Source organism: Ovis canadensis, chromosome 15, assembly GCF_042477335.2.
Source record: "Ovis canadensis isolate MfBH-ARS-UI-01 breed Bighorn chromosome 15, ARS-UI_OviCan_v2, whole genome shotgun sequence".
NCBI classification, from domain to species: Eukaryota; Metazoa; Chordata; class Mammalia; order Artiodactyla; family Bovidae; genus Ovis; species Ovis canadensis.
The window spans coordinates 53,577,354-53,649,442 of NC_091259.1; the positions used below are offsets into that span (position 1 = coordinate 53,577,354).

At 38.8% G+C, this 72,089-nt stretch overlaps 5 protein-coding genes across 13 annotated transcripts; 1 reads left to right on the forward strand and 4 right to left on the reverse strand.

The window, feature by feature from the left end:
* Window positions 1–310: 310 nt before the first annotated feature.
* ZNF215 (zinc finger protein 215) lies at window positions 311–22,771 on the reverse strand. 9 transcript variants are annotated; one of them, XM_069555213.1, is made up of 7 exons: window positions 22,487–22,764; window positions 18,366–18,453; window positions 13,482–14,038; window positions 6,944–7,032; window positions 5,417–5,549; window positions 4,781–4,876; window positions 311–2,135 (listed from the first exon to the last, which is right to left on the reverse strand). In XM_069555213.1, the coding sequence occupies exons 3-7, from the start codon at window positions 13,879–13,881 to the stop codon at window positions 1,267–1,269; spliced, it is 1,587 nt and encodes a 528-aa protein (XP_069411314.1). In that variant the 5' UTR covers window positions 13,882–14,038; window positions 18,366–18,453; window positions 22,487–22,764; the 3' UTR covers window positions 311–1,266. The 9 variants fall into 9 exon arrangements, with proteins under 9 accessions (XP_069411314.1, XP_069411312.1, XP_069411315.1 ...); XM_069555211.1 differs by having other exon boundaries at window positions 22,453–22,764; XM_069555214.1 differs by lacking the exon at window positions 22,487–22,764 and adding an exon at window positions 22,264–22,465.
* Window positions 22,772–28,836: 6,065 nt separating this feature from the next.
* OR2D3 (olfactory receptor family 2 subfamily D member 3) lies at window positions 28,837–29,823 on the reverse strand. The gene has a single exon (XM_069553753.1). It carries the CDS (start codon window positions 29,779–29,781, stop codon window positions 28,837–28,839), a length of 945 nt encoding a protein of 314 aa, XP_069409854.1. The 5' UTR covers window positions 29,782–29,823.
* Window positions 29,824–48,328: 18,505 nt separating this feature from the next.
* OR2D2 (olfactory receptor family 2 subfamily D member 2) lies at window positions 48,329–49,315 on the forward strand. The gene has a single exon (XM_069553297.1). It carries the CDS (start codon window positions 48,329–48,331, stop codon window positions 49,313–49,315), a length of 987 nt encoding a protein of 328 aa, XP_069409398.1.
* A 1,329-nt stretch (window positions 49,316–50,644) lies between these two features.
* On the reverse strand, window positions 50,645–51,592 carry OR10A4 (olfactory receptor family 10 subfamily A member 4). Its single transcript, XM_069553769.1, has one exon. It carries the CDS (start codon window positions 51,590–51,592, stop codon window positions 50,645–50,647), a length of 948 nt encoding a protein of 315 aa, XP_069409870.1.
* A 13,186-nt stretch (window positions 51,593–64,778) lies between these two features.
* Window positions 64,779–65,744, reverse strand: LOC138420564 (olfactory receptor 10A5-like). Its single transcript, XM_069553855.1, has one exon. It carries the CDS (start codon window positions 65,733–65,735, stop codon window positions 64,779–64,781), a length of 957 nt encoding a protein of 318 aa, XP_069409956.1. The 5' UTR covers window positions 65,736–65,744.
* Window positions 65,745–72,089: the final 6,345 nt, after the last annotated feature.

Sequence of the window (72,089 nt, forward strand, 5' to 3'; positions counted from 1 at the left end):
ATAAAAAATGAAAATAGTACTTTTATCTTTCAATTACCCAAAAGAAAATAGCTTATAAAAAAGGTAAACTATTAGACTCAGAATGCCTAAAGTGAGAATGTCATAATCCATTATATTAAATGTGTCATTGCTTTGATGAATGACTGAACTATGTACCTCAAGAATTTCTTATGTTTGGAGTGTTTTGCTTTTGTTTGGGAAATTCATATAAATAAAAGACAACTTGTGGAGAATCCTACCAATTACTTCTGTAGGGATTTGTCTTAAGTTAATGGCTTGTGGTATAAAGGATGAACAGATGAACACAGAATAATTTTTCACATTTATTAACTCATTGTAGGGAGGGGTTCACTTCAGAATACATTTTCCGCCTTTGGATAAGGTATGAACCCTGACAAAAGCCACCATCAACATTCATTGGGCATGTCTCCAGTATGTTTCTTTGGGGGCAAACTAACATAAGCATGTTGGTTCAAGAATCCTCTGGGATCCCGAGGCAGCTTATAGAAGAAAGAGGAAGTTCTGATACACAGAGGATTAGGACTCTGTTGACCTTTTAATGTTTGGGATAAATGACAAGCCTTAGGGTTATGGATGTCTCTCAAGCCTAGATCCCAGAGTACTTTAACAAAGGCAGATATTGAGAATACATGTAGACTAACAACATATCTACCCACCATTGCAGCTGATAATACTCTTCCATTCCAGTCCCCATTCAGCACCAGGACACCCAAGGACTTCACCACGGGTGGGGTAACTGGCGGTCTCTGTAGTCTTCGCATTAATTCAGTCAGTCCCTAGAAGTGTCCTTCTATATTCTCATGAGCTCCTGGTTGCTTGTGACCTTCTTATGAGGACTGAAATTGCGAGTTTAATTAGATTTCACTCCAAGGGTATTGCTTGGCTCCACCCTAATATCTACTTCATCAATATATCAGGTGAATGTAATTATTCCATAGGTTTCATTTATGAACTAGGGAGAGATGATGGTAAACGGACATCAGAATAATGACAAACACTACCACGTTGCTGTTTAATTCCGAACCCTTATGGCTTCATATGAAACCTGGAAAAGCTCCCTCAGATTTATATCCAATTTACCTCCAGTGTTAATTCAGTCATATCAATTAAAGAATACTCTCTGACAAATATTTTCTTCCATTTACTATATTCACAGGATTCCTTCCAGAAGAAATTCACAGACTTTGAATGAGTTTTGCACTCTGACTGAAGAAATCCCACATTGTTGCTATCACAGGACTTCTCTCAAGTATGAATTTTTTGGTGTTTAAGCAGGTTTGAACTTCTGGTAAAGGTTTTCTTACATTGCTTACATTTGAATGGTTTCTCTCCTGTATGAATCATTTGATGTCGAGTAAGTGAGGAGCTACGGGTGAAGGATTTTCCACACTTAACACATTCATAGAGATTATTTGGAGCATGGAGTCTTGGATTTTTATTACTATCTTTATGCGCACTGAGGGCTTTTCCAGATTGACTGCCTCCCCAGGCTTTTGTGGCAGCATGAAGTTTTTGATGCTTAGTAAGGTTTGAACGTCGGTTGAAGCATCTTCCACATTCACTGCATTTATAGGGTTTCTCTCCTGTGTGAATGATCTGATGTCGAATGAGCGATGAACTGCGGCTGAAGGCCTTTCCACACTGATAGCATTTATAGAAATTCACTACGGTACGACTTTTGGGGAGCTGAGTATCTGAACTCAGGCTCAAGGCACTCCCACACTTATATGCTGAATGCTGCTTACCTACTGAGTCTAAATTAAATTCAAAGTTAGTTTTAAGCTGATCACACTTTGGGGAATCCTTTCTCATAGGAATTCCCTGTTGTGTATCAAAAATTGACTTAACTGACTTAACATCAGAGCTTACTTTATTTTCACTGTATTCAAAGTCTCCCTCCTTAGTGTAGACTATATTAGGAATGAAAACTTCTTGTGGCAAATTTATGTCCCAGGGTTCCTGATTCCTATATAACCAGTCATCACTGTTCCGGGCATCTATAGGAAAATGTCCGCCTTCAGTCAGTCTTGTTATAATCACTGCATGGGATGATTCTTCTCCAGAAATTCTCTGTTTGGGGACTAATTCCTGATTTTCTGAAATTCTCTCTCTGTCTAAAAATAAATAAAAAATGCCATGAACTGGAAGGAAAATTGCTTAATTAGCAAAGGAATGCTAAGCCACATAAGGGTATATCTTATGGATCTTTAAATACAGAATTAAAATGTGAGGTGGGGTTAGAAAACAAGGATTATAGAAGAAATAAACGAGATAAAAATATTAAAAAGAGGATGAGGAGATCATAAAACATGAGGAGAGCTATTTAGGAATACTAAGGAGAATACACAGAACTTGGCAGAATATCAGTAGATATACAGAGATGGCACGGCATATCACATTTCAAGCCATCACTGGTTCATAACTAGTCTGTGAGAGTTATACCTAATCTTGCTTTCTCCAGTAACTTGTCTCTTTTAACCCAAGCTGTTTCAAATAATACGCCCTTCTAAAATACCAATTTAATCATTTCTTTAGAACATGTCTAAATTTATAGGCCCCGTACCTTAAAGCAAACCTGCAATCATAGTGCCCCTATTATCCTTACAGCAGCAATTATTCCCTGTATTTAAAAGAGGCAGAAAGAACTGAAATATATAATAGCATGGAAACTATTCTTATTCTGGGTGCAAAAATCACTCCTGATTCTAAAAGTGCTCAGACATTTTTCTATGTGTTTCTTAGGACTCAAAACTTTACCTGATTCAGGCTAGGTTTTTCTCTTTCCATCTCTCTTTAGTTTCTCTATTTCTTCTGATAAAGTTTCACTTCCTTTCTCAAAATTCCTTTTTCACTTAGTTTCTGTGTGTATATATATACCCAGTAAACTGTGCATTCTAGCATTTCTTTAAAAATTAAATTTAAATGACCTTTCTTTCTCTTTTTCCACATAATTTCAGATATGTCTAACATTGTTATCTTCCATGATTTATCAGTAGCTAAGATCTTCAGCTTTGCAGTTTCATACAGTTTCTAGGACATCTCCACTTGACTATCCCTACTCTCTTCCAAAACTCAACAAATGAGAGACCATCTCCCTCCATGTGGAAACAGCTTCCCTTGACATTCTCATTTTTGTTCAATGAGTCACTAGTCTTTTAACATTTACACTGGAGTTTATAAAGAAAACTTGAATAACCACGGCTCTTCATCTCTCACATCTAATCTGTCCTTAAGTAATACTGTTTTACTTGATGAAATGACTTTTACCTCAAAGCAGCTCCCACTGATACATCCAACTTTGTCAAGTATATATCAGTTCAGCCTCCTTTAGTCTAATTTCTAGGAGAAACCATCATTTGTCTATACAATGCCCATGCTAGAAAGTAGACTATTAAATCAGTGTCCTAGGGTGGAGCCTCGGCATATACTGGGAATACTGACTGCAGTTTTCCTGTCTCTACTTCACCAGTGTATGTTGGATGTGTGGGAGCAGATAACTTGTTCCTTGAAGTCACAGGTTTTCAGAGCAAGAGGAATCTCCTCCAAACCTGGACTTAATTCACAGAATGAATTTCTGCACTTCAAACTTGATGCCATAATGAGATGACATCTGGGGAGGGAGTAAATGTAATTAACGAGGAAAATGAAGTCAATTTGTGGTCAGAGGACAAACTACAGCAGATCAAAATTATGGCACGTTCTCTGATATGCTCTTCATAGAGAAGTGCAGTGTTTTTTAGTATTTTTTTTTTTTCTTCCCCAGGAATTTGGGCTGATTCTGTCCCTGCTTAGCCAACAGAATGTAGCAGAAGTGATACGAGGCTACTTCTGGGCCTAGCCTTTAGAAGACTGACAGCTTCCAATTCCTCTCAGGATGTTTCCTCTCAGAGTATGGCTGCTGTGCTGTGAGGAGTCCTTGCCTCAGGAGGCCAGGTACAGGTATTCTGGTCCACAGGACCAGCAAAATTCCCATGACAGCCTGCATCAACCTCTGGCTATGTGATGAATCATCTTAGCCATTCACCCAGTGAAGTGGCCAGAACACTGCATCCTCAGCTAATATCGTATGGAATCTAAGAATTCCTAAGTCAACTCACAAAATTGTGAGAATTACTAAGATAACTGTTTTAAGTCACTAAGTTTTAGAATGATCTGTAAGAAGTAATAGATGATCAAAACCATAATTGTTCTAGCAGGATTTACTGAACAGCAAAATTCCTGGTTGTATTTCCCTAATAAGTCTATGTTCTCTTTACATTTGTACAACTCATTTTCACGTAACTTCTTTACTTCTATTTAAAAAAATCACTCTAATGTATTTTGTTATTTTCAAGTCACTTAGTTCTAAGATGTAGAAAACCTACTAATCTATTTATTTTATATCTGGCCATCTTACAAAATCCTTAACAGATATAATAATTTTGATACTGAGGATATATTTTGATATATAGACATGCCTAACTGCATCACTTTTCAGTACACCAGAAACTAACACAACATTGTAAATCAACCACACATCAATTAAAAGAAAATAAGGAGTCTGTGTTTCTAATCCACACCACTGTTTGCCTGTTCACATAAGAAAAAAAAAAAAAAAAGTCTGTGAATGAAAAGCAATGACTTTTTCTTCAAAGTTTAGCTGGTTTGTTGTCACCTCCTGACTACCAACTCAAACCCAACTCAAACTGGGTCATACATTATCTGTGTATTTAATGAACAGAAGCTTCTTACAAATGCCTCAGATCTGCCTGATTCTTACCAAAAACAGCTGTTCTTTGGATTTCTTGCTCCATTATCCAACTTTCTTTCTTACTCTCCAACTTGGAGGTCTCAACCGGTTTGGAAAGTAGATGCTCTTTTCATGGGGAAAAGGAAACAAAGACATTTTAGACATTTTTAGAGAGAAGAGAATTCAATCCCAAAGTAGTAGTCTCTGAGCTGCTAAAAGATAAGGCCAGTGAACCTGTGTATTTCTAGCTCTACATCAGAAAGGACTTTCAATCATATTCAGCAAGAACATCTGCTATTGTTCCCAAGTTATTAGAAAATCTAAACCCAAACTCAAATGCCCTCAACCACTTCAGCAGTCCTAGTTTTTAACAGAAGATGAAGAGACTACTGGGCCTCCCTGGTGGCGCTAGTGGTAAAGAATCCACCCAACAATGCAGGAGACATAAGAGATGAGGCCTGGATCTCTGGGTCAGGAAGATCCCCTGGAGGAGGGCATGGCAACTCACTCCAGTATTCTTGCCTGGAGAATCTCCATGAACAGAAGAGCCTGGCAGGCTACATACAGTCCACAGGGTTGCAAAGAGTTGGACATGACTGAAGCGACTGAGCACGCACACATGAAGAGACTACGAAAGGGCAGGTTAGGTAAATACACAGATATCACCTTTATGCAGTGAATTCAGGTTCCTATAGTTCTCCAGCATCACATGCCTGTACAGGTTCTTTACAGCAGGGTCCAGTTGCCCCCACTCTTCTTTGCTGAATTCCACAACCACATCTTCGAATTTCACTGGTTCCTAAAACATTAAGTTCCTATTTAATTAAAGTTCTCCAAAATACTAGTATTACTAGAGAAGAAATGAATTTGGAAAGAATAGGGTAGGTGGTCAGAATATACAAAAATAATTGATAGGACAGTGTTGGCAGTTCTCAGTGGTAAAAAATCAAGTTACATGAGGGCCCTATCAACTTGGTACTCTGTGAGGGCTGCAAAAGGAAAATGAAGGGCCGTCCTAACTCTAGATGAGCTTATATTTTAATTGAGGAGAAAAAACAGCTGGAATAACTGTGGAACAAAAAGTTAGAGTACAAATAACTTACACAAAGAGTTCAGAACAGGAAGAGTTTAAGGTATAATGTGGGAAATTTGTAATGAAGATGTAGGTTCCGCTAGCAGAAGAGGGAGCATCTCTAATTGGGAAATGCAACCTTTTAATGCCTCATCCTTCAGGTCTCAGGGCCCAGTGTCACTCTGTTAAATACGTACCCCCCCTCCCCGCCCCGCCTCTGATTACCCAACAAAGTAGCCTTCTTCCTAATCAGTCTACTGGGTTATGTTTATTTTTCTCTGTAATAATTATTACTCTCTGCAATTATCTTATTTGCTTGTATTTGTCTGTCTACTTCTACTAGAATATAATCTCCACAACGGCAGGTGTTTGCTTTACTGTCATATTCCCAGCCCTTAGAAATGTTAGGCACTGCAGAAATACTTCAGGCCCTCATCCCACTAGTTGTTGCACTTCTCTGTTCAGCACTCTTAACCTTGTCCTTCTAGGCACCACCACTCACACTGAAATACAAATCACACAAACCCTCCTCTGCCTCAGAGCCAGTCTTTGTGAATAAGTTGTCTGCGTGTGTTCGGCCTACTTCCTCACTTTTCCTCTCCTCAACCCTCAACAGTCTGGCTTCTGTTCCCATGCATGCATATATCTCCTTGACGCTAAGAGAACAGACACTACTCAGCTGTACTTTCCTGAACTTTTGAAGAACTGAAATATGAGATATACTTGAAAATGTTCATCCTTTGCTTTCAAGGTGACATCATATTGACCTGGCTTTCCTCTACAACTTTGGTCCCTTCATTTCAGTATCCTTTGAGGTTTCTTCTGCTCTTGCCTATTAATTGACATTGCTCAGGATTCTGCCTTTGGTTCTCTTCACTTTGAATTCTAAACATTCCCTGGGGAGGCCCTATGCCTACAGTTTCAGTTATCATCTACAATCTTGAGGGCATAGATGCACAGAGAATATACAAAATTAAATATTTTCCAAAAAGTGTATCATCAGCTAAAATGGGTCCAGTGTCCTGTGGGAGAATAACAGTCATGCCCTTATGTTTGGCAAAAGTTCAAAGACCAAAAAGAAAGGGCAGGATTTTTCAATAAAGACTGGAATCCTAATTTACCTGGGATTTGCCTGTTATTAAGTCAGCTTCCATTTTCTCTTTCTTGAGGCTCCCCTTCTGATGTAGGACAGAATCCTTGCAGGTTATACCTGAAGATGAAGAAAACATTAGGGAGAAACATTTTTCCCCAGAGAAACTTCTAATAATTACAGCAGTTTCACCATGCTACTTCAGAAGCTTGAAAAAAATGTCAAGTTCTACCAGCAACCAGAATCTCCAGGGGTGGGGCCCAGATTTTTATTTAATTCTTTATTATTGTTATTATTTACTTTTTGACTGCACCATGCAGCATGCAGGATCTTAGTTCACTGAGCCAGGGATGGAAACCACAACCCCTGCAGTAGAAGCGAGGATTCTAAACCACTGGACCACTAGGGAAGTCCCAGATTTTAGAGTTTTAAAAAGGTCTAAAAGTGATTCTGATATTCTACTAGGGGTGGAGAACTACTAGATCAGAGAGAAGAGGGAAAATAATACTTTGATGCCTCATCTGCGGTTATCACTCAGTTCAGTCACTCAGTCGTGTCCGACTCTTTGCGACCCCATGAATTGCAGCATACCAGGCCTCCCTGTCAATCACCAACTCCTGGAGTTCACTCAGACCCACATCCATCGAGTCCGTGATGCCATCCAGCCATCTCACCCTCGGTCGTCCCCTTCTCCTCCTGCCCTCAATCCCTCCCAGCATCAGAGTCTTTTCCAATGAGTCAACTCTTTGCATGAGGTGGCCAAAGTACTAGAGTTTCAGCTTTAGCATCATTCCTTCCAAAGAAATCTCACGGTTGATCTCCTTCAGAATGGACTGGTTGGATATCCTTGCAGTCCAAGGGACTGTCAAGAGTCTTCTCCAACACCACAGTTCAAACGCATCAATTCTTCGGCGTTCAGCCTTCTTCACAGTCCAACTCTCACATCCATACATGACCACAGGAAAAACCATAGCCTTGACTGGATGGACCTTAGTCGGCAAAGTAATATCTCTGCTTTTGAATATGCTATCTAGGTTGGTCATAACTTTTCTTCCAAGGAGCAAGTGTCTTTTAATTTCATGGCTGCAATCACCATCTGCAGTGATTTTGGAGCCCCCAAAAATAAAGTCTGACACTGTTTCTACTGTTTCCCCATCTATTTCCCATGAAGTGATGGGACCAGATGCCATGATCTTCATTTTCTGAATGTTGAGCTTTAAGCCAACTTTTTCACTCTCCTCTTTCACTTTCATCAAGAGGCTTTTCAGTTCCTCTTCACTTTCTGCCAAAAGGATGGTGTCATCTGCATATCTGAGGTTATTGATATTTCTCCCGGCAATCTTGATTCCAGCTTGTGCTTCATCCATTTTGCATGATGTACTCTGCATAGAAGTTAAATAAGCAGGGTGACAATATACAGCCTTGACATACTCCTTTACCGATTTGGAACTGTTGTTCCATGTCCAGTTCTAACTGTTGCTTCCTGACCTGCATACAGATTTCTCAAGAGGCAGGTCAGGTGGTCTGGTATTTCCATCTCTCTCAGAATTTTCCACAGTTTATTGTGATCCACACAGTCAAAGGCTTTGGCATACTCAATAAAGCAGAAATAGATGTTTTTCTGGAACTCTCTTGCTTTTTCGATAATCCAGCGGATGTTGGCAATTTGATCTCTGGTTCCTCTGCCTTTTCTAAAACCAGCTTGAACATCAGGAAGTTCACAGTTCATCTGTGGTTATAGCAGATCAAAAAAATAATAACTTTAATCTTGTCAAAACTAAATCCTAATTAAGGCTTAGCCACCACAGGCTGTAATTCTACTGGGAGCTAATAATTTACCTAACCAATCACGTCCTCAAAGACATTGGGGATTACTCTGTGCAAGGATTCTTCTTCTCTAACTTGCTTTGTGTATACTACACACAGACTTAATGACTCTTCCATGACATAAAAATCTTTTCGGTAACCAATTCTGTTCTCCAGCCCTTTGGTGAGACATATATATATATATATATATGTATATGTGTATATATATACATATACATACACACATCCAAGGGCTAGTTTCTAATGTTACTCCGAGATTCATTAGTTACACCACTAATCTTCAAATGTCAGACTATGTACCAATACTGGTCTGTAAGTATTTCACCCTTATTGATTCAGGGTGAAATAACAAAAAACAAAAACAATGCAAGAAATATTTATGAGACCACTTTGTAAATAAAGGCAAAACTGAGGGAAAAAAAACCCAAATTTCAGCAACATGCCATTTGAATGTTGCCAATAAGATTATAGTCTGTTAACTTTATTCAGGCCTATAATACTTTGTGAAATCTCGGTCCCGTAATTCCTCGGACAGTGACTAGTCCATGTTTTTTCACTTTGTCATTCTTGGAAACATGCAAGATATATCTTGAAAAGATGCAAAAGCCTTAAATCAACCATCCTCCATTTTATCACTCTCACTGAGTACTGTTTCCTTTCCTTTTCCCTCCTGACCTCCTTTCTAAACCTTTACAATTGTGTTCTCTGAAACTCTCATGCCATTCAAAGAAAAATTAATAAATTGATACATTCTCAAGCTGTTTCTATATTCTTTCTCCCTTTTAATTTAAAATGGATCTTGCCCACCAAAGTCACCTCCTCTCATTCTCCACTACTATGGTCTTGGTAGTTGCTTAGATGTAGTCATACTTTCTCCATCCCCATTTCCTCAAAAAGATTTTTTACTTGCTTGACATTTTAAAAATTCAGCTGTTATAGAATCAGTTTGGGTCATTTTGGAAAATTTTCTATTTCATCTAAGTTTTCACAGTGTCCTCTTTGATTTATGCAAGTTTAATAATAATCTCCCTACCTTTATTCCCGATCTCAATGATTTTAGTCTTTTTTTCTTGATCATTGTAGCTAAACTTTTATCAATATTGCTAATCTTCAACTTTTAAAAAATTTTATAAAGCCTATATTCTTTGTTTTCTGTGTCCACTTAAGTGTGTTTTGTCAGCTTAGTGGTTAGCTAGCAATTCCACAGAGATTCCCTTAAATGCTTGAAACAGGGAGAGGAAGTCTGATGGACAGGGAAGCCTGGTGTGCTGCCGTCCATGAGGTTGCAAAGAATCAGACACAACTGACTGACTGAACTGAACTACGGAGGGGGGAAAAACTCAATATCATTCCCTAGCCTTTGTAGATGGGCTGTCTGCATAGGGAATGCCTTCAACACTTAGCCAGATAGTTATCACCTCTGCTTGAGCAGAGCCTGAAGACTGGACAGAGGTGAGAATCAGGGAATCCTCGGGTCTTTCAGAACACATACCCAGCCTCCTAGATCTCTAAGAATTTGTAGGAGCTTTCAAATTCTTTACTCCCTAAAGCACCTTTCCTCCCAATCTTTTTGTTTGGTTTATGTTTGTCCCAACTGTTTATTTGCTGTTCCAGGTGGCAGTAGCTAATACAGTTTTCATTAAATGTTTTCAACAAATGCTAGCCAGTAGCCTCTCAGCCCTGAGAGATCTGTGTATAAGTCACTCAGTCCTGTCCAACTCTTTGCAACCCCATGGACTGTAGCCCGCCAGGCTCCTCTGTCCATGGGATTTTCCAGACAAGAATCCTGGAGTGGGTTGCCATTTCCTCCTCCAGGGGATCTTCCCAACCTAGGGATCGAACCCAGGTCTCCTGCATTGCAGGCGGATTCTTTATTGTCTGAACCACTATGGAAGCCCTCCTGAGAGATCTAAGTTAAGTAAAAATAAAGGCAAACCCTTTAAGTGGATTTTTCAGGGATCCATGACACGTTAAAAGAAACCAAAAGCCTTTCCCAGTCCTGTATTACCCTGCAACCTCTCATTTCCTTCCCAACTAAACTTCTCAGGAATAGTCTGTAATCATTATCACACTCTCACCTCATATTTCTTTCTTTCTTTTTTTTTACCCATGTGATAGGCAGAATAATAGGCCCCTTGAGATATTCATGCCCAAACCCTTGGATAGTATGGCAAAAGGGATTCTGTAACATTAAAGATCTTTGAGATGAAGAAATGATTCTGGATTATCTGGGTGGTCTCAATCAAATCACATAGTTCTTGAAAAGCAGAGGATCTTTCCCAGCTGTGGTCAGTGAGACAGAGAAAGTGAAAGAATGAATGAGTGTGAGCAACTGCATGTGTGCCAGCACACACTGTGACAACAGAATGGAGTGTCAGAGAGATGGCAGCGTGTAAAGGACCCAGTTCACCATGGCCAGTTTGAAGATGGGAGAAGGGGCGCACGAGACTCAAAAACAAAGAACTGCTGAAGCCTTGATTTTAGCCCAGACAGACCCATGCTGGACCACTGATCTAACCAACAGTTTCAATCAATTATTTTCAGTACTCACTTTTATAAGACTTTTTTTTGTTGCAACAGCGTTCACCAATCCCTTCTTTCAGATTTCTTCTTTCTTAGCTCAAGACACCAATCTTGCCTGGTTCTTTGACTCTCTGGATTACTCCTTTCTAGCCTGCTGACCTTATTTTGAGTTTTATTTTTCTCAGTCCTTCATTTTTACCTTTTAGATAAAGACTAAATATAACTCCAACACCTATATCATCACTGTTTCTAATTAATAATTCTTAGTCAAATATCCAGTCAATTGCCTCAACTGTTTGTTATAAGGTCCACACACTCACATGATCAGTTTCATATCTTTCATGTTTCTTTTAATCTCTAAATCCCTCTTCCACGCCCCTCCCAGCTTCCTTAGAATTTTGTTCTAGAAACTGGATTGTCTTGCAGTTTCTGACAAATTAGATTTTACTAACGGCATTCCCATGGTATAGTTTAACATGTTCCTCTATCCTAGATCTGTTTTCTATAATGGTAGTTAAAGCTATGTGTGTGTGCTCAGTCATGTCCGACTCTGCGATCCCATGGAATGCAGCCCACCAGGCTCCTCTGTCCATGAGATTTTACAGGCAAGAATACTGGAGTGGGTTGCCATTTCTTCCTCCAGGGAGTTATATCTATACCAGCTCTTAAATACTGGGTCTTCCTAAGAATCTGTATTTCTTCTACTCCCGTTCATACCTATAAGTTTACGTATTTTTCCTTCTTGATTTTAGTGCAGAAAGACCCACTAATTTACAGACATGTAGGGCTATAATTCATATTGTTTTAAGTAATAAAATTAATGGTAACATGTTATAGCAGCAACAAAAACTACTAAACTTCTACTAAAATGGCTTCAACATTAAAACCAAATTGTTCATTACATATTAGATGGTTCATTGTGGCTGTTGCACAAAGACCTCAAATTCAATGTGTCACATAATTAATATATCAATTTCTCCTCCAACAAAATCTGTTATTTAATACCCCATTCATGCAAGCCAGAACATTTATCCCATTCACAGATAATATGTAAATCCTTTAGGTTCAACTTCCTGTTTTCCCAATGCTTCCTCATCTCTAACACCTGACTACTACAATAGCTCCTAACTGGTTTTCCTATATTCAGAGCTCATATCCTTTATCACAGATATTGATAAACTTTTCCTATAAAGACCCAGATTATAAATATTTTATTTAGGCTTTCCAGGCCATATAGTCTCTGCTATAACCAATCAACTCCAGCCATAGCAGGAAAGCAGCTATAGACAAAATGTAAACAAATGGGATGTACCTATGTTCCAATAAAAATTTATTTCCAAAAATAGTTGGCCTGTGGTCATGGTCTACTGACCCCTGTTCTACAATGAAACCAAAAGAGTATTTTTGAAAGGCAAATCAAATTATTTTACTCCCCTACTCAATCTCTGAGTTCTCAGTTCAGCCTTCCTAGTATAGTAAAGTTCTTTATGATCTGGCCCTTGACACCATTCAACTTCAGAAAAAGGTACTATGCTAAGTGAAATAAGTCAGACAGAGGAAGACAAATACTCTATGATATCACTTACATGTGGAATCTAAAAAATACAACAAACTACTGAATATAACAAAAGAGAAACAGACTCATAGACTAGTGGTTATCAGTAGGAAGAGGGAATAGGGGAGTAAAAGGGTAGAGAATGAATAGGTAAAAACTATTATGTATAAAATAAGCTACAATGATATTATTATACAACAGAAGGAATATAGCCAATATTTTATAATGACTATAAATGGAGTATAATCTTGTAAAATTGTGAATGACTATATTGGAAGGACTGATAATGAAGTTGAAGCTCCAATACTTTGGCCACCTGATGCAAAAAGTGGACTCACTGGAAAAGACCCTGATGCTGGGAAAGATTGAGGGCAGGAGGAGAAGGGAGTGAGAATGAGATGGTTGGATGGTAGCATCGACTCAATGGACATGAGTTTAAGCAAACTCCAGGGGACTGTAAAGGTCAGGGGAGCCTGGCATGCTGCAGTCCACAGGGTTGCAAAGAGTCAGACACAACTTAGGGACTAAACAATAACATATCATAAACCTCCAACTTACATAATATTGTACATCAACTATATACAAATAAAAAAATTTTTTTAGATAATTTTTCCTCATATGGGAGAGGGTCAACTATTCTACGTCCAATTTTCTATATTCTCACCTTCATCTTCAAGCATATCAATCACATCCTCTATGAGGCTCACCACTTCTTTGCTATTCTTCGGATATTGTGAATTCACCCAAGTCCTGACTTCTTCAGGGAGAATTGCCAGGAACTGCTCCAGCACCAATAGCTCTAGAATCTGCTTCTTGGTATGAATTTCTGGTCTCAGCCACTGAAGACTGAGCTCCCAGAGTTGGCTCAGGGCTTCACGAGGCCCAGACACTTCCAAATACTGGAAATGCCTGAATCGCTGACGAGAGGCCTCACAGTCATCTGTCTCCACGACTGGGATGGTTTCCTGCTGCCAAGACGTATCTGCTCTCAGGACCTCACTTTGTTCATGAGGAGCCAGGTTATGAGGTTTTGAAACAGTCATCAGCTTGCTCAAAAGCTGCATCCTCCTCCACAGAACTCCCACTGCTGTTCAAATTTGTCTTACCAGAAGATTTCAATAATTCTCAGGCTGGGGCTAAGCACTTGTGTACAATGTACATATGCAGTGAGAAAAGTTCCAGGAGTTCAGACACACACCCAATATTCAGGTAACTGAGAAACTGAAAAAAAAAAAAAAAAAAAGACAAATGAGATCTAGGTCATAAAGTATATTCCCTTATAATAATTACAAGTTTTCATTTGTTAGGATTCGCTATGAACCAGTGTCCAATGTGCAACAGGGAGGTCTTAGGCTCAACCCAACATTCAAGACTTACAAGTCTACCACACATCATATTTGGCCCCAGCTACTAAGAAGGCTACTAGACAGAAAACAATGCTTGCTAGCAGAGGACTGAGGAACTGGAATTTTTCTTCAGTGGGAGTTCTCACAGAGTATAGCTCAAGTGCAAGGCAATGTGGCCCATGAGGGTTGGGCAGAAAGCATCTTGACTGAAAGGTTCCTTCCACAGGACCAATATCTAACAACTTTACAAGTGAAGCTCTCAGAGCTCCCCAAAAGAACATGCCTGATTATAAGAGTCACTACAGTCAGAGAAGTTCAGATCCAACTTTCCATCAGGTTTACAGCTCTCCCAGTCCAGATGCAATGTACCATTCAGGAGTCATGTTTATTGTAAGCCACTAGGCTAGTGGTTCTCAGGTGCAATTCTGCCAACAGAGAAAATCTGGCAATGCCTGGAGACAGTTCTGGTTGTCCCAAGTGGGGGCTGTTACTGGCATCTAATGGGTATAGCAGGGAAGCTGCTAAACACCCTGCAGTGCACATTACATCCTCTTATAAAAAATAATTATCTAGCCCCAAATGTCAATAATTCTGAAGTTAAGAAACCCTGATATAGTCTATATATAGTAGCTTAAGAGTACACACTTTGGAGTCATAGACATGAGGTTAAATCCAGACTGTACTAGTTACTACATGTATGAACTTGAGCAAATTGTTTAGCCAAAGTCTGAGTTTTCTCAACTGTAAATGAATGTAACAAAATCTGTCTGATTGAATTATAGGGATTAAAAGAACACTCACCTCACTTCTCAGCAGATAGTAAGCATTCAATAGATTATCATACATTATCATACACAACACAGATGTGTCTGCCTATAAGTATACCTTACAATCTGGCCAAAAGTTTATGTATAAAAGTATTTCCTGACCTCATCTACTGGCAATGTCCACCTGAATAGATCAATCAACATTCAAGTAAGGATTAATAAACAAAGCAAGGGAAGGATATTGGAGAAGGCAATGGCACCCACTCCAGTACTCTTGCCTGGAAAATCCCATGGACAGAGGAGCCTGGTAGGCTGCAGTCCATGGGGTCGCGAAGAGTCGGACACGACTGGGTGACTTCACTTTGACTTTTCACTTTCATGCACTGGAGAAGGAAATGGCAACCTACTCCAGTATTCTTGCCTAGAGAATCTCAGGGATGGGGGAGCCTGGTGGGCTGCTGTCTATGGCGTTGCACAGAGTCGGACACGACTGAAATGACTCAGCAGCAGCAGCAGCAGCAGGGGAAGGATATATGAAGGCCTTTGAAATGACAGTGTGATAGAAGGAAAAATACACAATGCTAGAGAGGACAAGAAAACATTTTAGAATATGACATTCCAGGGGGGTAAAAAAAAGGAGTTTGGAAATAAGCAGAATCCATAAGACTAAAGGCATAAGAAACATGCTCCAGTTGATAGTTATTTTCCATGAAGGTAGAAATGAACAATTCCGATACTGATATACACTTGTGCTAGAACTGAATAATAAGTAAATGGAGTGCAGTTTCTGAGAGCCAGGTTTCTCAATGTTTGAGTGGGAGTTTTCAGATAACCAAGGGAAGGAGGCCAAATGATCCATGTGGTAATGAATTAGAGCTGGAGATATCAGTATGAACTTATGTTTAGCTTAATACAGGTAAAGAAGTTACATATAGAAATATTTACAGATATATGAATATATAGGGGTTAGTATACACACATATATTTCCTGGCTCTGTCAGCAGAGTAGGCATAGAAGGAACACTTAACGCCCAGATCTTGGTTTCTAAAACCATTCTTCAATAAAAGGAACCAGGGTTCCATGCACAAATGGATGCTTTGAGGACTGGGGTAGTGAAAGGTTGTTGCTGAACTAGAAGACCTGGGGATTCTTAGCCTCTGGAGGAGAATTCAATATGGGGCCAGAGACAAGGCTTGACCACTCAGAGCTTTTGTGTAATAAAGTTTTTTACTAAAGTCTAAAGGAGATAGAGAAAGCGTCTGACATAGGCATCAGAAGGGGGCAGAAAGAATACCCCTCTGCTAGTCTTCAGCTGGATGTTATAGAAATGACAGTGTCATTTCTTATAACTGCTGTAGTCACTAGCAGTCTGTTAATGAAAGAAAGGAATGTCTTAAAACTCAGAATGGCACCAGGCCCCTATCCAAAAGATGCATTTGGGGATAATCTTGGCACCGGATGATTCATCCTGGGCCATAAAACGATTGACCTGAATCTTGTAGAAGGGCAGATTACCATACAGACAGTTTCGTTTACATAGATTAGGGGAACAATATCTGAGTATAACATGCTGGTTTGTCAAGTAGGTTCTGAGCCATTAGGCAGAAAGGACTTGAAGACAGAGTCTGGGGTAAATGCATAGTACATTAACATAGCTTAAGAATCAATCAATAAGTGCAGAAGAATACACAAATCTCCCGCTAGAAGAATTCCAAATATTTACATACTCAGCCCTCCAGGAGGTAGAGCATAACCCTCCATTGAGTGTGGGCTCTTTGTCGTGATTTCCTTCCAAAGGAGTACACTATGGAGAGGGAGAAAAGTGCATTTATAGTGGAGAAAGGGCTTCCTTGGTGGCTCAGACAGTAAAGAATCTGCCTGCAATGCAGGCAACCTGTGTTCAATCCCTAGGTCAGAAAAATCCCCTGGAGAAGGGAATAGCTACCCACTCCATTCTCCATTCTTGCCTGGAGAATTCCATGGACAGGAGCCTGGTGGGCTATAGTCTCCAGGGTTGCAAACAATCAGACATGACTGAGCAACTAACACACACACACACACACACAGGAGAAACCTCACAAACGCTATTTCAACCAGGTGATGAAGGGTAACATCAGCAGCAGTAAGTCACATTGACAGTATGTTGAGACAATGTGGTGGAAATAGCACTTTTCTCTCTGTGATCTTCCTTCTCTAAACCAATAACTCCAATCTAATCATGAGAAAAATAATCAAATTCTAATAGATGGGCTTCCTTTAAAATACCTGACCTATACTCCTCAAAATTGTAAAAGTCATTAAAGGCAAGTCTGAGAAACTGTTATAGCCAAGGAGCTTAAGGATATAAAACAAATAAAATATAGCATCCTGGCTGGGACCACGGATCAGAAATAAGATATTAGGTAAAAACTAAAGAAATATGAATAGAGTATAGGCTTCAGTTAACGTATCAATAGTATTTCATTAATTGAAATATAATTAAGTAAATAGTATTTCATTATCCCATTAATTGAAACAGGTGTACCATACTAATTTGTCACTAACAGAGGAAATGGTTTGGGTATATGGAAACTGTACTTTTCTGTAAATGTAAAATTGTTCTAAAACACAATCTTTATGTAAAAAAATAAGACACTTGCCTGATGTCTACAGATTCAAAAGGATGTACTGTAACAAAAGAGAATTAAAAATCCTGTTGGTAAAACAGGAATGAGATGAAAGTAAGTATCAAAGTAGATTAGCAGACTTAAAATCTTGATTGGAAGCAGTAGAAAGCAGAAGTGACACTTCATCGAACCAATGATATGACAGAAAAGCCTAAAAATGTCTCCTAAAATATGGAGGAAAAGGGAGAAAAAAAATTTATGGTAAAAAATAAAACATGGGAAAAAAATTTCAAATCAAAGTGATCCATGCACATGGCACAAGGAAAAACAATCAAATGGCACATGAGAACTTTTATGATAAAAATCAACCATTTTCTACCTTACCTTAATTTCTATGTCCAGATTTACTCCACAGAAGGTTTTTTTTTTTTTAAACTGATGAAAGCTTTTATTTTGAGTTATGGGGGATTTCTTTCACTTGACTTTGAAGAATTTACTTTTATGAAGAAACAAAAAATGTTTCTACCAGTCACTTTAAATTTATAAACTATTCCTTACTGATGGTTCTCTTCCCATAGCACTGTGCTTGCACAGTTACAATATCATTTCAAATTTCTCTGAAGATTTTCATGTTTCCTGAATTCCCTTTGATTCTGTGATCAAGGTTTTTAATCATCATGGTTTTTAGACATCTAGTGTTCCCCAGTTTTCTGCTCATAGTTAAGAATCAAACGTTAGGTTGATTATTCTAGATTGTTATATGAATTTCTACTTCTGTATCAGTAGACTGGTTTCCTAATGGGTATTTGCCCTGAATGGGAGACTTACCAAGAGCTATTGAATATCTTGTCACCTCGCTTATTTAACTTAAACGCAGAGTATATCATGAGAAACGCTGGGCTGGATGAAGCACAAGCTGGAATAAAGATTGACAGGAGAAATATCAATAACCTCAGATATACAGATGACATCGCCCTTATGGCAGAAAATGAAGAAGAACTAAAGAGCCTCTTGATGAAAGTGAAAGGGGAGACTGAAAAAGCTGGCTTAAAACTCAACATTCAGAAAACTAAGATCATGGCATCTGTTCCCATCACTTCATGGCAAACAGATGGGGAAGCAATGGAAACAATGACAGACTTTATTTTGGGGGGCTCCAAAATCACTGCAGATGGTGACTGCAGCCATGAAATAAAAAGACGCTTGATCCTTGGAAGAAAAGCTATGACCAACACAGGCAGCATATAAAAGAGCAGAGAAATCACTTTGCCAACAAAGATCCATATAGTCAAAGCTATGTTTTTTCCAGTAGTCATGTACAGATGTGAGAGTTGGACCAAAAAGAAGGCTGAGCACCAAAGAATTGATGCTTCCATACTGTGGTGCTGGAGAAGACTCTTGAGAGTCCCTTAGACAGCAAGGAGATCCAATCAGTCAATCCTCAAGGAAATCAGTCCTGAATATTCATTAGAATGACTGATGCTGAAGCTGACTCCAATACTTTGGCCACCTGATGCAAAGAACTAACTCATTTTGAAAAGACCCTGATGCTGGGAAAGATTGAAGGCAGGAGGAGAACGGGACGACAGAGGATGAGATGGTTGTATGGTATCACTGACTCAATGGACATGAGTTTGAGTAAACTCTGGCAGTTGGTGATGGACAGGGAGGCCTGGTGTGCTGCAGTCCATGGGGTTGCAAAGAGTCGGCCACAACTGAGTAACTGAACTGAACTGATGTGAATATCAGTGAGACATACACATTGGTAGGCTTTGATTTGGGGTGAGAGGAGGAGCTGGCTGTCAAGCTATGGGCTCCCTACACAACAGAGTGAAAAGGTTTTACTATAAAAAATGTCAACACCAAACCTAAAAGTCTTCGTTATCCTCAGAGGGTTTATTCAATTTATTTAGAAAAGAACCTTATGTGGGAAGAAGGTCCTGGAGCTAAACTGCTTCTCTATCCATGTGAAAAGAGGGCTGGGAGTTTGGGGAGATAACTGGAATAGATGTTTCACATGTAACCCTTCACTCAATCCCTATCTTCCATTTGACATGGCCTGCCTGCTCTGTTGAAACAGTTTAAGATTCACACAGGCAGATGAGTTTCCACCTTCACTATGGTCACCTCCTAGCATATTCTAAGTGGTTGCCTTTGCTAAACTGTTTCTTTAAACCATATTTTCACTGTCTTGTACAAATATTTGAAACCATTTATATACTGATTAAGATCCCCATTAAATGGGGACACAGAGCAAAGTGGATCAACTGAGGAAAGATTCTGAGATCCAACACAAACCTTTTCCAAAACTTTAGGAATGTATGGGTTTATTAAAAAAAAAAAAAAAAAAGTTCCAAGTGCTGAAGAGGTATCACTCACTGAGTTTCAGCAGAATGAACTATGGGCCCAGATACTCTAAGAATTAGTTCACAGATCACACGTTAAAAACAAAAACCAAGGGAGCATTAAAAAAAAAAAAAGTAGATTTAACAAACAGGAATATCCACTGTAACGATAAATGCACTGAGTAAAAATTTAACTCAATTACATAAAAACTTAAGAGACATCCAAAAGAACTCCAAAGCTTAAAGGGATTATTAAAGAAATAAGCAAATTTAAATAACAAAATATGCAGGGATAAACTGAATTAAGATATATATTGAATTGAAAGCTCAAATGAATGAAATTAGACGAGGAAACTTTTTAATGATTGAAGGCACGGCTCATGACATTATGACTACTACTATCTGTATCAAATCCATAACTGAAATATATTTATAGCAAAACTTCTAGACAACAAGAGATGTGATCAATAATAGCACAATATAAATAGGAGACTAAGACAACTTTTTCAGTCCTTAGCAAATAAAGTAAACTAAAATTAACAGCACAGTGGACATGAATATGCTTACTTTGATATATAAAACCAGATAGAATGTAATTTCTATTCAAGCTCTTAGGAGAATGCTTTAAAAAGCTGCTACTTATTAAGGTACCAAAACTCTTCAATAAACAAAAGGTAAACAAAAGTTGTATAAACCACATTTATTATCAGAATGAAAACTAGCTCTTAACACCATGTAGAAATAGAAAAAAAACAATTTCAACTACTTTGAAATTTAACTTTTGCTTCTAAAACACAATTCAACTTAATTAAAAACACTTCAAACACCCCACTTTAAATTCTATATAGCACAGCTCAAGTTCTACTGTTAGGAAATAGTGAAGCTTTACATATATTAAAGAAGAATGAGATGAACTACACATTCAACTCAAAGAGAGAAAAAGCATCAGAATACACTAGGGATTTTATAGATTAAAAATATATTACTCAGTATACATAATTATAAAGCTACGAGAACAGGTTAGAGATGTTCAGGAAGATTTCAAAAGAGGAACAGTAGGGATGATAAACGGACCAAGGTATCGCTGTGAGTGCGAATAGCTTACATGCTCCGTTTAAGGGAGGAGCAATGGAGTAGTCAAGAACTGTTGAAGTTTCAAAAGAAGTTTAAACTCTAAAGTACTGAACAGACACCTTTAAGGACGATGGTGTAACTCAGGATGAAGAGTTAAGGCGCTAAGCCAGTACCTCTGAAGGAAGGGCTCAGTAAGGCGCAGGTGACAGGAAGCCGGAGTTAGATTAAATAGCCAGCTGACACAAGTTCAAATGATTTTACAGCGTCAAGGAACTGGAACAGACGCTAATTATGAGGAATAGGTAGTATCTGTAAGAAGGGTTGTTTTTAATCAAATACATCATAGGCAGAGCAATACCCCGAGGTAAGGAGAATCTTACCTTCCGAGATTAGCTTGTAAAAAGGAGCATAAAGCAGTTTGTCAATACGCATCTGAATAAAGAGAATGCTTACAAAAGCCGCTACTTCATTAAGGTACCAAAAAATTCTTCAATTGTTCAATTCTTCAATTGTTAAAAGTAAATAAAAGTTGTTCAAACCACGTTTATTACCAGAATGAAGACTGGATCTTAACACCAAGTAGAAATAGAAAAAACAATCTCAACTACTTTGAAATTTAACTTTTGCTTCTAAAACACAACTCAAATTAAAAACACTTCCTAACACTGCATTTCAAAATCTATATAGCACAGCTTAAGTTCTACTGTTAGGAAAAGGTGGCTCAGAGGTTAAAGCGTCTGCCTCTAATGCGGGAGACCCAGGTTCGATCCCTGGGTCGGGAAGATCCCCTGGAGAAGGAAATGGTAACCCACTCCAGTATTCTTGCCTGGAGTATCCCATGGACGGAGAAGCCTGGTAGGCTACAGTCCATGGGGTCTTAAAGAGTCGGACACGACTGAGCGACTTCGCTTCGCTTACATATATAAACAAACAAGAATGAGATGAATTACACATTCAACTCAAAGTGAGAAAAATTAAAAAAAAATAGGGATTTATAGATTAAAATGTAATACATTACTCATTATATTTACTACTAAATATAAAATTACTAAGTTACTTTCAGCGCGTGGCCAGGAATGACAGAAAGCAAGGCAAATTGGAATGAACTTTTCTCCCATTTTCTTTTCCAGTTAATCGATCCAATCACACTTGATCTGGAATCCACGATTCACTCCAAAATCAAGCTGCGCAAGATATATTTACCAGGGTAAGCGCCTGGAGACCGCCCGCATCGCAGAATTGAAGGGGAGACAGGGGATCTGGACATGAAACCTAGCCTTGCTGTTTCCCACCCATATCCTGCTTACTTCTCCTCTCCCATGCGCTGACTTCCTTCCACAGCCCAGGCCTCCACCCCTGTCAGGTCCCGCCCTCCTCCAGCGTCTCCAGCAGAAATTGCAGAGCGCAGAGCTGGAATCCGGGCAACTGCAAACAAGCCGAGGAGGCCCGTGCGTTCCGCGTAAATGCCCTCTGGCGGGATTCCCAATTCCACTCACCCGCCTCCTCACTGCCCGCTGAGCCGCGTGATACCTGCAAGTACCGCTCCCAGCCGGGGCTGGGTTCAGTCACACCCAGGAGCCAGTTCAGAGGAGCCAGTTCAGAGGAGCCAGTTCAGAGGAGCCAGTTCAGAGGAGCCGCACAAGTCGCCCGCCCGGTCGGGGAAGGGAGCTTGCGTTGGAAAACACTCCAGAACTGAAGCACCGTGTATCACACTTGACCCTTACTCGCCAGCGCCGGTTCCGCACCTCTTAAATTCCAGGAGCAGGCCGGCACACCTGCGCATGCTCACCAGGCTCGGCTTGAGCTCCCAGCAGCACCCGCGACCCATTTGTAAAGTTGACAGAGGGTGGGGCCTCTCCCAGACCCGCCCCTTTCCCAGGCCCCCTCCCACTTTGTAGCCTTGAGTCCAACTCTAGAGCCTAGAACCGAGGGCCGCCCTTAGGGTAGGTGGGAAAATGGCTTGTCAAACTTCTGTGGCTTCCTCCAGCTACATCTAAAACTGGCCGAAATCTTTCTTACATGTTTTCACTGCCCCACCTACTCATCTCCTCTCTCTCCTGGAATCAAAAAGCAGTCAGGAATTTGTAGATTGTCAAGATACGAGAAGGGGTAGTTTCATGGGCTATGTGTCATGGATATTTGTTTCTTTTAGGCGTCTGATCATTTGAATAACCTTTCTATAATTATAGTCTTCTGTTGAGTGTTGTGGAGAGTTGGAGCCTGTCTCTGTCCCTAGAAATTGAATACATCTGATATTAAATGCCTTGGTCTGCATTGGAGTTAGGACTTAATCAATTAGATACACCCAGTCTAGACTGTAAATTAAGAGCTGCTAAGTCGCCTCAGTCGTGTCCGACTCTGTGTGACCCCAGGGACGGCAGCCCACCAGGCTCCCCCATCCCTGGGATTCTCCAGGCAAGAAGAGTGGAGTGGGTTGCCATTTCCTTCTCCAATGCGTGAAAGTGAAAATGAAGTCGGTCAGTCGTGTCCGACCCACAGCAACCCCATGGACTGCAGCCTTCCAGGCTCCTCTGTCCATGGGATTAAAGCAAGAGCATCAGTTCCTTTGCTTTTTTAAAAACAGACTTTATTTTTTAGGTTAGTTTTAGAGTTAATGAAAAAATGAGAAGCTATAGTACAGCGTATGTGAACCGCGAACTTCCAGATGTTCAGGCTGGATTTAGAAAAGGCAGAGGAACCAGAGATCAAATTGCCAACATCCGCTGGATCATCGAAAAAGCAAGAGAGTTCCAGAAAATATCTACTTCTGTTTTATTGACTACACCAAAGCCTTTGACTGTGGAGATTACAATAAACTGTGGAAAATTCTGAAACAGATAGGAATACCAGATCATCTGACCTGCTTTCTGAGAAATCTGTATGCAGGTCAAGAAGCAACAGTTAGAACTGGACATGGAACAACAGACTGGTTCCAAATTGGGAAAGTAATGCATCAAGGCTGTATGTTGTCACCCTGCTAATTTAACTTATATGTGGTTCCAAATAGGAAAAGGAGTACGTCAGGATGTATATTGTCACCCTGCTTATTTAACTTATATGCAGAATATATCATGAGAAACACTGGGCTGGAGGAAGCACAAGCTGGAATCGAGATCGCCGGGAGAAATATCAAGACTTTCAGATATGCAGATGACACCACCCTTATGGCAGAAAGTGAAGAGGAACTCAAAAGCCTGTTGATGAAAGTGAAAGAGAAGAGTGAAAAAGTTGGCTTAAAGCTCAACATTCAGAAAACTAAGATCATTCCATCACTTCATGGCAAATAGATGGGGAAACAATGGAAACAGTGACAGACTTTATATTTTTGGGCTCCAAAATCAATGCAGATAGTGACTGCAGCTGGAGAAGGCAATGGCACCCACTCTTGTACTCTTGCCTGGAGAATCCTAGGGACGGGGAGCCTGGTGGTGGGCTGCCATCTATGGGGTCGCAAAACTGAAGTGACTTAGCAGCAGCAGCAGTGACTGCAGCCATGAAATTAAAAGATGCTTAGTCCTTGGAAGGAAAGTTATGACCAGCCTAGACAGCATATTAAAAAGCAGAGACATTACTTTGGCAACAAAGGTCCATCTAGTCAAGGCTATAGTTTTACAGTAGTCATGTATGGATATAAGAGTTGGAGTATAAAGAAAGCTGAGTGCTGAAGAATTGATGCTTTTGAACTGTGGTGTTGGAGAAGACTCTTGAGAGTCCCTTGGACAGCAAGAAGATCCAACCAGTCCATCCTAGAGGAAATCAGTTCTGAATATTCATTGGAAAGACTGATGCTGAAGCTGAAACTCCAATACTTTGGCCACTTGATGTGAAGAACTGACTCATTTGAAAAGACCCCGGTGCTGGGAATGATTGAAGATGGGAGAAGGGGATGACCGAGGATGAAATGGTTGGATGGCATCACCGACTCGATGGACATGAATTTGAGTAGGCTCTGGGAGTTGGTGATGGACAGGGAAGCCTGGCATGCTACACAGTCCATGGGGTCCCAGAGTTAGGCATGACTGAGCAACTGAACTGAGCTGGTAGTACAACGAATTCCCAGATACCTCCCCATAAACTTTTCCCATTATTGACCTTGTTTTTGTTCAATTGCTTAGTTGTGTCTGGCTGTTTGTGACCCATGGACTTCAGCAGCATGCCAGGCTATCCTGGTTTTCACTATCTCCCAGAGTTTGCTCAAACTTGTGTCCATTGAGTCAGTGATGCCATCCAACCATCTCATCCTCCTTCACCCCCTTCTCCCCCTGCCCTCAATCTTTCCCAGCCATCAGGGTCTTTTCCAATGAATTGGCCCTTCACATCAGGTGGCCAAATTATTGGAGCTTCAACTTCAGCATTAGTCCTTCTTATGAATATTCAGGTCTGATTTCCTTGCAGATTGACTGGTTGGATCTCCTTGCTGTCCAAGGGACTCTCAAGAGTCTTCTCTAGCACCACAGTATGGAAGCATCAATTTTTTGGTGCTCAGCCTTCTTTATGGTCCAACTCTCACATCCGTACATGACTGCTGGAAAAAAACATTACTTTAACTATATGGATCTTTGTCAGCAAGGTGATGTCTCTGCTTTTTTATATGCTGTCTAGGTTTGTCATTGCTTTTCTTCCAAGGATCAAGAGTCTTTTAATTTCATGGCTTCAGTCACTATCCACAGTCCATTGTTATTATTTACATTATTATGACACCTCTCCTACAATTAAGAATATAAGAATGATACCTTATTATTAACTAAACTTTACACTTCGCTTGGATTTCCTTTTGTTTTTATCCTTATTTTCTGATCCAGGATTCTACTCAGGATACCATATTACATTAAGTTGTCATATCTCCTTGGGCTCCTCCTGGCTGTGACAGTTTTTCAGATTTGTTTTTGAGGGCGTTTATAGTTTTGATGAGTAAAGGTTATACATTTTACAGGAAGCCCATGTATGAGAATGTGATAATTTTCTCCTGATGAGACTGAGGTTATGGGTTTGGAGATCTTCCGATCATAAAGTGCTGTTTCCATCACATCATCTCAAGGGAACATACTTTCAACAGGATTTAACACTATTTATGTTAACCTTGATCACTTGGTTGAGGTTGTGTTGTCAGCAATTTCTTTTTCTCTACCAGCGGTGGTAACCCACTCCAGTATTCTTGCCTGGAAAATCCCATGGATGGAGAAGCCTGGTAGGCTACAGTCCATGGGGTCGCAAAGAGTCGGACACGACTGAGCGACTTCACTTTCACTTTTCAGAGGAAGCCGCAATATTCCAATTTCCAGGTTCAGCGAATTGCTGCGCCAGCCAGAAGACGGTATTGACTGTGTAAACTGCGCCTCCTAGTGCTGAATGGCAGTAATATCCTCAGCTGACCTGTGCGTGCATGCGTGCGTGCAGTTACCAGTCGTGTCTGACTGACTCTCTGTGACCCTGTGGACTGTAGCCCACCAGGCTCCTCTGTGCATGGGATTCTGACCCATTCTGTGATAAATGAATTAGACCTGTGGTTCTGGCTGAAGATAGGAATTAATATTATTCAGTAATTTTTCTTTTTAGCTTAAATCATACATAGTCAGTTTCTGTTACTTGCAACTAAAAACCCTGACTGATACATCTTTATCATAATTCTTTAGAAGCTTCTTGGTCCTTTATCCTCATCTCCCTCCATAGCAGGAGAGGTAGTAGTTTTCATTGGTAATGTGAAAAAGCCCCACAGACATCTATTTGAATGGGATGGAGATGATTCTCTCTGAGCTTTAGTTATCCATTGCTGCATAACAAGCCATCTCAAGACTTAGTGCCTTAAAGCAGCAGTCATTTTATTTGCTCAGGATTCTGCGGTTTCACAATTTGGAAAGTGGAGATGACAACTATTGGCAATGACAATATTTAAGATATGACCACGGTTGAAATCATTGAAGGAATGAAGATCAAAGAATTATGAGAATGCAAAGTATCTGAATATTTAATTCTGTGTGAAAATTAAAGTAACCAAGAGCTTTTAAAAGAGCAGTGTGTTAGGGAAAGTGGCAGTGAGTAAGGGGTTAAAGTCTGAAGGAAAAGGGAAGGGGCCTAGAAATGTTAAAAAAATAAAAGAAAGAAAAAGGAAAATTAAAAGTCCACAATCCCACTCTCACAGTCATATCTTATTTCTTCCTTCGCCTTCATGGCGAAACTTCTCCAAATTAGTGTCTGCATTTTCTGCATACATTCTGTTTTTTTTCTTTTTTCTCCAGTTACTGAATTAGATTTCATCTGGATCATCACTGGCAGCCAAGTTACAAACTTCAATTATTAATTTTTTGTCCTCTTCTATATCACCTCAATTATCACAAGCTTGAATAGGGTTTTTCTCTGATCCTTACTCTCCAGTTAGAGTTTGTCTATTCTAGTAATTTTAAAAGGAAAGTGACAAATGCAAACATGTGTATGAAAACACATTATGTGTCAGTCATTTCTTTGGGTGTATTGCACACACTCAGAGTTGGATAACATAAAATGAAATAAGAGCTCAATAAATGGTTTTAAAATGATTTCGTGGATACATGAATGAAAGAAATAAGAACTTTAGGTACTAGATATCTCCTCAATGGGGAGATATTCTACTGCAAAATCAATCTGAGGCATGTTGTTCCTGACCCATGTTTATGGTAACTGTGGAATGGTTACCATGGAAACTCCTCTAAATGTGTAACTGACTAAAGTTTGGGTAAAAGAGCCAAGCAGTTGTCAGCCAGTTTATTTGGATTAAGATTTCATGAGAACCTGAAGTGAACTCCAGAATTGACCATTCTAGAGAAGATGAGCCACGGTGAGATGTAGTTAAAGACAGCTAAGCTTATGGAGGTACCAGCCTAGAGTTGGTAAACTCCAATTTCTAAAATTCTATTTTACTTTCAGAAGAGATATTCATTGGGTAACTTGGGATCATTCAAAGGAAGATGATCCAAATGAATATAGGGTACCAAAGAATATTAGATAAAGGAATTTTAAAAGAACAAGTGGGTGATTGGCTGTGAGAAATGAATTTGGGTAGATGTAGAAATTGACTTCAGTGAGTTTTAGTATAGAAGGATAATGAAAAATTATTCTAGGAGTAAAAGTAGTGAGAGTTGGTTGAAAATATAGGAAAACTGAAGGAAGATCTTTCTAATAGTAAAAAACTGTCTATATATGAAAGGGAATGATCCCAGAGCATACGGAGCTAGCTAGCTAGCTATATCATTCTTGTTTAGACAGATGATGTACAATTAATAGAAATATTATAGAGTAGTTTAAGCCTCAGACATATGTTTGGATTAGATGACTATATTCCCTTTTAACTCTGATAATCTGTGGTTGATGAACTTTGGGGTGATGAAATAAATTTTCCGGAGCTTTCAGAAAAGAACATCATGAGCTAGGAAGTAGTGATGCCTCTGGAACCTTTTTGCAACTGGAATGCTCTGGGCCGTGAATGATCCCAGTATTAAAGACTCTTCCAAACATGTTGATTGTTTTGATCAGACTATTCCTAGGTTTGTATGACTGGGACATCCAAACTTGAAATGTCTTTGATGTTAAAATAATGTATTCGACTCATGTTAGATATTATCTCAGGATAATCCAGTTTAAACCTTGTAGATTCAATAGTGACTATGCTTCAAACACGTCCATGTTAACTGAATTAACCAGAAGCACCTTCAAAATAGCACTTAATCCTTTTCATAATCAAGAAGTAACCTAACTTTTCATCCTTTATTTCTTCCCTTTGTTTATAGGCACAGTTTCTGAAATGTGTTCCTTACTTTTATCCTTCTTCCTGAAATGACCTAATTCATAACTGCTGATTGTTCTTCTTTTAAGGATGTTACCATGTCTCCAAAAGTCAAACCTAAAGGTCACTGTCTCTGAGAAAAGGACTTTCTTCCAGCCAGTTTCCTGAGAGCTCCTTTGACATCCTTGTTTCTCAGGCTATAAATTATGGGATTCAACATTGGAGTCACCACCGTATAGAACACAGATATCATTTTATCCCGCTCTTTTACTGTCTTGGAATTTGGCCGCATGTAGGTGAATATTCCTGATCCATAGAAGAGGACAACAACAATGAGGTGGGAGCCACAGGTAGAAAAAGCCTTGAGCCGCCCCTCCCCAGCCTGCATCTGGATCACAGTGGAGATGATATTCCAGTAGGAGACCAGGATCAGGGAGACAGGAGCTAGGAGGATGACCACACCCATTGCAAAAATGGCCATTTCTGTTCTGTAAGTATCTGCTGAAGCCAGCTTCAGGAGGGCAGGGGGTTCACAAAAGTAGTGATTGATGATGTTCTGTCCTTGATAAGGAAGTTGGAAAGTAAAGGTGGTGTCTACCAGAGACACTACTGCACCACTGGCCCAGGACCCTATGGCCAACCGGAGACACACTTGTGGGGTCATGATGGTGGAGTAGTGCAGGGGCTTGCAGACCGCCACATACCGGTCATAGGACATCACTGCCAGAAGTGCACATTCTGTGCACCCAACCAGAAGGAAGACAATGACCTGTGTCATACACCCCACAAAAGAAATAGTTTTATTCTTCACCAGGAAGTGGACCAACACTTGAGGGACAATGCTAGTAGAGAAACAGAGATCTGCAAAAGAGAGGTTTCTAAGAAAAAAGTACATGGGGGTGTGAAGTCGAGAATCCATGAAGATGAGAATGATGATAAGCAGGTTTCCAAGCACAGTTAACAGATAAATGATGAGAAAAAGAATGAACAGCAGGATCTGGATCTGTGAGTCCTGTGAAAGGCCAAGGAAGATAAAGTCTGCCACAAAAGTGTGGTTATCTTCTCCCATTGAGGTTTATGCTTGTTTCTCTGTTTGGCACAAACAAAAATAACAAACTTTGGGTTTATGATATTGGGCTTCCTGGGTAGCTCAGTGGTAAAGAATCTGCCTGCCATGCAGGAGACACAGTTTCAATACCTGGGTGGGGAAGATGCTCTGGAGAAGGAAATGGTAACCTACCCTGGTATTCCTGCCTGGGAAATCCCATGGACAGAAAGAGCCTGACAGGCTATTATCCATGAGGTTGCAAAGAGCTGGACTGACTTAAAACAACAGCCTGTAGAAGAGGCTCATTTAAAGCTCAGTTTAAAAACCTAATTGGTTATTTCTAGCTTTCTGCTATCCAACTTGTTCTAATTGATACTAAGTAGAATATTTTATTCTTATTAGTTGGCTATAATTTAAATTCACTTTATTTTTTTCCTCAAATCTCCCTCCCCAGTACCACTTATTTACAGATAAAATACGATGTTGTTAAAACCTTCTTGGGTTTTGTATGTTCTGATATGAGGGTATTAAAGTTCATGTGAACTTTACTAAATGGCTATACACAGATTGTTAGGAAATGACTGTGTAGACTGTTACGATTATCACCGTGTGTAACAAATGTGCCAATAACTGTTCAAAACACTACATGTTAAATTATAACATATGCTTGAAAAACATGAAACAGTTTCAGGCATCAAGTTTAATTTGACCTCTTAAAAAACAGCAAACTTTTCTTGGGTTTAAAAATAAAGCCTTAGCATATTAACACTAAGGACAATTCTGTTTGGATTAAAGAATAAAATAGTAAAAGTAAAACAACACAAAAAAGGAAAAATAGGTTAAAGTTGTGAAATATGATTAGGATTAGACTTGAAAATCACAACAGCTTTCTAAGAAACCTTGAAGGAAAAGTGTAGAATTTACAGCATAAATGAGATAATAATATCATGGATAAAATTAAACTACAAACTGAGAAAAATATTTGAGGGAGATTTCAGAAAAAACTTAAAATAGTTTATTACATTATGATTCTATGTAAAACACTATGAAAATTGTTGAGTCTAAGAAATAATGGACCAAGGACATGAACAGACTATTTACAAAGAAAAAAATGCAAATACTAACCATAAGAAAAACTTCAATATTATTATGACTAAGTACAATCACAACAATGAGAGATACAGCTTTTTACCTGGGAAATTAACTAAGGTTTTAATAGAAAAAGTCACAACAAAAAATAATAACTAGTATTTTATTGAGCATTTAACACATATCAGGCATTCCTTTAAGGGTTTTGTTTGATAAAATTGTCCTAATAACATCTTGAAGTAGACACTGTCTTATTTTGTAGATGAGAAAACTGAGGCACAAAGAGGTTAAATCACCCAATTAATAAATGTCAGAATTCATTAGCTGTATGACAAAAATGCAGAGAAAAAGGCATTTTTGTACAATGTAAGTAGGAAAGTTAATGTATTTCTGAGAAACAATTTTGTTAAATACATTAAATGACTCAAATACTTGTATGCTTTGACCCAGTTCTCAGTAGCATGGGTAAGGAAGAAACTGTTTTTTACTAGTCCTTTCTCCCCAGGAGGAGTAAAAATCTGATTTGTAACATGAGGATGTTGATTGGTCCCTGTTTACTACTAGGTAGAGTTATTGTGCTTTAAAAGGCCATGCTCATTTCTATTTTTTCTCTTCTTCCAAAGAGAGGACTGTTAATGTCCCTTAATGGACCTTGAACAAGGTCGTGCTTTAGAACTTTACTTGCTCTATTCGCTCATTTTTGACTAGTTCCTTGGTGTACTCATCATCACTTTGCCAGCCAGAAAGCAATATTATGATACAATATGGATTTAAGCCATAAGGGAACTTTAAAGAACTTTAGACTAGATCATGTAGCCCAATCCATGCTCTTCAGAGCTCTGAACTTCAGTGGCATTAGGGACTAGCCTGATTAATAAAAAGTGGTATCTTAGTTTTCATTAATTCATATTTCTTTTATAGAATTCTAAGGGGAGGAATGATTTGGAATAGAGTAGTATTAAGGCCTCCTGCTTCACTGGTGGCTCAGAGGTTAAAGCGTCTGCCTGCAATGCGGGAGACATGGGTTCGATTCCTGGGTCAGGAAGATCCCCTGGAGAAGGAAATGGCAACCCACTCCAGTATTCTTGCCTGGAGAACCCCATGGACGGAGGAGCCTGGTGGGCTACAGTCCACGGGGTCGCAAAGAGTCGGACACGACTTCACTTTCACTTTCACTAAGCCTAATTTATTCTAACACCCTCAAACATTATCCCAATTTCTAAATCCAACTCTAGGAGTCCATTCTAAATAAATACTCTAAATTTCAGAAAATATTCACAAGAAAGTACATTCTTATATCATATAGTGAAATAATGGTTAGAAACAGACATTCAGACCAATGCAATGTAATTTAGCAATCAATGCAAAGAAATAGAGGAAAACAACAGAATGGGAAAGACTAGAGATCTCTTCAAGAAAATTAGAGATACCAAGGGAACATTTCATGCAAAGATGAGCTCGATAAAGGACAGAAATGGTATGGACCCAACAGAAGCAGAAGATATTAAGAAGAGGTGGCAAGAATACACGGAAGAACTGTACAGAAAAGATCTTCACGACCCAGATAATCATGATGATGTGATCACTAATCTAGAGCCAGACATCTTGGAATCTGAAGTCAAGTGGGCCTTAGAAAGCATCACTATGAACAAAGCTAGTGGAGGTGATGGAATTCCAGTTGAGCTGTTTCAAATCCTGAAAGATGATGATGTGAAAGTGCTGCACTCAATATGCCAGCAAATTTGGAAAATTCAGCAGTGGCCACAGGACTGGAAAAGGTCAGTTTTCATTCCAAATCCAAAGAAAGGCAACGCCAAAGAATGCTCAAACTACTGCACAATTGCACTCATCTCACACGCTAGTAAAGTAATGCTCAAAATTCTCCAAGCCAGGCTTCAGCAATACATGAACCGTGAACTCCCTGATGTTCAAGCTGGTGCTAGAAAAGGCAGAGGAACCAGAGATCAAATTGCCAGCATTCACTGGATCATGGAAAAAGCCAGAGAGTTCCAGAAAAACATCTATTTCTGCTTTATTGACTATGCCAAAGCCTTTGACTGTGTGGATCACAAGAAACTGTGGAAAATTCTGAGAGAGATGGGAATACCAGACCACCTGACCTGCCTCTTGAGAAATCTGTATGCAGATCAGGAAGCAACAGTTAGAACTGGACATGGAACAACAGACTGGTTCCAAATAGGAAAAGGAATACGTCAAGGCTGGATGTTGTCACCCTGCTTATTTAACTTCTATGCAGAGTACATCATGAGAAATGCTGGACTGGAAGAAACACAAGCTGGAATCAAGATTGCTGGGAGAAATATCAAGAACCTCAGATATGCAGATGACACCACCCTAATGGCAGAAAGTGAAGAGGAGCTAAAAAGCCTCTTGAAGAAAGTAAAAGAGGAGAGTGAAAAAGTTGGCTTGAAGCTCAACATTCAGAAAACGAAGATCATGGCATCCGGTCCCATCACTTCATGGGAAATGGATGGGGAAACAGTGGAAACAGTGTCACACTTTATTTTTGGGGGCTCCAAAATCACTGCAGATGGTGATTGCAGCCATGAAATTAAAAGACACTCCTTGGAAGAAAAGTTATGACCAACCTAGATAGCATATTCAAAAACAGAGACATTACTTTGCCGACTAAGGTCCGTCTAGTCAAGGCTATGGTTTTTCCTGTGGTCATGTGTGGATGTGAGAGTTGGGCTGTGAAGAAAGCTGAGCACTGAAGAACTGATGCTTTTGAATTGTGGTGTTGGAGAAGACTCTTGAGAGTCCCTTGGACTGCAAGGAGATCCAACCAGCCCATTCTGAAGGAGATCAACCCTGGGATTTCTTTGGAAGGAATGATGCTAAAGCTGAAGCTCCAGTACTTTGGCCACCTCATGCAAAGAGTTGACTCATTGGAAAAGACTCTGATGCTGGGAGGGATTGGGGGCAGGAGGAGAAGGGGACGACCGAGGATGAGATGGCTGGATGGCATCACGGACTCCTTGGACGTGAGTCTGAGTGAACTCCGGGATATGGTGATGGATGGGGGGCCTGGCGTGCTGTGATTCATGGGGTCGCAAGGAGTCAGACATGACTGAGTGACCGAACTGAACTGAACTGAAAATAAACCCCCACATATATGGTTAATAAGGTGTCAAGAATATATAATGGGGAAAGGATAGTCTCTTCAATAAATGTTGTTGGGAAAACTGGATACTTACACACCAAGGAATGAAATTGGACCCTTCTCTCACATTATATAAAATTAACTCAAAATAAAGACTTAACTCCTATAAGAAAATATGGGGGAAAACCTCTGCCAACGTCCACTGGATCATCGACAAAGCAAGAGATTTCCAGAAAAACATCGATTTCTGCCTTATTGACTATGCCAAAGCCTTTGACTGTGGGGATCACAACAAACTATGGAAAATTCTTCAAGAGATCGTAATACCATACCACTTGACCTGCCTGAATGATTCCTTGAATATGACAGTAAAAGCGCAAGCAACAAAAGCAAAAGTAGACAGGTGAAACTACATCTAAAAAGCCTCTACATTCCCAAAGAAACAGTTAACAAAATGAAAAGGTAACCTATGGAATGGGAGAAAATATTTGCAAACCATCTATCAGAAAAAAGGTTAATGTTTAAAGTACATAAGGAAATCATACACACAATGTCAAAAGAGCAAATAACACAATTAAAATATGCACTAAGGAACTGAATAGATGTTTTTCCAAGAAAACATACAAATGGCCAACAGGTATATGAAAAAGTGCTCAACATCACTAATCAACATCGAAATGTAAATCAAAACCACAATGATTACCTCATCCTTGTTAGGATGACTATTATAAAAAACAAAAAAACAGATATAGTAAATGTTGGTAAAAATGCAGAGAAAAGGGAACACTTCAACACTGTGAGAATGTAAATTGGTGCAGGTATAATGGGAAACATCATGGAAGTTTCTCAAAAAACTGAAAATAGAACTATCCTGTAATCCAGCAATTCCAAAGAAAATACAAACACTGATTTGAAAAGATAAGTGCACCCTGATGTTCATAGCAGCATTGCTTATCAATATATAGACACAATCTTAATATCTATCAAATGAATGGATAAAGAAGATGTAGTAGATACACACAAAGGAATATTACTCAGCCATAAAAATAATGAAATTCTGCCATTTGCAGCAAGATGGATGGACCTAGAAGGTATCACGTGAACTATGTCAGAGGAAGACAAATACTGTATGACTTCGTTTATATGTGGAATCCAAGAAATAAAACAAATGAAGGAATATAACAAAATGGAAATAGACTCACAGATCTAGAGAACAAACTCGTGGTCGCTGAAGACAGAGGGAGGGGCAGGACAGAAGCAGGAGATTAAGAGGCACCAAATACTGTGTATAAAGTAAAAAAGCTACATGCATATATTTACAGCACAGAGAATCTAGTCAATATTTTATGGTAAATTTAGAGTATAATCTGTATATAACAACACTGAATCACTGTGTTGTACACCTGAAGCTAATATAATATCACAAAGCAAGTATACCTCAATAAAAAATGGATAAAGAAAGTGTTGGATATACACACAGTGGAACATTATTCACCCTTAAAAAGAAGGAAATCCTGCTGTTTGTGATGACATGGATAAGCTGAGAAGACATTATGCTAGGTGAAATAAGCCAGACACAGGAGTACAAATATGTAATATCACTTATATGAGGAATATAAAATAGTCAAATTCATAGAAGCAGAGAGTTGCCAGGGGCTTTGAGGAGCAGGAAATGGGAAAGTATTAGTCAAATGATATGAAGTTTCAGTTAGATAGAAGTTAGAAGTTAGAAGTAACTTCAGTTAGAAGTTCAGTAAGATAAGTCCTAGAGATGTACTGTATAGCATAGTTCTTGTAGTTATTCAAAGAAATATTTCCTTTTCCAGTTATTTTTGAAATTCCACAGGGAATAACTTACCTGTTCTCAGTAGGCTCAGCTTCAAAGTCAAATTTTTCTTTTTTTAGCACCGTTTCTTCTACACCCTACAAACAGTGATTATCAATAATGATAATGAGGACAATAATCTTCCATTGGTGTGAGAGAGAAAAATAACATCTCCCAGGTGGTGCTAATGGGAAAGAATCTGGCTGCCAATGCAGGAGATGCAAGTTCGATCCCTGGGTGGGAAAGATCCCCTGGAGTAGGAAATGGCAACCCACTCTAGTATTCTTGGCTGGAAAATTCTATAGGCAGAGGAGCCTGGTGCGTTATAGAAAATGGGGTTGCAAAAGAGTCAGACACAACTGAGCAACTGAGCGTGTGCGCGCGCGCGCACACACACGCACACACACACACACACATTCAAAATGTATAGAAAATATTGAACAAAATTTTCCAAAATGTTGAGAGCAGTTTACTCCAGGTACTGGAATTATAGGTGGCTTATTTTTCTTCTTTTCTAATACTGTGATGCTTTAAAGTTGTTCTTTAAAAGGCCACATAGTTACAATATAGGAAAATAGGAAAATCTCAGTATTTAACTGAGGATGCTTTAAACTAAGGTCATTTTATTGCTTCTACTTTTAGTCTTGATAAAATAAGTGGTGTAGAACTAGCCATCTTTCTGGAAGCAAATATAAAACAAAATATAGAACAATCATTTTTCAGACATTGGACAATAGCCAACTCAGAATATAATCCTGTATAAGAAGATTAGCAAAGCTGAAAATACATTGAAGCCACCCACTGTGTATTGGAGAGTGGGGCAAACAGATTTGAAGTATGTAGCATGTACATTTACCAAAATATCTCTGGAAGGTAATCTCAAAATATCACAAAATTCTAAAATAAGCTTATCTTTTTTTCTAAACAATGCTAATTTTAGGTCTTTATATTTTGGAAATCATTATAGATATTCAAAATCTTTGTCTCAAATCATATTCACATATAGAATTATTTCCAGAAAAAAACACTTAAAGTTTAACAATAGGTGATATGTTAAATAAATTCTAGATTTGCTATTTAATGTCATCAATATAGCAAGAGAAACAGGTAAGAGTAAAGATGTCTGAGTCTCACAGATGTAAGCTTTGGATCCTTTTCCCCTTATTTCTTAACTCTGTATCCTTGGACAATGTAAGTATCTCTTGCTTGCATGTGACAGTTTCCTAACGTAGAATGGACATAACACAAATTCACTGTATGATTATCAAGATTAACTTAAGAACTTAATGGAAAATAGTTTGCTCAGTGTCTGGCAACTACATTAAAGAAATGCCTGCCTGCCTTTAGGGTGATGATGATGATGCAATAAACCATTAAAAGGTAAGTAGATCTATATTTTCCAAAGGGAGATGTCTGACACTGTTGCATCAAAAAAGTAGTTTGCAAAATAACATGTGCGTGCATGTGTGTGTGTGTGTGTGTGTATCTTTAAATAACACCTTATCACACTGATAAACAACACACAACAAACTAAGAATTCAGGTAGAAACTATTCAGTATATATGAAGAATGGTTATCTCTCTAAGCTACCATTTGTACATTTAACATACATGTGTGTATATATGTGGGTTGAGGAAGAATTAGGTTTAATCTCCAAGCAGAGAGAGTAATAAATGAGTGAAAAAAATAGCCAAATAAGATGAAATGTAGTATCATTTATATCCCAAGGAAAGTCAGGGAAAATTATTCTTTTACTCTCTAAATTTTCATATAACTTTGTCAACTTGACTAAATAATTCTCTTAAATACAGATAGAAAATGAGGAAGCAAAAATGGATGGGAAAAATATTAATGGGAATATAAGTTAGAAGAAAGTAGGGAGGGGAGGCTGAACATAGAGGACAGGAAGCCAGAGATGGGGAGGAAAGCAAAAGGAGGAAGGGGCTACAGGAGGAGATCTGTAAGTCTGGCTGTTTTCCCAAACAAAAAAGACAGGCAGTGAATCTTTTATGCCTCTGAGGCCCTAATAACATCATAACCGGTATGGTCTTTCCAGATATCTTCTCTTAGTGATTTAATCTTATGTACACACAACTGCACACTTGGGAATGACTCCTTGTCATACACAGATAATGATGCTATGCATACCTACTCAGTCAATTTCACAAGCAATATTTCAGACAAACACACAGACAGCTACACATCACAGATAGACTCACATGAGTATTTTGTATTCTTATATACTTATTCTCATAGCCCCCAAATCTTTACCATAACAAAAGGAGTTGCAGGGTAAGTTTTGGGCCAACTGGATACTGACCAAGGCTGGGTCATATAGGAAGTCACTGTGCCTGACTCGTATGAGAAGAATATTGGAATATGAGGTATACGTGTGATGGCCCAGCAGTGGAGGCTAGTGTCCTCCTCCAGACTGGAAAGACAGTGCTGACTGTAGCTTTCCCCCATCTGCTCTGCCTCATCAAGGGGATTGGAGGCAGCAGTGCTAGCATTCCTAGAACAGTATATCATGCAGGCCAGATTCCTTCATATCTCCTACCCAGAGCATGTTCACAGACAAGAAACTCTTAAAGGGGTTCCTCAAAGCAGGATTCCCAGTATCCTTGAGCTCCCTGCCTATTCAAGAGGAGACGCTGGGGGAGCAGTGAAGACCGAAGGGCTGACAGCAGAGGGCAGGGGAGTATCAGAGTTGTTTTTCATCAGCAAGAGGGAAGTCATGTGACCTCTCTGGAAACAACCTCATTCCAGAAGGAGAAATTCTGGAAGAGGATTTGGGGCTGGGATTCTGGAGGAGAAGACTGGAAATAGAATTGTCTCTGGGAGTCTAGCAAGGAAAAAATTAATGGGTAAGAGAGTGACAAAGCTCATCTTTCCCAACACCATGCCCATACCCCAGTCCCCAACCTATATCGCAGAACTGTAGACTGAGGTCCATCAGAGACTTTCCTACTCTTACCTGAGAGCAGAGAGAAAATAGAAAAAGGCTGAGGAGTCATTGGTAAATGAAATGAGGATCAAGCGCCAGAGGGAGTGATTCCTATAGCCTGCATAGCCACTCTTGAAGAACATCACCAGTTGTAGGTAGGCTTTTAAGCAATGCCTCTCAAGGTCTGTACTAGAGTCACCTTGTGAGTTTCACTCAAACCCAAGCTTCTCTGCCTTACTTAATTCAAGGTACAAATTCCCATTCTCTATGTCCCAGTTCTGAACAGATGATTTTCCTTCCATGGAATATGTAAAAGTGAGGTCCTGAAAGTGATGTAAACAGGGCAATCCCTGGAGTTCAAGAACCCTCAACCTTTTTACCTTATTATCTTAATACTTTCCATCCTTTGAGGCACCCTAGGGCATTTCATGTTATATTTGAAATCACAGACTAAAGCCTTCAAATCATAATCATCTCTCTTTTAAACCTTATAATGTTATTCAAATAATGTCAGCACACCTAGTCTCAGAGGTTCATAAGTCATCAAAAATTGTGTCTCCATTTGTATGATAATGAAATAGAAATGAAAGTGGGCAGATACTGGCTTATGCAGATGCTAGCTTTCTAATTGAGTTATGCAACTTAGTTGAAGGGCTTGTATTTTCATTTCCATTTATGGTTATTTAGGTGCCCTGTGATCACCTTAAGGGGTAGAGTTTAATTTGGTTAGTGCTGTCTGATATCACATGAGAACAGGGTGTGCTGTTATATTAAGATTGTATACTTTTACTGAACACAAAGTCAAAGCTTTTCTTTTGTGGAGGAAATTTACAATCAAAAGACAGTTTTGAAGAATGAAACTTTAGCTTTGTTTCTTAAACTATGAAGACTGGTTTGACTATGTGAAAATGGAACTACTGCTACAGTTCTCTCAAGCTAATGAAAAAAAAAAGTAAATATATCTAAATGGGGCATACATATTATCTAAAGGCCAAGCAATGCAAGATAAAAATGATGGAAGAATCGACTTATCAAAGGATAGTATAGGCATATAAGATTCTAGAAAATGTCCTGAAGCTGTTAGTTCTCCAATTATAGTTCAAGTGGCAATTTAGTTTCAGCAAGACATCATCTGTCACATTAAGGAAATGCTATTAATTTGAATTCTATAGTTTTACTGGTTTTGTGGTTTGGCTTAGACATTATTGGTAGTTTAGTTGAGGTTTCAAAGAACATATAAATGTAACTCATTAAAAATAAATGGATTTTGTTTTGTGGTATAAATATGCCATGATCTATTTAACTATATTCACGTTAATGGACTTCTGGGTTATTTCCAATCTTCAGATATCAACACAGTGCTATGATGAATACTTTTGAATACATATCTGTGTCCTTTTCAAATATATTTGATGAGTATGTTTCCTGAGGGTCTAAAAGTATATTCCTTTAAAATATTAACAAATATTGTCAATTGCATTAATTTATATTTCCATTAAAATTGCATTCAAGTTCCTATTTAATTATATCTTTCCTTACAGTTGGTATGTCATGCTCTTCAATTTTGCTAATCCATTAGGGAAAAAACCCTCACTGTTATTTTACTATATAATCTTTAATTATATTTGAGGATGAGCATAATTTTATATGTTTATTCATCCTTTTCATTTCCTTTTCTGTAAAGGGACTGTTTACTCATTTTCTCTTATTAGGTTGTTCAACTTTCTTTGTTGTTAAATCAGTAAGTACCATCTGACTCTTTTGCAACCCCATGGACTGTAGCCTGCCAGGCTCCTCTGTCCATGGGATTTCTCAGGCAAGAATACTGGAGAGGATTGCCATTTCCTTCTCCAGGGGATCTTCCTGACCCAGGGATCAAAACTGCATCTCCTGCATAGGCAGGAGGATTCTTTACTGCTAAGCCACCAGGGAAACTCCAACTTTCTTTAACTGCTTTGTAAGACCCTTGATTTTGAAAAATTGACTCTTTGATTTTCTCTCAGAAATAAGCATTTTTCCATTTTGTTTGTTGACCTACTTTATGGATTTTTTATATCACACGTGTTTTTATAATTTAACCAAATCAATCAGTCTTTAATATTTGAAAGGTCTCTTGATATTTTAAATCACTATGTTTTTTAAAAATATTAATTTTTTAATTCTAGGATTTTCATATTTTTGCTTACATTTATATCTTGCTGCATCCAGAATGTATTTTGATGTAAGGAGTGGGATAGGGGCTTCTTAGTTCTTTACCTCAAATGACTTTGTCACAGAATGGGAAAGAATATTTGCAAACCATAGGCTGATAAAGGTATTGAGAGCCTTGTACATGTTTTCAGAGTCCTTCCATGTTGTCGCAAATATCAGTACTTAATTCCCTTGTATGGGTATAACACATTCTGCTTCTTCAGTCCTCAGTTGGTGGACATTTGGGTTGTCTCTAACTTCAGGGTATTTTGACCAGTGCTGCTATGAATATTTATGCACAACTATTTGTTTGAGTTCTTGTTTTCAGTTCTCTTCGGTGTTTACCAAGGAATGGAATTGCCGCGATGTATGGTAGTTCTATACTTATTGCTGCTGCTGCTGCTGCTGCTGCCAAGTCACTTCAGTCGTGTCCGACTCTGTGTGACCCCATAGACCGCAGCCCAACCAGGCTCCCCCGTCCCTGGGATTCTCCCGGCAAGAACACTGGAGTGGGTTGCCATTTCCTTCTCCAATGCATGAACGTGAAAAGTGAAAGGGAAGTCGTTCAGTCGTGTCTGACTCTTCGCGACCCCATGGACCACAGCCTACCAGGGTCCTTTGTCCATGGGATTTTCCAGGCAAGAGTACTGGAGTGGGGTGCCTTCGCCTTCTCCGCTATACTTATTGAGGACCTGCCAAACATTTTCACAACAGCTGCACAAATTTACATTCCCAACAGCAATGCATGAGGGTTCCAGTTTTTCCACATCTTCACCAATCCTTGTTCTTATCTTCCTTCCTTCGTGTCTTTATTATTATTATAGTTATCCTAGTGGGTGTCAAGTGATATCTCACTGTGGTTTTAAATTCCATTTCCCAAATGCGTAATGGTATTGAGCATTTTTCATATTCTTCTTAGCTATTTTCTTTGGAGACATGCCTTTTAAGTGCTTTGTGCATTTTTACTTTATTTATTTAGGGCTTCCCTGGTGGCTCAGAGGTTAAAGCATCTGCCCGCAATGCGGGAGATCTGGGTTCGATCCCTGGGTCGGGAAGATCCCCTGGAGAAGGAAATGGCAGCTCACTCCAGTATTCTTGCCTGGAGAATCCCATGGACAGAGGAGCCTGGTAGGCTACAGTCCATGGGGTTGCAAAGAGTCGGGCACTTACTTTAATTTAGTCCACTTTAAAATTAGGTTGGTTATTTTTGTCTTAAGTTGAATGGGTTCTTTATACATTCTGGATACTAAACTGTCATCAGCTATATGGTTTGCAAATATTTTCCCTATTCTATAAGTTGTCCTTTACAGTTTCTTGGTTAAAACAGCACAAAGCTCTCCTAATTGGATTCCAGTTGTCTTTTTCTTGATTAAACGTGCAACTGTTTATTGTAAGCTTTTGGTATTTTCCAGAGTCCAGATAAAGATTTTTTTCGACAGTATTTGCCATTTTTTCTTTTATATTTCTTTGCGGGATGGCCCTTTGGGATCCTCTATTTTACTGTTTCACTCTTAAAAATAATTTTGGACAGAACTTTGACTATCTCTGTAATCTTTACAAAGAACCAGTTTGGTATTTTGATAATCTTATCATGTTTATATTTTGTTGTCTATTTCATTGATCTCCTCTTTTGAATTTGGATTTGCTCTGCTACTTCACACCTCTGCCCCCAGCAGCTTTAATTAAATGCATCACTTTTTTTTTTCTCTCCTGTCTCTCTCCTCTCTCTCTCACCTCTCTTTCTTTTAATGAGGTGTTACTTACACACAGTAATGTGAACCAATCTTAAGTATAGCTCAAGAAGTTTTTACATATGTGTACACCTACATAATCATTATGTAGGTCAGAATGTAGAACATTCACAGCTTATCAAAATGCACCTAGTCAACACTCCTTCAACAGTAACCATTATTTGGGATTCTAAAAGCAAAGATTAGGTTTTCCTGTTCTTGTGCTTCAAATAAATGGAACCACGAAGTACCTACTTCTCTGTATGTCTGGCTTCTTTCACAGAACATCATGCTGTGCGTTTCATCTGTGTGGTTGTATATATATAGCAGTAGTTCTTCCTTTTAAAATTATTTAATAGCATTGCAGTGCTTGATTGTACCACAGTAGATCTTTTCTGTAGTCTATGGAAATTTATATTGTTTCCATCTGTAGCTATTTTGAATAGAGTTATGACATCCTTGTACATATCTTGTGATAAATATAAACATGCATCTCTATATGGTATATAGTCAGGAAAAAATTTACTAGGTTGTTGGAGCGAAGACATATGCTTAGGTTAGTTTTCAAAGATACTTCCAAAAGGACTTTTAAAATTCATTATACCAATTAATGCTCCAATCAGCAGTAAAAATTTTTCCACATCCTCAGTCATTTTATGGATTTTTGTTAAGGGTTAGTGGTATTTCACTATGGTTTAAATTTATACACTCTGGTGTCTAATTATGCTGTTCATGTGCTTATGAACTATTTTCTATATTGCAAGACATATTCAAGTCTTTTACCCATTTTAAAAACTGGAATTTTCTGACTTTTCTAATCAATTTGTAGAAGTTCTTTATATATTCTGGGCATCATGTCTATAGCTTACTATTAAATTATTAAAGTACTGTATGTGAAAATAAAGTGTTATTAAATGTTAATAATTAGAGGATCTAGTTATTTTCTGAGACATACTACATTTGCATTCTATAAATTATAAAATTCCTCAAAATCATACACAGACTATGTGATAGACCTGGGGTTGCCACCTGATAATTTTTCCTCCAGAAAACAATGAGTGAAGTCGCTCAGTTGTGTCCAACTCTTTGTGACCCCACGGACTGTAGCCCACTAGGCTCATCCATCCATGGAATTTTCCAGGCAAGAGTACTAGAGTGGGTTGCCATTTCCTTCTCCAGGGGATCTTCCCGACCCGGGGATTGAACCCCAGTCTCCTGCATTGCAGGCAGACGCTTTACCATCTGAGCCACCAGGGAATCCCCAGGAAACAATATTTAATTACAAAATACAACACTTCTCCAAAGAAAGACATGTTAGAAGAACTGGTAACGTGGCTTGTAAATGGAGATGTGGGTGCTTACTAAATGTTATTTTCTGTTCTCCTTATAACCATTTGGGAACCTTCTGAGAGGAATGCAGCTCAGGATCCACCCTAATGGTTCAAATTCTCCTGAGCACTTCAGCTGCTCCAGAGGCTGCTCCTGGTATTCTGGTGTTTAGCTCATTTAAAAGGAACTATTGTTGCACAATATGCCCCCAGATCAATAAGAACTTTGGATAGAGCAGGAGGACACAGGAGATGTGCGGATTCCCTTTCCTGCTTTGTCCTTGATCTTGACTTCAGAGACTTTACTGAGCAATTTAACTTGATATCACAATACCCGAGTCTCTGCTCTTCTAATTCTGCAACCAATACACCTGCAGCAATTTTCCCCTGAACAGTGAGATGTTTTTACTGGCTTTAACATGCTAATGTGATTTTTTTTTTGTTTTCTCTCCACTGCATGAGAAAATGCTGATATGATTGTTAGAGGGAGGAAAAGAGAAGGTATGAGTTGAACAAAGGGGATAACTTGGCACATATTGGGAGTGAACTGGTTTAAATCTCTTCATAGATTCGATTTTTAAAATTCAACTATTAATAATTTTGTCCCAACAGTCTGATTCTTACTGCTAAATCTTCTGGCATAGATCTAGGCAAGGTTTTTTCCACAGTGAATTTACCTTATCAAACCGCAATTACAGTGTCACATTCTTTGTGATGAGGAATTGTGGTTCTCACCTGACGGAAACATAAGCAGAACTTCCATGGGGATTCTTACACTTCTCATGCTTCTGTTGAGCTGGGCATGGAAGACGGTAAATAGGTATGGGAAATAGGGACTAGGTGATTTTGAGTCCAAAAGATTTTGGCCTCAGAAAATAAATTTAGTATATATTTTTGTTGGTTCCTATGGATTTCCTCAGTATCCTCTTCCTAAAAGAAATGTCAGATTAGACAATGCCTGGTTCTGTGACACTGTCGTCCTGTTCCACATCCAGTAACACATGTCATTTTTAGAGAAATGAACTTACAATCTGATGTTGAATCTGAGGAAAAGGTACAATAACACAAGAGAAAGACTGACAGTAAACATCATTTTCTTACAAAGGCTTCCTGACCCTAGGGGCAGATTTGCAGTCACCTGGGGGACATTTTCTTTTCCATGCTTGCATGGGAGAATAATATGCTTTTGAAAACAAATCAAGCAAGGTCAGAGTATAGCCCTCTAATGCTGCACTCCCAGGGCCCATGAGAGCTGCTACCCTTTGACAGTTCACACTCATCTCTGACTCACACTGACCTCTCTGTCTCCTGCTACTTTGGCTCAGGTCAAATCAATTCGAAAAAGGTGAGTTAATTATTTCTGTACCAGGATTTATCTTACTTACTCTAAATAAGGATGATTCAGTTGAGGTCCCTGCCCTCGAACATCTTACAGTCTCTGAGAAAGAAAATAATTTCAATATAATTCATTAATAGTTATGATGCTATAGGTACACTTATGTATCTAGGATAGACTAGATGTTTGAGAATGTGTGTATTTGTGTATGAGTCTATGTCTATTTTGTTGGGAGTGACTGGGAGTTGGGAGTGGAGAAAATGTGTGGGTCAGAAAAGAAGATTTTCCAAAATAATATTTTTTCCCAAATGGGATCTTGAAAAATCTATAGCAGATGAAGAAGGCATAGAAATTATCAATATCCTGTAACTGCCCATTCAATAAGTTAACCACTGATTGTAGGCATCACTTTGAACTTTGCAACAAGTGTTTTGTTCTATGCTCTCTACTTCTTTGCATCAAAACAGAAAGATATTTTCTTATCATTTAATTTTCCCTGAGATCTAGTCACATGATTGATACAGTTGCACTAATTTCTATTCTGGGAAGGATGTGTGGCAGAGAAATAACTTAAGTCTAAAGGACCCAAACTGAACCATATCCTGGAGACTAAGAACCTATGAAGTAATAACTTCCACTACTGCTGCTGCTGCTGCTGCTGCTAAGTCGCTTCAGTCGTGTCCGACTCTGTGCGACCCCGTAGACGGCAGCCCACCAGGCTCCCCTGTCCCTGGGATTCTCTAAATGCATGACAATTCTGAAAGTATCTATCTTAACATAGCTTGTTCTCAAAATTTATTTTTATATCAGCTGTTTTGACAACAGACTATATTTCCCTTAGAAGCAATTCTATATCATTTTGATGTAAGTAATTGTTAGGTGATACAGACTCACTTGGCCTAGTACATTCATTCATTAAACTATGATATGCTGTGAATCTATGTTGTTCTAGGGACGACTATGGCACTAGAGATGAAACATGACTATAGTTTGGTCCCTCCTATCTGAGGGCCTCTGGCGTTGGGTCTTCTATCTGTATCCCCTTTACTAAGCACGTGGTTGGCCAATAATGCTCAGAAATCAGGTAATTGAATATTGCAAGAGTGTTGAATGCTCAAGGAAAACAATGCTATCTCTACGTAGCTGGCTTATCTGTTAATAGAGAGACTATGCTGAGCAAAAACCAATGAGGTTTAAAAATGCAGTGTGTCCTGGGTATGTGGCAGGAAAAATAGCTAGAAAAGTGACTTGGGATTGGATAAGGAAGCCATAAATGACCATCAAGAAGAGATGAGATTGTTCTTATTAACGTTTTATTTGTTTGCTTATTATTTCAATGTTGAATTGAAATCTTTCATCATATTGACCCATCTAGAACCATCCAGAAACCGAAGACTCCATTATCTGATAACATAGAATGTAATTATGACTTTTTGAGAAAACTCCTGGCATTCCTTTAGCCCACAACTTCCTAACTTGAAATTCTTCAATTCCATGAGGGTTCTTCAATCTCCTTTGTTTTCACTTTACTGAAATTTCTTTCTTGTTTGGATGTAGCAGTATCCATGACTTTATCACCAACAGAAATTAGAAGTATTTTAAAATAATATTGCAGTTGTTGAAGTTACCTCAAAATCTTATTTAGGCTCATCATTTTGAAACTAAGGTGATTATTAGATCTGCCTAAGTTTTAATGTGTTAAAGAGCCACACGTATTATTATATCACATAGTTTTATTCCCCAAAACTGTTTTGGTAACTGTTTCCTTGGTAATCTTATGCATTCTATTTGATGTATGTATTTTTAAATTTATTTTTAATGTGAAATCTTAAAAAATACTTTGAATCACCTTTACCAAACACATAAAGGACTGATAGCCCAAAACTTGCATAGGGTTCTAAACTTTAGTCTTAAGTAAATTTCTTTCCTTTCTTTTTCGCAACAGCTCCTCAAAAAATTTTATTATTGTTACCACATTATTGCAAGTCTCTCTAGGCTTTCTAAACAACTCGACTAAAAACTATGTGGTCAAATTATTTTTATTTACTTCATGGAACATAATTTATTGAATAAAGTTCTACGCTATGTCTTTTAAAGAACACAAAAATGAAAAAGACATAGACACAGTTATCAAAGGAGTTTTTAGTCTCTGAGAAGAGTAGACAGATAATGCAAGACAGATGATAAGGCAATAACAAGCGAGAGATGATGTGCTGGAAGTGGTGGATTAGTGCCGTTTAGTCTGAACCAAACCAGACAGGGTGCCGGCTTAAAATGAAAATTATGTTATAATGGTGTTTTGGAAGTTCACTGATGGCTAAGATCTATATTCAGGAGCTCCAGTTGAAGTGGGGGACAGGACATTCAGAAGGATTATAGCACACCATACAGAGTTATCCCTTGGTTTCCTAGCTCTTTCAAAATAGATTATTTTGTCCAAGAAGAAACCATCAATTCTACAAGGTACTTTGGTTCTTTTTCTTATACCTTGGTGAGTGACTGTTTCGTTTTGTTTTGTTTTGTTTTTCAGGGAAGAAACAATACGAAGATTTGTATGTTTGAGAGACTAAAAAAAAAAAAAATCTATACCATCATGAGACGGGGGAGGTGTCACAAGAGCAAAATAAGACTCAAATGTTTTTGCTGATAATAAAGAGAAATTAAATTTCATGATTTTACAAGTGAATTCAATCTATTGTTTTTATCATTAGAAGTATGATGTTCAGATAGAGAAGATGATGAAGACGATTCTTTTGATCTACCATATGCTTGTCAGATGACACTAGAAATGAACGTACCATCTTATGAAGTATTAAGTTTTGCAACATTGAAGACATCCCAAAAAAGCAGTATAGTCATTTTCTAACAGCCTAATAAAGGGGATTCTTAAAATGGTTGGTATGATTGGGGGCAATTTCTAAGCCTTCCAGTTCTGAATTGTATAATCTTATAGCCTACATCCAACTATGTATACTGTATAGTAACTTCACACTGATAAAACTATGAGACAGACAAATCAGACGCAGGTGACAGAATTCTTCCTTCTGGGACTCTCTGATGACCACCACACCCAACAGCTGCTTTTCACCTTATTCCTGGGTGTCTACCTGGTCACTGTGCTTGGAAATCTGCTTCTCATGTTCCTTATTCAGGTTGACTCTCAGCTTCACACACCCATGTATTTTTTTCTCTGCAATTTATCTCTGGCTGACCTCTGTTTCTCTACCAACATTGTTCCTCAAGCCCTAGTCCACCTGCTATCCAGACAGAAAGTGATTTCATTCACACGTTGTGCAGCTCAGCTTCTACTCTTCCTCATTTTTGGGTGTACACAGTGTGCCCTTTTGGCGGTGATGTCCTATGATCGATATGTGGCTGTCTGCAACCCTCTGCATTACCCTAGCACCATGACTTGGAGGGTGTGCATCCAGCTGGCTGTAGGGTCATGGACCAGTGGCATTCTGGTGTCTGTGGTGGACACCACCTTCACACTAAGGCTGCCCTACCAAGGCAGCAATAATATTGCTCATTTCTTTTGTGAAGCCCCTGCAATGTTGATCTTGGCATCCACAGACACCCACACTTCAGAGATAGCCATTTTCCTCATGGGGGTTGTGATTCTCCTCATACTGGTTTCTCTAATCCTGGCATCTTATGGCCGCATCGTAGTGACTGTGGTCAGGATGAGGTCAGCTGAGGGCAAGCTCAAGGCATTCTCAACCTGTGGCTCCCATCTTGTGGTGGTCATCCTTTTTTATGGGTCAGCAATTGTCACCTACATGACACCAAAGTCTTACAAAGAACAGGAAAAGCTGGTATCTGTGTTCTATGCAATGGTGACTCCCATGTTTAATCCGCTCATCTACAGCCTGAGGAACAAGGATGTGAAGGGAGCTCTGAGGAAAGTAACCACAAGGAATTTCCCATGCAGGTTTGGAGTTTTCCAGACACCGAGAACCTCCTGGTTGTCTACTTCTAAGACTGGCTGAGTAGGTGCCTCTGCAAGACTGGAATATGGTAACTTTCATCCTTGGTACTCATCCGTGGACCCACGCTCCATCCTTTATCCAGCACTCCCTTTGTAGAAGAAGAAGGACAATAATTCATGGAGTATTAGAAAGGATGCTCTGCTTCCTTCTGGTCAGTCTTTTAAAAAAATCACCTGAGAAACACTCCCATTTTATATCAATAAATATATCAATGAATTATGAATAAATTCTTATGAATACTTTACACAAAGCTATGGTGCCCATGTCCCAAGTCTGCTCTTTGCCAAGAGTCTAGAACTGAACTATGTTCACTGACAAAGTCTTAAAGGGGCAGCAAACTTTGTTGAGGGATATGCAAGCTTAAGAAGGACAGTTGATTCCATCCAATCATAATAACATTACTCCCCCCAAAATCTAGAAACAAAAACTCTTTGGGTTATTCATAGTAGTTTCCCATAATCTGTCCACATCTGCTTAACTTGGGATTCTTTTACACTCTTTCTGTCAAGCAACTCCCATATCCAAGGTGGATAGTTTGAGATTAAGGCACTTTTCCATGTAGTGAATTAGTTTTCCCCATATGAGGCACAGACCAATTATGGTAGCAGAGGAAGTCCTCAAATCATACCCTTCTAAACATGAGTATTTTACAAGCAAATGGCGGATTTAAAGTATCATTTTATTTTCTCTCTTTCTCACTAGAATATAAATTCCATGAGGCAAGAAATTTGTCTTATTCACCCATGTGTCTTCAGGGTTTAAATAAGGTCTGACATATGCTGAATAAAAATTTGTTGACATTTTGAGTTCTTAAATTTTTGAAAGTTTGATTCTAAACCCAAAGATTTTGAAAAAAAAAAAGTGAGTGAAAGAATGAAGCAAACTCTACTATTTATTATCACAATTATCATTAATTTATCTTCTAAGCAGAAAGATCTTTGAAAGTTACTGGTGTAACTCTTGGATGTACAAAAGAAAATAAAGCAGAAAATTATAAAATGACATGAAGAAGTTCAAGAAAAGTTAAAGCAAATAAGAAATGACAAGAAGTAATGAAGTTGTCAACCACCAGACTGCGAATCTGTGTAAACCAATATAGCATCCTCAGAGACATCGGTACCCCAGTCCCAGAGAATTCTGGGCCTACTGAAGTTCTTTATTGCATCACTCATGTTCTTTCATTCATTAATGGATCCCAATGGAAAGTCCAAAGTCCCAGTGTGTGTACTGTGGCTCTTGGAAAGAATAGAGACCAAAGACGTATTTGAGGAACTTGCTTTTCTTTCCTTTGCCTATGTGTTCTACTCCCTCAGTTTCCATCTAAGTCAGTCATAGTTTCTGAAAGCCCAAGGTCCTGCGGATGGCCCGCCTTAGTGCAGCCTTTACTTCGCTGTTCCTCAAGCTGTAGATGATGGGGTTCAGCATGGGAGTCACCACCGTGTAGGAGAGCGACAGCAGCTTCTTGCTCTCAGGAGAGTTGCTGGACCGGGGTCGAAAGTATGTGAGGATGGCAGTGCTGTAGAAGAGGGAGACAACCAGAAGGTGGGAGGAGCAGGTGGAGAAAGCCTTGCGCTTCCCCTCGGCTGAGGGCATCCTGAAGATAGTGGAGAGGATGCGGACATAGGAGCCCAGGATCAGCAAGAAAGGGAAGAGGATGAACAGGACAGTAGCTGTTAGAGCTTCCAGTTCAAACAGAGAGGTGTCAGCACAGACCAGTGCGATGACAGGGGGGCTGTCACAGAAGAAGTGGTTCACCCTGTTGGGGCCACAAAAAGGGAAGCTGAAAATCCATGTGGTTTGCACAGTAGCCACTGGGAATCCTGAGAACCAGGAGGCAGCTGCCAGCTGGCCACAGGCCCTGCGACCCATCATGATTGGGTAGCGCAAAGGGTCACAGATGGCCACGTAGCGGTCATACGCCATGGTGGCCAGGAGGCAGCACTCAGCAGCTCCGAAGAAGAAGAAGAAGTACATCTGGGTAGCACAGCCGAGGAAGGAGATGGTTGTGTCCTGAATAATCAGGGTCCCCAGCATCTTGGGCACAATAACCAAGTTGAAACCTATCTCCAGGAAAGACAAGTTCCTGAGGAAGAAGTACATAGGACTTTGGAGGGCAGAGTCAGCTGTAGTAACCAGGATTATGAGGACGTTTCCCATCAGGGTAACAAGGTAAATGGTCAAAAAAAGGAGAAACAACAGAGCTTGTAGCTGAGAGGACAGGGATGAGAAGCTCACAAGAACAAACTCCCTGACGACTGTCCCGTTTCCCCGCATCATTCCTCTGCTCAGGATTTTATTGGACATTCACACCCCAGGAAGGTGGCAGTCTCCATATGTTATTTAGACTTTGTTACACCCTTAGAAAGGGAAATTCCCATGGCCTCATTCTTCATCCTCTTATTATTGTTGGAGCTCAAACAGCTATGCTTTCCAATGTTAAAAACAAGTCTGATTATGGGAGTCACTTGTTTTTTTGAAGAATGTCAACTTTTTTTTCAGACTGAACTGAGGCATACCATATATATCTATACATGTCCTAACTTTTCTTTACTCAATAGAGGATGGTCAAAGACACAGCTTCATTTTTGTCCTTCTATTCTATCTCTCTTCAACAGTCAGTATTGCTAAATATGAAGCCAGGCCAACCATGTCTGAAGAGAAGGGTCTCAATGGCAGAAAGATGGTGAGGGTGTGTTTTCTGCAAAATGAAAGATGGAAGGAGAAAGTCAAGGAAAGTGAGTCAACTATTACCAATGATCCCTGAGGAGGAAACCTGAATGTGTCCCTGTTTGGAGCAGCTCATACTTGGGAAGAGTTCAGTATCCTGGAAGAATCATTCCTAAACTCAATCAATTCTAAACTCAGACATTTCTTTTTCTACTTTCTCATTACTCATGTAATGGCTGCGATCCAAAAATGTGCAAGCAATAAATGCTGGAGAGGGTGTGGAGAAAAGGGAACCCTCCTACACTGTTGGTGGGAATGCAAACTAGTACAGCCACTCTGGAGAACAGTGTGGAGATTCCTTAAAAAATTGCAAATAGAACTACCTTATGACCCAGCAATCCCACTGCTGGGCATACACACCGAGGAAACCAGAATTGAAAGAGACACATGTACCCCAATGTTCATCGCAGCACTGTTTATAATAGCCAGGACATGGAAACAACCTAGATGTCCATCAGCAGATGAATGGATAAGAAAGCTGTGGTACATATACACAATGGAGTATTACTCAGCCATTAAAAAGAATTCATTTGAATCAGTTCTGATGAGATGGATGAAACTGGAGCCAATTATACAGAGTGAAGTAAGCCAGAAAGAAAAACACCAATACAGTATACTAATACATATATATGGAATTTAGGAAGATGGCAATGACGACCCTGTATGCAAGACAGGAAAAAAGACACAGATGTGTATAACGGACTTTTGGACTCAGAGGGAGAGGGAGAGGGTGGGATGATTTGGGAGAATGGGAATTCTAACATGTATACTATCATGTAAGAATTGAATCGCCAGTCCATGTCTGACGTAGGGTGCAGCATGCTTGGGGCTGGTGCATGGGGATGACCCAGAGAGATGTTATGGGGAGGTAGGTGGGAGGGGGGGTCATGTTTGGGAATGCATGTAAGAATTAAAGATTTTAAAATAAAAAAAAAATAAAAAAAAATAAAAAAATAAATAAACTCAGACATTTCTAAGCTCAGACAATTGTAGTTTAAACAAGAAGATGAATAATATAGGAACTGTGGCTTCTCTTGATCACAGGACTAAAGCCCCTGCTTGTGGATATATGTGATCAGGCAAAGAGAACATAGACTCAACATACTGTCAGACCATAGAGAGCAGACAGGTATGTTATGTATGAATGCTTTCATCAGCTTCTACTGGTTATCTTGGGTCTTGACTCTCAGGAAATATGAAGCAAATTTTACACATTAATAAAGACCAAATCAAACATGCAAGTGTGACTAATAATGTTAAATCCTGTGAAAAAGAATCAGAAGGTTTCACCATGGATCTACTTCTTATATAATATATTGCCCCCAAATCACTGTAGCCTTTTATTTTCAATCACTAAGAGAAAAAAATAATTTATTCAATAAATATTGATTATCTTTAGTGTGCCAGACACTGCTCTAGATATTGAAGATAATATACTAGTAAATAAAGCAAACAAAAATATAACTCACTTTTTAACAGGAAATGTGGGTTATATTAAGTTATATGAATAAAATATTTATTATGTTAGATGATGAGAAGAATAAAGCAGTGGAGAAGACAGGATTTAGAGTGTGCGGTGTGTCACAGAAGGTCTCACTGAGAAGATGATTTTTGAGTAAAGTCCTGAGCAGGTGTAAGACGAAGTCGAGGTGGTGAAAGAAGGAGGGAGGTAAAGAGCACAATAGAAAGAGTCTTTTAATTTTTTTTTCCTGATTCCTATTCATTTTAAAAATCTCAAGCTGGGCATCACTTACTTACTTCATAGAAACTTTTTTGAAATCTTATTTATTTTCATAGTAAAAATGAACATTTATTGAGCACCAAGTCAATACTGGACAGTACTCTGAAGGTTTTGCAAGTGTTATGGTTGTTTCACAACTACCAGAAGATGTAGGGACTATTACTAGTTTCACTTTACATCCAAGGAATCTGAAGCCCAGAGAAGGGAGTAGTTTTCCTAAAGTTAGGCAGCCAGCACGGGTTGGCATCTGACTGCAAACCATGGGTTTGCCTGTTAGGTGGAACTTTCACCCCCTCTCTGAGAATGGAAATGAATCTGAACTCACAGGTGAGACTAAGCTGGAGTGCTCGGCATAGGATGGTAGTGAAGGAGAAAAGAAGCAAGATTACGTCTAGAAGGGCAGAACATTTCAAGGTGTTAGCACCATTGGAGACCTGAAATACCGCTTTTACAGTCCTTAGAATAATCATGAATATATGTCTTCATCTCATATTCTAGGGGGTATATTCCTTGAGAGCAGAAATTGTGCTAATCAACTTTTAAGGCACATGCCCAGTAATTTGTTATTAATTGAAGAATAAAGAAGATATGAAATAATTAGGGAAATACCTATATAGGCAGTGTGTAGGCACAATGAGCCACATTAATAAGGAATTTAGACACAAAAGACTGCATACATCATTGGTGAGTCATATCTTCCTCCTGCCCAACCTCCGCTACCCTCTCCTCCCCACTTTCATCTACCTCATTTCAGGAAATGATGCCACCTGGCTGTGTCCCCAGGAACTGGGTTAGAAATTCTTAATTCATCCCCAAACTTGATTATTTTTCTTCCTGAAGACTGATTCAACATCACCTTCTCCATCTCTATCACCATGGCTTTAGGTTTTGGCTCTTATTTCCTTTGGCCTAGAATCTTCTAGGAACCCGACTCTATCTCATTTTCTTCGATCCATTCTTGATTTGGATGTGATCTGACAGCGGCTTGAACAAGGTTATTTACCTGCTAACTGTCTTTCAGTCACTCCATACTGTTCTTGGAATAAGTAAAATTCTTAAAAGATCTTTTTCTCTGATTTCTGCTTATTTTTCCAGTTTGAAATCCCCTACAGAGCTGATGTCACTGCAGAAGGTGATTGCAGCCATGAAATTAAAAGACGCTTACTCCTTGGAAGAAAAGTTATGACCAACCTAGATAGTATATTCAAAAGCAGAGACATTACTTTGCCGACTAAGGTCCGTCTAGTCAAGGCTATGGTTTTTCCTTTGGTCATGTATGGATGTGAGAGTTGGACTCTGAAGAAGGCTGAGCGCTGAAGAATTGATGCGTTTGAACTGTGGTGTTGGAGAAGACTCTTGAGAGTCCCTTGGACTGCAAGGAGATACAACCAGCCCATTCTGAAGGAGATCAACCCTGGGATTTCTTTGGAAGGAATGATGCTAAAGCTGAAGCTCCAGTACTTTGGCCACCTCTTGCGAAGAGTTAACTCATTGGAAAAGACTCTGATGCTGGGAGGGATTGGGGGCAGGAGGAGAAGGGGACGACTGAGGGTGAGATGGCTGATGGCATCACGGACTCAATGGACATGAGTCTTGAGTGAACTCTGGGAGATGGTGATGAACAGGGAGGCCTGGCGTGCTGTGATTCATGGGATCGCAAAGAGTCGGACACAACTGAGTGACTGAACTGAACTGAACAGAGCTGATGCTCTAATCACACCAAAATACTTTCTGTTCTGTGCACACCTGGTGTCCTCTCACCCCTCCTTGCCTTTGTGCCTGTGGCACTCTACTCTGGGAACCTCTTCCAGCAACTATGTATAACTTTCTGCTAATTTTGCAAGTCTCAGTGGAAACATCATTTTCTTTGTGAAGTTTCCCTGTCCTCCCTTGACCAGATCAAGGGATTATTCTTTTACTCTTTCAACACTTGATGTAAACTGCTATTAGAGCATCTTTATAATTGTGTATGTGTGCATCTATTTATGTTATATAATTATTAACATCATGAGGACAAATGTATTCATTCATCATTGTATCTTTTGCAGCTAGCAGAGTGCTTAATTCTAAGTGCTTAATAATTAATGTAGCCTAAGTTTTAACTATTTTCAAAGCAGTTTGATGATACTATTGGATCTCTAGTTGAACCAATAATCATATAAGGCTTGTGTGTGTGTGTGTTTCCTAACTGATACATTAGATTTTATCTTCCAAGTTATATTTGTTTTGTTTATTTTTATTTTTGCTGTGTACTGAGAAGAAATTTTTAAAGCTTTACCCCATTATAACAACATTGCATTACTCAGTGTGCCATAAAAGTCTTGTTCCCTCACATATTTAATCAAAATATTTCTTAGGACAGAGCCAAGACTCTAGGACACATAACTCAAGGCTTATTTCCAAATGGTTTGAAATTAATTTTTATTCTCTACTCTTTAGACAAATAGCAAAGCTGCCTTATATTTTTACCAGCGACCTTAAATCATTTTGGACATGGTTGGGTATAAATAAACACAGTTATATGTACTCTCATCTGGAATGCATCTCTTTAAAATAGTAACAAAGGTCTCAAAAAAAGTTCATCAAATGCCTTAGGTGAAACACATGTAAACCATATAAATACTTATTTTTTAACCCAAAGTCTAATGTCAAGTTCTTAATAAAATCTTTTTTGATCATTCCAACTCCTGGATATAACTAATTACTCTTTCCCTGTGTTCCTCCAGAATTTTAAAATACTCTTATTATAATAATGGTTTTGTGTCACAATTATCTTTATATGCGTCCTTGCCTGCAAACTGTGCACTTCTTTAAGCCACAAACCAAAGCATATCCATCACTATATTCACATTACAATATCTAGTACCCACAAAATAACAGTAAATGTTTATTGAATGAGTAGTTAGCATTTATCTTAATGTCATCTGTTAACTGGCTTAACATCTTCGGGTCATCTGGTGGCTAAGATGGAAAATAATCTGCCTGCAATGGGGAGACCCAGGTTTAATCCCTGGGTTGGGAAGATCCCCTGGAGAAGGGAATGGCAACCCACTCCAGTGTTCTTTCCTGGAGAATCCCATGGACAGAGGAGCCTGGCAGTCTACAGTCCATAAGTTTGCAAAGAGTCCGAAAACTGAGCAACTGAACATGTCCATGTGCACTAATATCTTAAAAAGTTAATGGAGCTCTTTGTCATGAAATTCTTAGGGATTCCATGATGGATTAAACTCATCACTATCTTTTTTGTTATTTGTAAAAATCCTTATAACAGTGTTTTAAATTATTAGCTGGTAAGAAATATGGTGTGGTGGTGTGATCACTCATCTAGAGCCAGACATTCTGGAATGTGAAGTCAAATGGACCTTAGGAAGCATCACTACAAACAAAGCTAGTGGAGGTGATGGAATTCGAGTTGAGCTATTTCAAATCTTAAAAGATGATGCTATTAAAGTGCTGCACTCAATATGCCAGCAAATTTGGAAAACTCAGCAGTGGCCACAGGACTGGAAAAGGTCACTTATCATTCCAATCCCAAAGGAAGGCAATGCCAAAGAATGTTCAAACCACTGAACAATTGCACTCATCTCACACACTAGTAAAGTAATGCTCAAAATTCTCCAAGCCAGGCTTCAACAGTACGTGAACCAAGAACTTCCAGGTGTTCAAGCTGGGTTTAGAAAAGGCAGAGGAACCAGAGATCAAAATTCCAACATCGACTGGATAGAAAAAGCAAGAGAGTTCCAGAGAAACATCTACTTCTGCTATATTGACTACGTCGAAGTGTTTGTGTGGATCACAGCAAACTGGAAAATTCTTAAAGAGATGGGAATACCAGGCCACCTTACCTGCCTCCTGAGAAGTCTATATTCAGGTCAAGAAGCAACCGTTAGAACCAGGCATGGAACAACGGACTGGTTCCAAATTGGGAGAGGAGTACGTCAATGCTGTATATTGTCACTCTGCTTATTTAACTTACATGCAGAGTACATTATGTGAAATGCCAGGCTGGATGAAGCATAAGCTGGAATCAGCACTGCCGGGAGAAATATCAGTAACCTCAGATATACGGATGGCACCACCCTTATGACAGAAAGCCAAGAGAAACTAAAGAGCCTCTTGATGAAAATGAAAGAAGAGAGTGAAAAAACTGGCTTAACACTCAACATTCAAAAAATGAAGATCATAGCATCCAGCCCAATCACTTCCTGGCAAATAGATGGGAAAACAATGGAAACAATGACAGACTTTATTTTCTTGGACTCCAAAATCACTGCAGATGGTGACTGCAGCTATGAAATGAAAAGACGCTTGCTCCTTGGAAGAAAAGCTATGACCAACATAGTCAGCATATTAAAAAAGCAGAGACATTACTTTGACAACAAAGGTCTATCTAGTTAAAGCTATGGTTTTTCCAGTAGTCATGTAAGGATGTGAGAGTCGGACCATAAAGAAAGCTGAGTGCTGAGGAATTGATGCTTTTGAACTGAGGTGTTGGAGAAGACTATTGAGAGTACCTTGGACTTCAAGGAGATCAAGCCAGTCAATTGTAAAGGAAATCAGTCCTGAATATTCATTGGAAGGACTGATGCTGAAGCTGAAGCTCTTATACTTTAGCCACCTGATGAGAAGAACTGACTCATTGGAAAAGACCCTAATGCTGGGAAGGATTGAAGGCAGGAAGAGAAAGGGACGACAGTGGATGAGATGTTTGGATGGCATCACCGACTCAATGGACATGAGTTTGAGCAAGCTCTGGGAGTTGGTGATGGACAGGGAAACTTGATGTGCTGCAGTCCATAGGGTCGCAAAGAGTCTGACACAACTGAGCAACTGAACTGAACTGAGCTGAAGAGATATGGAAATAAATGTAAAATTATAAAACATTTGAATTATTAGTCATTAATGTTATTGATATTATAAATCGTATGTGTGTTAGTCATGTCTGACTCTTTGTAACTCCATGGACTGTGGTCCTCCAAGCTCCTCTCTCCATGGAATTCTCCAGGCAAGAATACTGGACTGGGTAACCATTCCCTTCTCCTGGGGATCTTCTCAACCCAGGAATTGAACCAGGGTCTCCTGCATTGCAGGTGGATTCTTTACCAGTTGAGCTACCAGAGAAGCCCATTATATAATTTATATATACATGTATAAAATATATATAATTTATATACATATATATAAAATATATACTGCAGTTTCTATAGTTACAAGAAGCCTCTAAATCCAACCTTTTGGTAAAGCAGTGTTAGGCAGATAGAAAGCAATCCAATTAGGTGTGGCCAAGTCGTATGACAGTAGAAACCAGAGGAATACTGCAGCAAACATAGTTTGAGAATTTCCTGATGATACTACTTAGACACTAGATAGTATGTGACGAGAGTCCAGAAAAGAAAAGGTTCTCAGGCTCCAAATTCAGAAGTTATCAAAAAGAATTTCTGAACTCTTAGTTAAGGAAGCTGAGGGAATTTACGTATGCATAACAGTAGTTTTTCTGACTTTTAAAGCAGAGGATCTCCTTCCCTTTACTTTCAAACCAAGTTTGGGGAAATCTCAAGACTTGAAGTCGAATGAGGATGAACTAGGGCAGGGACCGTGGCTAAGAGACCCATTTGCTTGGCTTTCACTTTTCTTCTGGCCCCTGAAAAGGCCCCCTCATGTGTCTCCTTAGGACTCTGGGGCTGCATGAAGCGCAATATGAGAGCAGGACTCTTGGCTTTGTGTCTGCCTCCTTCCCACACTTTTCATGCCATGTTGTCCTTCATTTGCCTTCATCTTCCTCTATATTCCTTTCTTTTGACCTAGACTTCCTTCTCTTTCTCTTCCATTCTTTCACCTTTCTTTCTGTTTGTAATTGTTTTCTCCAAGTAAGTAAGGAAGGGGTGATAGAAGGGAAGAGAGTACCTTTCCTAGGGCAAGGGGACATCATGGGGAAACTCGAAATCCTGCTCCTCTCAGTTGAAGTTGTGTGACCAGCTATGTCTCTATCCAGATTGTCTCCTTTCAGGGATGACATCTGGGAGATTCTGTTTTGCTTTAACAAGGAAGACCTAGTTAACACACCCAAGAGAACTTTGTGAAACTACCACATAAATGATACTTTGAGACCACATAGTTATCATGGCAAGGGTCTGGGGGGAGCTAAAGCTCTGGTTATTATGTGTTTTAGATGTGAGACATAGAGCTACTGACATGACATTTTTTGAGTTATGTTTCTTTCCAAGTATAAAATGACAGTTATTATAAATGCCCTACCCACCTGACAAGGTGGTTGTGGATATGAAATGAGAGAATTCATGTGCCAACACTTTGAACAGTCTAAAGCACAATACACATTTTATCACTGTTTTCTATTCTTTAGCAGATCCCTTTTGTCATACTTCTTTTGTCAAATTCTATAAAACCCCATGTGTTTTACTTGAGACTTCTGATCACCTTTCTTATCTCTCAGAAATGTGTCAAAGAGGACATCTTTGTTGGTGGTGAGCCATCATCCTCTTTACAGATTTCAAGTTTGAGCCCTGCCTTCTCATCCTTCACTTACCTCCTGTGAGTGAGGTTTTTCTGTTTCAAATTGAAGAGAAGCCCTGGTTTGTATCAGTCGCTCTAGAACAGCTTTGGATTGTGTCTGAATGGGTGACTCCAGGGGAGTTTTAAATTGTAGTGATGTCTGTTCAAGCTACCCCAGAAAAGTCCTGTACTGCGTCTGTAGGCGTCATTCCAAAGACACTCTGGCTTGTGCTTGTCCTGGTCCACATTGCTGGTGAACTCAGGTTTGCCTTGTCACATTCTCAAAGAAGCTTTGTCCCAGTGTCTCAGACACTGCGGTAGCTACGAGGGGCCAGCAGCTGTAAAGCAGTCTGAGCTGTGCAGCGTTAGTCACTCCAGAGAAGCTCTGGGCTGGGCCTGCACCATTCACTCTAGAGGATTCCAGGCTGGGTCTCAGGACTCCCTGGTGCCTGCTGTTTACTCTAAGGAAGTGACTTCCTCCAATACTTCCTCTTCTTCAGGAGAGGTCATAGGTTCACTTTCTGACAGGTATGAGTTTTGAGGGGTTCCCAAGAGTACAAAATCTCATGAAGATTCTGCATGAAACCTTCCTTGGAGGAAGGTTTTATCGCAGCTTCAACTTCTCCTGCACTTGTGAGGCTACGAGAGAAAAGGAACAAAACCCAGGGGTCTGTCTCTTCTCCAAGGTTTCCACCAGAAAGAGATTAGAGGAGCATATCAGTATTCTTTATTTTTTTCCAGATTCATTGAGATATAATTAACATAGAACATTGTGTAAGTTTAAGGCGTATAGTGTGATGATTTGATACATGGGTATATTGTGACAAGAGTTCAACAGAGTTAGTTAACAGGCCCATTACTTCACATAATTAGCTGTATGTTTATGTGTGCCTGGTGAAAACATTAAGATACACTCTCTTAGCAACTTTCAAGTATATAACACAGTATTGTTAACTAGAGTAACTATGCAGTACATTTGATCCCCAGAACTTTATTTAAAACTCAGTTTGTATCATTTGACCAACCTCAACATACTCAGGTCCTGGCAACCATCATTCTAATCTCTGTTTCTTTGAGTTTGGTACTTTCAGATTTCACATATGATGATTTCACATATAAGTGAAATCATACAATATTTGTCTTTTTCAGTCTGAATTATCTCACTTAGCATGATGCTGTCAAGTTCCATTCATGATGTCACAAGCAGCAAGATTTCCTTTTTTTTTTTTTTTACAGCTGATTGATATTGCATTGCATATATGTATACATATGCCAATTTTCTTGATCCATTCATGTGTTGATGGACACTTAGATGATTTCCATGTATTGGCTATTGTGAAAAGTGTTGCAATGAATATGGGAGTGCAGGTATCTTCAAGGTAGTGATTTAATACTTCCATACTAGTATTTTTTTTACATCTCCTTTCACTTTGATTCTTATTGGGCTTGTTTCTTAGGACTGTTTTTGACCTGGACTCAGGAGAGGTCAGAAGAGGCATGAAGAGGATAATTCAATAATCATTGTCTAAGCAAACTGGAGAATATTAATGAAAACCATAAGCAGTTTGTTTAGGATGCTCTCAGTAGGGGAGGCTATCAACTACTGGTTAAGATGAAAAGGCTAACATTTCAAAATCTTTAACCCTTCTGGAATAGGAATTGAAATTGAAGGAGTAAGATGATGTCCATGTTTGAGATAAAAGTTCCTCCAACTGATTATGGCTTAACCCAAGCAGCCTAATGCATATCTAGACATTCCTTACAATGCTTCTGGCATAGACTTTTGACTTCATGTTTCTTACTAAAAGAGGTAGCCACATCTGACTTGTTTATTATTGTTTGCTTAGCATCTGGCACAATGCCTACACATACATGCTTGTCTTCTTCCACAAGGCATATTTAAAATACCAACCTTCTCCCTCATTTTCCACCTCTAGCTTCAACGTTGCATATATTTTGAGAAGCCTCAGTTCAGTTCAGTTCAGTCGCTCAGTCATGTCTGACTCTTTGTGACACAATGGACTGTAGTATGCCAGGCTTCCCTGTCTGTCACCAGCTTCTGGAGCTTACTCAATCTCATGTCCATTAAGTTGAGAAGCCTGCCTTAATCCTATTTCTCCACGTGACTTTTGCAAAACAAAAAGTTTTCAGGAATGCCTATGTTATACTAAAACAGAAACACTTGTATAGAATTCATTTTCAAAGAGTTACAGGTACATTGGGGGAAGGCAAACATATAAAAATAAGTATAGGATAGTATACACAGAAGTTAATTTGTCCATTGACAAACTTAAAATAGATGTAAGCACAAGCTGGAATCAATATTGCTCGGAGAAATATCAATAACCTCAGATATGTAGATGACACCACCCTGATGGCAGAAAGCGAACAGGAACTAAAAAGTCTCTTGATGAAAGTGAAAGAGGAGAGTGAAAAAGCTGGCTTAACACTCAACATTCAAGGAATGAAAATCATGGCACCTGGTCCCATCCCTTCATGGCAAATACGTGGGAAAACAGTGGAAACAGTGATAGACTTTATTTTCTTGGGCTCCAAAATCACTGCAGATGGTGACTGCAGCCATGAAATTATAAGATGCTTGCTTCTTGGAAGAAAAGTTATGACCAACCTAGACAGCATATTAAAAAGCAGACACATTACTTTGTCAACAAAGGTCTATCTAGTCAAAGCTATGGTTTTCCCAATAGTCATGTAAGGCTGTGAGAGTTGGACCATAAAGAAAGCTGAGCATTGAAGAAATTATGCTTTTGAACTGTGGTATTGGAGAAGACTCTTGAGAGTCCTTTGGACTGCAAGGAGGTCAAGCCAGTCAATTGTAAAGGAAATCAGTTCTGAATATTCATTGGAAGGACTGATGCTGAAGCCAAAGCACCAATACTTTGGTCACCTAATGCAAATAACTGACTCATTGGAAAAGACCTTGATGATGGGAAAGATTGAAGGCAGGAGGGGAAGGGGATGACAGAGGATGAGAAGGTTGGATGGCATCACCAACTCGATGGGCATGAGTTTGAGCAACTCCAGGAGTTAGTCATGGACAGGGAGGACTGATGTGCTACAGTCCATGGGGTCGCAAGGAGTTAGACATGACTGAGCAACTGAACTGATTGAGCAAAGAGTAGTTTAGCTGCTTGGGAAGTTGTAGTAGACCTTGAAATATAAAATGGATTTGGTTAAAATGAAGGTCAAAAGAAGCTTTCAAGTGGAGAAAATAAAGTACCAAGACATTACCAATTGCAAATCATCTAAACCATGAATTCAGAAGTCTAAATGAAGTGCATCTTTCCTCTGACGTACTCACCTATTTCCTCTGTATTCTTCAAAATTTATTCACTCAAATTAAGATTCAATTATGATTTTTTTTCACCTATTACATTTTAAATGATTGATGACAAGTATTATTGTTGTGGCTCTGGGGAGAAAAGAACCTTCATAAATTTCTGTTGGGAGTATAAAATAGTACAATAAGTTTGGAGAGAAATTTGCCAAGATAGAAACACTATATACTTACACTTTGGCCAATAAACCCAACTTCCAGATTTCCACATGTCAGGTACACTGGCAAAAATATAAAAAGGTTTATGCATAAAACTATTCTTTGTAATTGTAGAATACTCATCAAATAAACTATGACATATCTACAAAATAGAATACTATGAAGTTTTAAAAAGAATGAGGAATCTTTTGTGTTACAGAAGAGCTATGCTGGAGTTAGCTGGGTCTGTTTTAACCTTTGATGAAACCAGCATCATGATTGAAATTTATGATATTACTTCAACAAGGTTAAGAACCTAAACAAAATTAATGATTAAAAATGACCTTTAAACAAATAACCACTGACACTCCAAATCTAGAGAGCCAATGGAAGCTCAGGTCATTCTTCCTAGGATAAATAGAATGAGGAATAAAGAGGTTGCTAGCATTGCAAAGGTGTAGGTATAGGAATTATTGATCCACTTTCCAATATCCATACCACAACCAGTGAGCCTAAAAGAACTAACACTCCCTCAGGGACATGAAAATTAAAGTAAGGAGAGTTATGGGGAGGACTAGTAGAGCTTCCTATCTGATGAACGGAGTCAGATTTGCCCAAAGGAAGACAAGCTGACATGGTGATTTTCCATGGGTTTTGCTCTTTTTTATTATGTGTGTTCCCATGCTAGGATTATAAGCGGTTTCATACTGTTAACAGTATGCAAAGAGGAATGTGAATATCTGGAATTATTTGGCCACGTAAGTGTTAAATTGACAATAAGAAAATAATGTGGTCTATACTGGACAAGCAGAGGAATTTTCCAGGTGGTTTTGATAAGTCTAAACTACCTCTGTTATGTTTTCTCTTCACTGAGCTTTCCAATATTCATTTCAGCAGTGGGTTTCATCACAACAGAGATAGGCAGAGGGATTCTAAATATCAAACTGATTGTTCCTTATTTGATAAACTTTAGTATTATTTGTTAATGCTTATGGGATGCAGTTTCTAAGGCCTAGGGCCTTGTGGAAGGTCCGGCCAAGGGCATTCTTTACCTTGTTATTTCTCAGGCTGTAGATGATGGGGTTCAACATGGGAGTCACAACAGCGTAGAACAGTGAAAGCACTTTTTTGCTCTCAGGAGAATTATTGGACTTAGGTCGGAAGTAGGTGAGGCTTAAAGATACATAGAAAAGGGAGACGACGAGCAGGTGAGAGGAGCATGTAGAGAAGGCTTTATGCTTCCCCTTAGCCGATGGAATCTTCAGGATGGCAGCAGCGATGCGCGTGTAGGAACATAGGATCAGCAAGCAGGGTATCATGACAACCAGAATGGTTCCAATGATGGCATAGATCTCAAACCGTGCTGTGTCTGCACAGACCAGCCTCAGCACAGGAGGGCTGTCACAGAAGAAGTGGTTCACCTTGTTGATGCCACAGAATGGAAAGCTGAAGAGCCATGTGGTCTGCACAGTAGCTACAGGAATGCCTGGAAACCAGGAGACAGCTGCCAGTTTGGCACGTGTCCTTGGGTTCATGATGACTGGGTAGTGCAAGGGACTGCAGATGGCTACATAGCGGTCATAGGCCATGGTGGCCAGGAGGAAGCATTCAGAAACCCCGAAGAAGAAGAAGAAGAAATACATCTGAGTGGCACAGCCAAGAAAGGAGATGGCTGTGTCCTGGGCAATCAGGGTCCCCAGCATCTTGGGCACGATGACTAGGTTGAAGCCAATCTCTAAGAAGGACAAGTTCCTGAGGAAGAAGTACATGGGGCTGTGCAGCATGGGGTCAGCCAAGGTCACCAGAATGATGAGGCTGTTTCCCAGCAGAGTGACCAGGTAGATGAATAGAAATGTCAGGAAGAGTAATGACTGTATTTCATTAGGTAAGGAAGAGAAACTCATCAGGATAAACTCATTAACTCTTGTCCAGTTTCCTTCAGCCATAAATATAGGAATGAACTCCCAGCTGTGGTCATAGAGATTCTTGATTGGAAGAGTCAGATTCTGGATTTGTTTTTCAGAATCCTTCTTAGGGTCAGGGAAAGAGGCAAGATCAGGATCTCAGTTGAAAGAGAAATTATCTTGTGTTATCTGAGAATAAAAGCACAAGGAAGAATGGCCACAGCATGAGCTCTGAAATGGCCCTAGGTCAGGTTTCAGAAGAGTTGATACGTTTCTATTTGTACGTTGACATATAGGGAAAGTTTATGCCTAATCAGAACCATGCATCCCTGAAGGAGCCACCAAAGGGTCTATTTTGGGAGGCAGTGATACTCCTAAAAAACACATAGACTTTGAGAAACAAGCACGATGTTCATGATTTCATTAAAAAACACATACATGTGAATTTATCATAACTTTAGAAGTATCTTTATGATTATGATACAGATCAATGCATCTAATTAATTTTCTCCTCTTCATAAATCTTTTTTTGCCTGGTTAGAATTTGGGAGGTAAATGAGGAGCTAGTATGTATTAACATATGTATGTGCTTTATCCTTATACATGTGCATTTTACAGATGAGGAAACTGACCCCAGAGAAGTTAATAAATAGCAATTAAAGTGGCAAATCTCGAGTCTAAACTACATCTGTTGGATTCTGAAGTACTCTGATTTCTATTAAACCATGCTTCGTTGAACAGTTTTGACTTGATCTGGGGATTACATCATTAATGGTTACGAGAATTACAATTGGAATTTTTGCCAAATCACATTGAAGATAGAGGACAATCAACACTACTAACATCAAGGTGTCCAGACTCAATTGGATCCTTATTTTACATTATTTGCTTCTAATGTGCACCTGGTTATCAAGAGGTTCTTCTTCTCTTGTTATATTGGTAATCTAAAGTACTAAATTCTAATGGAGACATTATGAGATAAAGTTGGAAAATGATGTGGGCCAAGAGACTGGGATAAATGAAAGGGAATTAGATGTGGATGGAGAACTATAGTAAGAACAACACACATTTAATAACAGAAATAAAACATTATTAGGAGCAGTAAAAACCAAAGTTGACACAAAGTAAAACAGAAACAAGGATATAGTTAGAAAAGACTATCTGAGGGGAAATCATGATAATAAAATTGAAAGATTATAGAGTCCAGTGTTAGAAACTTAAGAAAACTGAATTAATGAATTAGAACACAAGAGAATTTATATCTAAATTATTGAGAAAAAACAATAGACAGAAATAAGAATAACAATGAAGTAAAATAAATAAAATCAATTTAATAGGCATTCCAGAATATGTAACAAAGGAGAAAAGAAAAAGAATATTCAAAGAAGTACCAGAGGAAAAATAAACATCTCTGAGCTGAAAAAAGACATGACTTTTTAAACTGAAAGAATCCCTAAATGCAAACAAATTTTAAAAGATTCACACAGGCATATGTCTTTATATGAATTTTTTAAAAAATTTGAGGATGGGGAATAATTCTGTTCACTAACCAACCTAGCAAATTATTAAAAGAAAACAACAAATTAAAACAAATTCTGTAAACTGCAACCAAACAAAAACTCTGGCCCAACTGCAAAGGAAAAAAATGAATCAGGAAGTTCTGTGTCTATAAGATGGAGTAAGCAGGCTTTTCCTTTTCCTTCCCACTAATTATAACTAAAAACCCTAGATAGTACACATCAAAGAAACATAAAATTCTGAAAGGTGGGGATCATATACATCGGCAGGTATTTAAACATGTTATAATGTTACCATATAATATTATATTTCCTCATAGTATTACAATATTTTATTATGTTTATTTGTGTATGCTTTGAAGACTATCACTCTAGGCACATAACTGAAACAGAATGAATCCCTGGACCAATGCATATATAAACAGCTCTGTGGCAACTTGAGGGGAAAGCAAATGTTATATTCTTACATTAAATAGCACAATAAAATATACCCAACATAGAAAATGACTTAAATGTAAATGTGAAGCTTTAGCTGAACTGAAGAAAATATAGATAACTATTTAGCTTTCTTTCTCAGCATGTATTCTAAAGCAGAATCCAAAAAAGAAAATATTCATTGATTTTTAACAAATAAAAATCAAATAATTTTAAACACTAATAGTTTAACATAGACATTAAAAGATAAATTTTAATAGAGACAATGTGTACAAGATAAATGTCAACATATTGTTACAAATTACCCAAGGGAAAACTAAGTAAACCTATAATCATTCAGTTCACATCATCAGAAATCAAATGCCAGAAGAGAAAAACAGTTCAAAGCCAAGAAAAATTAATTACAATTTTTTAAAGGAGGTCATTTTTTCTTAAAAAATTTTAAACATGGTATTTATTTTGGGTAAATGTGAAATATAAACATTCAAACACTATAGGTCCAAACAATAAGTGGATTTTACACTATGTATCAGAGATTCTTTGAACAGGCAATTTTATATCTATAATTTTAGATTAAGATTATTTGCAAATTTTATATACCAGGATGCTCCAGTCACTATTTATTTATAATAGTGTAATTAAAACAAGTGATAAAGAACGATCTAACTATATAAAAATAGATTGTGAAATAAACTGTTACATCTACATATCTATATTATGAATACTATGAAGTAATTAAAATGTATGTTATAAGAATAACAAATGACATGAGAAAATATTCAATAAGTTTTTGCTAAGTTAATAAAGTGTGCTACAAGAGAGTATATTTAATATAAAACATTTATTTTAAATAGAAAATTTATATATGTATTACATAATACATTTGAAAGCCTCCAGTTCTGTTTATTCATTACCATCTTAGTGGTATAATTCCAAGAGTTTAAAATTTCTTCTTCACGTTTTATATTTTTTACATTATCCATAGTGAAAATGTATTTATTTTTTAATTTGAAGAACAAATATTTGAATATTATTAAGAACAAGACACTTATAACACAAAACAACCCATAAACAAAAGGGAAAACTTAATGACAAGCTGGGAAAATATTTGTAATAATGGCAACAAATAATAAAAAGTGTTTGGCTACCTAATATATAATAAGCTATAGAAATCCCTTTTAAAATGACACAAACTCCTCAAAAGAAATATACAAGACACAAAGATTTATTTCACCAGAAATTTCCAATGGCCGGTAATCATATGAAAATTACTCTATTTTGTAGTAATAAAGTTAAAAATTAAGATAGAAATTTAATTTCTTTTCAGTTTGGAATATTGAAAAGTATAATATTCATTGCTAGTAAGGGTTGGTTAGTAAGGAATATGGAGAAGGCAATGGCACCCCACTCCAGTACTCTTGCCTGGAAAATCCCATGGACAGAGGAGCCTGGTGGGCTGCAGTCCATGGGGTCGCGAAGAGTCGGACACGACTGAGCGACTTCGCTTTGACTTTTCACTTTGATGCATTGGAGAAGGAAATGGCAACCTACTCCAGTGTTCTTGCCTGGAGAGACCCAGGGATGGAGGAGCCTGGTGGGCTGCCGTCTATGGGGTCGCACAGAGTCGGACACGACTGAAGCGACTTAGCAGCAGCAGCAGTAAGGAATATCTTATTCTTTTTGAAGCTATGCAAATTAGCCTCAGGTTGTCACAGATTGTGTGAGGATCCTATAATGTTCATACATTTTGATTGAAGAACTCCTTTGGCAGAAGAATTGGAGGCAATGATTTTACATGTCTCTTCAGTGCTGACCATTATAGTGATAGTTTGAAAATGATCATTAATAAATAGGTGAATGAAAGATTCACTTATAAAGCATGAATTTAAGGAAAATCAGGCAATCCTTTAAATAATTGCTCAGACAGTAAAGCATTTACCTGCAATGCGGGAGACCTGGGTTTGATCCCTGGGTTGGGAAGATCCCCTGGAGAAGGAAATGGCAACCTACTCCAGTACTCTTGCCTGGAAAATTCCATGGATGGAGGAGCCTGGTAGGCTACAGTCCATGGGATCACAGAGTTGGACACGACTGAGCAACTTCACAACTTCACTTAATAGTGTAATGCAATAATCACAGTATAATATTAATTAAAAACTAAGATGCCCAAACTGCACATATATGCTAAATTTATAATTTTGTAAATACATTTTTTGGTATTAAAAAGGCTGGAAGGTTATAATCAAAATTTTAAAGTGATCTATTTCCAAGTGCTGTAAAAAGTGCTTTCTTATTTCTATTTTTATGGATTACTAAATTTTCTACAATGAGCTACATTTATTATATGATAGTAACAACATTAAAAATGAAAATGATGATGATCATAATGATGATGAAGCTGCAATATTTACTAAAAATGTAATAGGTTTATGCTTTATGCTTTACATTTATTCTCTCATTTTCTTCTCACAACTGTGATTTAAATGCCATCATTATCCTCCCCATACTAGAGATGAATGCAAAGTTTTAATGCAGATAAATAATTTTGAGATTGAGAAACTTTGTAATTACATGGAAATTACATGGAAATGACTGAACCTGCACTTAAAACCATAATCAGAAAAATCTGTAATAAAAGCAACACTTGGGTTTTCTACAAAGTATGTAAAATGAACCCAACCTAAACATTTCAGTGTCAACCTTTGCCACCAGAACTTCTGTAAAGTACTGGGAAGAAGAGACACAGCCTGACTTGAGGTGGGGGACACAGCAGAACTCGGCCCATGGCCGGGCCACAGTCTCCCTTGACAGTCCCTCCAGAACTTTCGCAACAAGAGAGGACAGTTAAAACTCGAAGGAGGTATATGTTTTGTCAAAACCTGCAGAGTGAGATTTTTCTGACCCAGAAAGCTTTAGAGGACAGAACTGGAAGTTAAACACACACACACACACACACACACACACACACACACACACACACACACACACACCTCTGGGTAATCTCAATTTTCGTGCAGTCTCAGATCTCTCTCATGCTGTAGAAAGGAGAAACGAAGGCCCAGAGAGAAGATTGATGATGTCTTCTCAGTGTGGAATAGGAATAGAATTAGATGCTCCAGCAAACCCTGCCAAACCTTGTCTAGTTGAGCACTTGAACCTCGAGAAGGGCCTGGGTTGACCCGACACTTGACGGGAGCCTTGCTTCTGCTAAGTCACTTCAGTCGTGTCCGACTCTGTGCAACCCCATAGACAGCAGCCCACCAGGCTCCCCTGGCCCTGGGATTCTCCAGGCAAGAACACTGGAGTGCGTTGCCATTTCCTTCTCCAATGCATGAAAGCCTTACCTGTACCCAATAGGAAGATCTGCCTTGGTCAGCTCTACCTGATACCTATGCTTCCTGCAGGCTCCTGAGAGTTTGGCGACCTCTGGCTCTGCTATCAGAAAAACCAGAAAAAGTACCAGGGAGGTCCTACTCCCGCATTAATGACTGGACCTGAAGCCAGGCCACTGCAGCCCTCTGCGTCAGGTGTGAGGGAGCAGTCTAGATGGGTTGGCCCTGCCCCCAGCCCTGATTTAGGTGATCTGTTCCCAGCTGTGTCTCTTTTGTCCTCAGGGCCACATGAAGGGCTGGCACATGTATTTCCCCAGGTGTTTCTGGGCTCAACTTAGCTTCTCTTCCTGCCCTTGCTCAAGGGTACCTGACCTTTTTGATTCCACTGTCCTTTGGGACCCTAAGGAATGTCAGATGCCAATAGGATGAAGTTCAAGAAAGGAAAACCATACTCTAGGAATGTGGTATTGTATAGAGAAAAGCACAAATGTTTTGGATTTTGAGTGACCTAAGTTTAATCCCAGCACTAGACCTTTCTGTTTTATGATGCTTAGCAATTTAAAAAGTTTACTTAAAAAATCAAGGTGAACAAGATCAATAATGTCCATTACAAAATCTTCAGAACTTTGCTTGTCAATTTCTTGAAATGACCACTTAAAATAACAGATTCTGTTTTGTGGACAGTGTTTGGAGTTGGTTCTAATATCCTAACTTCTTCATATCTGTAAGACCAATAGACAAAGTAGAAGCTATGCTTTTGAATTTAAAAAACCAAGATAGAGAACATGATACATTATACCATGTAAACTGCATATGTTTTATAGAAAGAAAATTTCAATATGTAAAATGAAATTATATATAATGAAATATATAAAATATATAAATGAAATTATTTATTAGAAAATTTCTGTAAGGATATAAAAAATTGATAATAGTTGCTGCTAGGCAATGAATTTGGGTAACAGAGGGAATTATACTTTTGGTTGTATATAATTTTATGTTGATTGAATTTTTATGTAAAACACTGTAAGTTTTAAAATAATTTTATAGTCAGAAATAATAATTATTTCTATACTCCATCCATTTTCTCTCATCTAATTGTAAAACATCTT

Bases quoted from the DNA above. Each gene is read 5' to 3' on its own strand.
- ZNF215 (XM_069555210.1), bottom strand. From the start codon at position 13,881: ATGCAGCTTTTGAGCAAGCTGATGACTGTTTCAAAACCTCATAACCTG. The intron at 5,550-6,943 runs GTAAATTAGGAT...TTAATGTTTTAG, and splicing joins TAATAACAGGCAAATCCCAG to GAACCAGTGAAATTCGAAGA. The intron at 4,877-5,416 runs GTGATATCTGTG...CCCCATGAAAAG, and splicing joins CCTGAATTCACTGCATAAAG to AGCATCTACTTTCCAAACCG.
- OR2D3 (XM_069553753.1), bottom strand. From the start codon at position 29,781: ATGGGAGAAGATAACCACACTTTTGTGGCAGACTTTATCTTCCTTGGC.
- OR2D2 (XM_069553297.1), top strand. From the start codon at position 48,329: ATGAGACAGACAAATCAGACGCAGGTGACAGAATTCTTCCTTCTGGGA.
- OR10A4 (XM_069553769.1), bottom strand. From the start codon at position 51,592: ATGATGCGGGGAAACGGGACAGTCGTCAGGGAGTTTGTTCTTGTGAGC.
- LOC138420564 (XM_069553855.1), bottom strand. From the start codon at position 65,735: ATGGCTGAAGGAAACTGGACAAGAGTTAATGAGTTTATCCTGATGAGT.